Here is a 72089-nt window from a genome sequence, read left to right as displayed (position 1 = left end):
AGCCAACTCCCTCAGGATGGAGCCAGCAAACCTGGGATTGAACAGGCAACCTCTGTGCTCCAGGATGACACTCTATCCACTGTGCCACCAGCCAGGACTATATGTTTTTTTAAATTTATTTTTTTCTAGAAGTGTTTTGAAGGACTAGATTTCTCAGAATAAATTCACATTTTGAAATTGCTGATTTTTGACAGTTGATGGCTGTTAGCCAATGCCCCAGAAAAGATAAAATATGCATTCTTTGAGTATGATCTTTCTATTTTTTTTAAAAAAATTATTAAGAGGTGAGGAGGCAGAGACAGACTTCCACATGCACACCGGCCAGGATCCACCCAGTAAGCTGCTACCAGGTGATGCTCTGCCCAGCTGGGCTGCAGCTCCATTGCTCAGCAACCAAGCTATTTTACTGCTTAAGGTGAGGCCATGGAGCCATCCTCAATGCTCAGGGCCAACTTTCCTTGAACCATTTGAGCCATGGCTGCAGGAGGGGAAGAGAGAAAGAGATGGGGGGTAAGGGGAGAGAAGCAGATGGTTGCTTCTCCTGTGTGCCCTGACCAGGAATAGAAACCGGGACTTCCACATGCCGGCTTGACACTCTACCACTGAGCCAACAAGCCAGGGCCATCTTTTCTATTTTTAAGACAGATTTTTATATCTGTTGTTAGGTAGTCTCAGAGCTAAGGAATATTAAATATTAATCTTTAAAAAATGACATATGACATATGGTTTAAATTTTTAACATGGATTTTTAGTGAGTAATTAAAACATCTTTGAGATGTTAATTAGGGAAAAGAAGACAAAAGAGTCACTATGGTTATGATCAAAATAATGAAATATACCTTAGGAGAAAGAAAATACAAGAAAGATGGAAGAAAATAAAAGGTAAGGATAAAAGTAAATTTTCTGAAAGGGGTAATTTTAACACTAACCTAAAGAGAAAGTATACTGTAAAATTTCCATAACCGTATAATGCAATGTCATGTAGGAAACTGTAAAGATAATAGTAAAAAAGCTCTCTTATGATCAAATGAACTGAAAAATGAAAGACTGGCTCAAAACAGACTAATATAATTCCACATATATTAATAGGATGTTTCTATGTTATTTTAATTATGATTTAGGAACAAAAATGGGATTAAAAAGGATTGTAGAACTATTCCCTAATGGTCTGAGCCTAATCTGACTTAATTAAACCTGACTGAACTACTCTGTTCAATATGACCATCAAAATGTTGTTTTGATCATTTTAGGAATGAAAATAGAAAGTAACATCTGACTCTTTGGCAATGGCATTTCTAAAAATGATATTTGGTAAGTATATGATGGTAGGGTCCTGCGCTACTTAAAGTTGGTACATTCATTACACTAACCTGGAAAAAAAAACTCTATTCATAGGCACTACTTATAGAATAAACATGTGAGAAACATTACACTCATGAGTTGATTGGCATCACTAGTAGATAATCTGAGATTATCATCTAAAGAGGTTTCGATTTTGGATTTATTTGCCAAGTTACATCATTCCTAAGGCGTCTTAAATCAGGCAGAACAGGATAGAACCAAATGCTGATGTCAGAGGGTGTAGACGTGTCCAGATTGGCCCTGATTTTGTCAATAGTCATGCTCTAATCATGAATGATCAGCTGTTCTGTGATACTAACAAGAATGATCACCTGCTCATATGACATACCCTTAAAGAGCAGGTCCTCACGGTTGGCAGTGGGGTGGCAGGAGGGCTGCTGTGGGAATGGAGTTACAGGGACCTAGCAGACTGTGGGTAGAGTGTCATCTTTGGTTCAAGTTAGGATCACTTCTAAGGTGAGCAGCAGCCACAACAGCTTTGCAAGGACATTGGAGGAAGCATCTCCTGTGGACAAACCTCTCACAGGCTAATTATCACGCTAGTCCACAGTAAAATAATCTGTCTATTCCTTAGATGAGACATGCATTGCCACCTCAATTAGCCGCTTGTAGATAATGTGAGCTGTTTCTTTGAATCTTGGAACACAGTAAAATCAAGTTGACTGTTCAGTCACTGAATTCTTAAATTGCTGGGCAACTGCGTAGGCCTGAATGGATGCTTGCCCATCAAACCTTCCCGCTGCCCCAAAGTATGGCTTTGCTCAGGATGGCAAGGAGAAAAAAAAACTGGAAGAGAGAAATGGTCTCAGTATTTTCTTGTATTTCTACAGGACTTTGTAGCGCTCAGAACATGATCTAGTACAGGAGTCGGGAAGCTTTTTGGCTGAGAGAGCCATGAACGCCACATATTTTAAAATATAATTTCATGAGAGCCATACAACGACCTGTGTACGTTACGCATTATCCAATAAAAATTTGGTGTTGTCCCGGAGGACAGCTGTGATTGACTCCAGCCACCTGCAACCATGAACATGAGCGGTAGGAAATGAATGGATTGTAATACATGAGAATGTTTTATATTTTTAACGTTATTTATTTATTTTTATTAAAGATTTGTCTGTGAGCCAGATGCAGACATCAAAAGAGCCACATCTGGCTTGCGAGCCATAGGTTCTCGACCCCTGATCTAGTATAAATATGATGAATTGTTTTGTGAAGAAGGCAGCTAGAAAGAAATACTGTTTTCATTCTTTAGATAGGAGAATTGAAGGAAGATACTAGAGCACACTGTTTACAATGCAGAGTGAAAATGCATATCTACTACTCTTTATTCTACAATAGTATTCTAGTCCACCGTGATGGAAATAACATCATCATCATCAATAATAACAACTATTAATAATACTTCCTGAGTACTTACCATTCTTTACATATATTATCTCATTTAATCCTCCCAATAGCTCTATGCAATGAGTACTATAATTAGCTCCACTGCACAGATGAGGATAACAAGTATTGGATAAACCTGTTTCCCGTTTAACTATCATCCTGGGATTAAGTGTTTGAAAGAGTAGATGAGCTCTTTTTATAGCCACTCAGCAATTCCTCATTATACTTTGTAAAAACTGTTAGCCTCATTTTCTCATTAGGTTTGTGTTGTTTCCATTCTTATTTATCTCCCCCTTTTCATAGTGGAAACTTATCCAAGAAACAAAAGAAGTATTAGATTTTTGTTGTATCTCAGCCTTTGAGGAGCCATTTAAACTTGAGTAAGGACTCATTTTATTTCAGTTTCCTCTGAAGTTTAGAGAATGCGAATCATATCCCTCTGTTTTTTTCCCTGAAATGTTGTGAGGGTCAGATAAGAATTATATATTTAGACATACATGAAAATATTTTGTAAAATATTAAGTATTATGAAACACTGATATAAATACCATTTCTACTTAAAAATGGTCTTTTTCTTGGCCTCATTTCTCACTTATTTTTCTGAATAAAGATACTGCATTCTTCTACATGTTTATCATATCCAAATGTCTTCCAAATGGTATAATTAACTACAGCAAAAAATAATAGCAAGATTTCTGAAGATGTTTACTTAGAACTATGATATATATTTTGTTCCTCCAGGTCTAAGTTATTTTCATGGTAAATAAGGTGCATTTAACCCTGAACCTCCAGGTCACCTCATGGTGCATTATATCTGAAAAGAACACATTGGTATTTTTAAGGTATATCAAGGGCAGAGTTATTAGATGATCTTCTAAACCTAAAATTATTCACGCATCTCCTTAAGTGCTTAATGTCACTAGGAGCAACATGATATGCAGGATGTTGAAGCCTTAAAGTGAACTTAAGACAGTTTGTTCTTTAAAATTTTAGTTCTACATAAAAGTAATTTAGGTTTTAAGAAGAGGTTGAAACATATTAGCCAATGAAAGTAGCAAAGAAATTTTAAAAATATGAATATATAAAGCAGACATTCAGAAAGAAAATAGTATAAGAAAAAAATAGATACGAGAAGAAATACGATATAGCAAGGCCAGTGTGTGTGCTCAGTGTGGGGGTAGGCAGTAAGAGAGAGAGCCCAGGACAAGTACTCTTCTAAGTCCTATGGAAGCTGGGCACCCCCTCAACTCAATCATATGAGAAATCCAGCATGATTATAACTATCACATTCAACGCTTCTCTGTCCCATGTTTAAAGAAGTTTGGGAAAATCTTAACATTGATGAGTAAGAAAGCCACTGGCTCCCAGTGAGAGTTCAAAAAGAGGAAAGAATAGATTTTCATTACACACATTCAGGAGCAAAAATTGGTTGTGCCTTTCAAGACTTAAAGGTGAAGTCCCATGTTTCAAATTTCTTGAGTGTCTAGGTAAGTATGACACTATAGTAGTGATATGGAGTCATGAAATAAAACAAAACTAAAAAAGATACCAAAGGAACTTTTACATATAGATACACATACAATTTTAAAAATTAATAGTTTGATCAGTCTGATTTTAATGAAAGCCAGGGTCAGGAAAGCAGTGCTAGTCTCTTTTTCTTCTGACCTGGCTGTTATAATCATCTATAACTACATAACCAATTACCCCCACACTTAGTGGCTTAAAACAACAATAAATATTTGTTATTTCTCACAGTTCCTGTGGGTTAGAAATTGGTGAAGGACTTAGCTGGGTGGCCTGACACAGGGTCTCTCAGAACGTTGCTGTCAAGATGTTAGGTGGGCTGCAGTCATCTGAAGGATTGACCAGGGCTGGAGAAGCTGCTTTTAGAATGACTCACATGAGTGGCAGGATGCCTCAGTTCCTCCCCATTAAACCTGCCTATAGGGCCATTTGAACATCTTTATGGCATGACAGCTGGATTCCACTCATGAGTGATTTAGAGAATAAGGTGGATGCTACCATGTCCTTTATAACCTAGCTTCAGAAGTCACATACTGCTACTTTTACAAATCTTATCGGTCACACAGGTCAGTTCTCTTCAGTGTGGAAGGAGACGACAGAAGGGTGTGAGTACCATGTGAGGAGGCTTATTGGGAGTCATCTTGGAGGCTGGCTATCACACTGGTCAAATCACACTATGTCTAGTTCTGAGTCTCTAATAATAAAAAGGTTATTGGCCCTGGCCGGATAGCTTGGTTGGTTAAAGCATCATTCTGAAGCACAGAGGTTGCTGGTTCAATCCCCAGTCAGGGTACATAGAGGAACAGATCAATGTTCTCATATCTCCCACTCTCTCCCATCCTCTCTCTAAAAAAAAATCAATAAAACATTTTTTAAAAAGGCTATTGAACAAACAAAACTATTTAGGAGTCAGATATAATCTCTGTAAAGTCAGAAACTTGAAACTACCTTCTTGGAGGAAAATTGATGTAAATGGTCATGTTTAGCTCAAACAAAAATAATTTTGGGTAGGGATATCTTCATTTATTTGAAGAACTTTTACATAGAAGAAAGAGTAAACTTGTTTTGTGTTTCCCCAGAGATTGAAACAAGAATTAACTGATGAAGATGTAATGAATGATTCTTGCATTTTTGATAATATTTAAGGGCTAGGAATAAAAAATAAAAAATAACCAAGGCACAGCCCTAGACTTTAAAGAATCTAATTCTTAGCAAGTGATTTAGACTGGTTTTGAAAGCCAGTGTGGATGAGATGATTTTGGGCTCTACTCTGGTCTTATGAGTCCACGATTTTAGGAATAGTCTCCAGACATTTGTGAATTTAAAGATAGCAGTGAGGAAAACTGAGTCTAACTTATATGTCGTAGTTACAGCATTAGTTTAAATTAGGTGAGCGGCCATAGATATTATTCTAGGGTAATCTAAGAGACACTACATGGATTTTTTTTTTAATGTGAGAGAAGGGGAGATAGAGAGACAGACTCCCACCTGTGCCCCAACTGAGATTCATCTGGCAACCCCCATCTGGGGCCAATGCTTGAATCAACAGAGCTATTCTCAATGCCTGGGGCTGACGCTCAAACTAATTGAGACACTGGCTGGAAGAAGGGAAGAGAAAGAGAAGGGGGAGTGGGAGGAGAAGAGAAGCAGATGGTTGCTTTTCATGTGTGTCCTGAACAGGTATTGAACCCAGGACATCTGCATGCTAGGCCAATGCTCTATCCATTGAGCAAACTGGCCAGGACTGATTCCACATGGATTTTACAAATTTATTATAAAAAAAATATTTTGAGACAGATATTGAACTAAATATGTATATATAATATGAAATGAACAAGGAAAAAATGAAAACAAGATTGTCAGCCCTGGCCAGAAAGTTGATAAGTGTGTTGTCCTGAAGCTCAGAGGCTGCTGGCTTGATCCCTGATCAGGACATATACAGGAACAGATCAATGTTTTTCTCTCTCTCCCTTCCTCTTTCTCTCCCTTCTTCTCTCTCTCAAATTAATAAATAAAAAAATTTAAATATATTTTATACATGTAGCCATATATTTAAAATTAATAAAGCACTAACTATATGCCAGGCACTGTAGCAGGTATGGGAAGACAGAGAGAAGTAATCTATTACACTGCTGGTAAGACTGTAGAGCATAGTGGTAAGATCATGGGTGATGAAACATATTGTTTAGGCTCAAATCCTGGTTCTACCATTTCCTAGTTGTGTGGCTTTGGGCCGAGTTACCTACTTTCCTCTTGCCTCTGTTTGCATACACGTAAAATAGAGATCAAAATGGTACCTGAGGCCTGACTGGTGGTGACGCAATGAATAGAGCATTGACCTGAGACACTGAGGTCCCAGCTTTGTAACCCCAAGGTTGCTGGCTTGAGGGTAGATCATCAACATGATCTCATGGTTGCTGGCTTTAGCGTGGGGTTATCGACATTATCCCATAGTCACTGGCTTGAGCCCAAAGGTTGCTAGCTTAAGCAAAGGGTCACTGGCTTGGCTGGAGCCCCCCTTCAAGGCATATATGAAAAGAAATCAATGGACAACTACAAGTGATGCAACTACAAGTTGATGCTTCTCATCCCTCTCTCTCTCTGTGTCTCTATAAAAATAAAAATGATACCTACCTTGTAGGGATGTTGGTGAGGCTAAATGAGTTGATATGTACAAAGTGCTTACTTAGAACAGTACCTGGAATACTATATTTGCCACAGAAGCATTTGTTTCTTTTCCCAAAAAAAATACATTCTGCTCTCAGGAAGCTCCCAGTCTAGTGGATCACCTTCTTGCCCACTCTTTCAGTCCCACCATTGTTGAGGTGACTATGAAAGCAGAAGAGGATCTCTGTGGCTCCCCCAAAACCATTCATGTATTGTATTGCACACAACCTTTCCTCAATCCTAGGGCACTGGAACAGCAGTGTTATTCTCCATTACTTATACAAGGTGGGGCAAAAGTAGGTTTCCAGTTGTTTGTATGGAAAATAATACAATAATTAATAAATAAAAATGCAAGTATAGCCTGACCAGGCAGTGGCGCAGTGGATAGAGCATCGGACTGGGATGCAGAGGACCCAGGTTCGAGACCCCGAGGTCGCCAGATTGAGCGCGGGCTCATCTGGTTTGAGCAAAAGCCCACCAGCTTGAACCCAAGGTTGCTGGCTCCAGCAAGGGGTTACTCGGTCTGCTGAAGGCCCGCGGTCAAGGCACATATGAGAAAGCAATCAATGAACAACTAAGGCGTTGCAACGCACAATGAAAAACTAATGCTTGATGCTTCTCATCTCTCTCTGTTCCTGTCTGTCTGTACCTGTCTATCCCTCTCTCTGACTCACTCCCTGTCTCTGTAAAAAAAATAAATAAATAAATAAAAAATAAATAAAAAAATGCAAGTATAAACTCTGTGTTTTGCATACTCACAACTGTAAACCAACTTTTGCTACACAGTTGGATGCTGAGCGCCACAGACTCTTAGGTTGGGACACATAGTGCAAATGTTAGGTTTAAAGGATTTTCAAAATGATCACTGTGCATTGAATGATTAATTTTTTTTTGTAATTATACCTAGGATTAAAGACCAAGTTAGGACATTTTGTTTTCCCAGAGGACTAAGAAATATGTATTTCTCAAGGCATTTTAAAGCTCTCCTGATGCAATTTAAATTCTTCTGCATACCTAGGAAGATGGTAGTCATGGCTGGCACTGAATAGTCTACTCCTGAGGCCACGTTTCCTAAAACCACATCTACTCCATCCAAATAAATTAGGTTTAAGAACATAAAATGTAATTTATTATTATTATTAGTATTCCTATCATTTTATTAGATATTAATAGAATGAAATGTGAAGATAAATAGCTAATGTATCCTGTGATTACCAGATTTCAGGCACTGTGTTCTAGATCCCATCACATTTGCCTTTTTTCAGAAATTATATGCTAATTAGGATCCCTCTAATTTCTTAGATGGACCATTCCTGTATTACACGTTAGGTGTACATTTAGACATGGCAGCTCAGGAGGTGCATGGCCGTAGCTTTGATTTTTTACCAGAAACCTTAATTTCTCCAACCCAGAATTCCGGAGGAAAATAATTTCCACATTGTTTCCTTGGGCCCGCGGGCAGAGCCCTTCTGGGTTAGATGCTGTTCCGGCCTTGAACCTAGCCACGGTCAAGTCTGCTGTCACAGCCTGAGCGTTAAAACTGCTGTCTTTAGCTGACGGACCTCCTTCTGGTGGAGCAGTCCTCCCACCCTCCCAGCCCCGTGGTGTAGTCTATGAGTCTGTCTACACTTTAAGCTTTAGCTTTGCTTCTGGCACTAAAAAAGTGTCTTCTTTCTTTTGATTTTAGTATTTGCTGCATTACTTTTTAAAATAGACTTTATTTTTTTAGAAAAGTTTCAGACTCTAATAAAAATTGAGATTGTAAAGGGAATTCCCTATACTCCTGCCCGCAGTTTTCATTATTAACATCCTACAGTATGATTTTTAAAACTAATGAACTAATATTGATATATTTATTATTATTATTATTATTTTATTCATTTTAGAAAGGAGAGAGAGAGAGCGGAGAGAGAAGGGAGGAGGAGCAGGAAGCATCAACTCCCATATGTGCTTGACCAGGCAAGCCCAGGGTTTTGAACCAGCAAACTCAGCATTCCAGGTTGACACTTTATCCACTGTGCCACCACAGGCCAGGTGATATATTATTATTAACAGAGCACATAGTTTATTCAGAGTTCCTTCATTTTTTACTGAATTTTTGTTGTTGTTGTTCCAGAATCCCATCCAGGACACCACATTATATTTAGTTGTTATGTCTCCTTAGGTTCCTCTTGGTTTGATAGTTTTTCAGACTTTCCTTGTTTTTTGATGATCTTGAGAGTCTTCAGAAGCACTATTCAGGTATTTTGTGGAATGGCTCACAACTGGAATTTGACTAATGTTTTTCTCATGGTCAGAATGGGACTATGGGTTTTGGGGAGGAAGATCAGAAAGGTTAAGGGCCATTTTTACCATATCATACCAAGGTCCACATTAGTAACATGATTTATGGCTATTGATGTTGACCTTGATTACCTGGCTGCAGAATGTGTTTGTCAGGTATTGCTACTGTAAGGTCAGTCTTCCCATTTTCCTGTACTGTACTCTTGGAAGGAATCTCTATGTATAGGTCCCAGTTAAGGAGTAGGGAGTTATGTTCGCCTTTATTTCTGTCTTTTTTAAATGGTTATATTATATTTGACCCAGGATTTCTCTGAGTTTCTAGAGTCAACAGGTTCTGTTGGCTCTGTCTGCCAAATTGCTGATTGTAGAAATTGAGTCCTTCCCCAGGTTTGCTCTTCTCTTAAATAGAGTGGGCACTGTTTGGTTCCTCTCTTATCTTATCTTTGCAGGATCTCACATAGATGATTATTACCTCCTCCTTTTACATGTAACACACTTTCTTAGTTTGCCTCTCATCATTTTGCAACTCCCTTTCAGTTTCATTTCATTCCCTCATCCTCTCCTCATCTCTAATCAACGAAATGCCTTCATCCTAAGTACTTTTATCTTCTCACTCTCTCCCTAGGCTATCTCATTTTCTTGGCTTCTAAGCCTTCTTGGTCACTTCCATGGTTACTTTCACCATCTACAAATTGATGGATCCAAATGTATTTATTTTCTGCCACGACTACTCTTTGGAACCTGCCCCCTTTCTTCATCTCTGCTTACTCTATCTATCCATTCACCCTCACATCTCTCCTTCTATCTATCTAATATCTCTCTCTATTATGTTCTATTGGACATCTCCAGTGAGTGCCTCATATTCTACAAACTGAATCCATCATCTCTCATACAAACCTGGGCTTAACTCAGAAGATTCAAATATGGTCACCAGGACAAAGTCGTATTTGCTTCATCCCTTGGCCCTGCCTTCCTCAGTGTTGGCATCATTATCAGGCAGTTTCTACCATTACAAAGCATGTCTCCCAATTGATTCAGAGAATACCAGATTTTCTCCTTCTTCCCAATAGCCCTATTATAAATCCTGGTACTAAATTTCATTGGTTCTGCCTGGACCATGTATCTATTCAAACCAATCACTGTGTCCTGGAGAATTCCATGCTCTCTGATTTCCAACCCTTGGTCTTTTGTCCACTCTTGGAGTTGGGGATGAGGATGGCTTAACCCAATCACATGTACTCAGAATAGGGTGTGTGTGATTTACCATAAACAATCTGAGAAGAGTGCATGTGTGCTGCTTTCAGAAGTGGGGGATGCATGCTGGGCAGTTTGCACTATTGATCTCCCATTTGGGGTTTTAAAATGCATATCTAATAATGTCACTGCCTGGCTCATATGCTCGATGTATTTCTCTTATTTTTAGCATTTCCCAGACCCCTTACCAACGTCTTTGACCCCTTCTCAACTTGGCTCTGCCTTCGTTAATAGAGTTCAAGCACACTGGCTTTGGTGTGACCTGATTTGGGCCATGTTCTTGTCTCCCTCAGGGTCTTTAAACATTGCTATAGACCGAATGTTTACATTCCTCCAAAACTCGTATGTTGAAATCTTAACTCCAATGTGATGGTATTAGGAGATAGGGGCTTTGGTAGATGATTAAGTCATGAAGGTGGAGAAATAAATTTCTGTTGTTTATAAGCCACCCATTCTACAGTATTCTGTCATAGCAGTCCAAACCAGCTAAGACAAACATGCAATTCCCAGTGCCTGAAACTTTCTCATCTCTTCTATTCCCTCACCCTCATACTTATGCTTAGTTCATCAATTTAAATGTTATTTTTCCAGAAAAGAACTCCTGATTTTTCTGAGTGAGTTATAGTAACTGCTGTCATAGTCCCCTGTACTTCTCCACAGGACTGATCAAACAATTAATGTTTGTTTTTTTAATAATTTTCACAAACTTGTTTATTTACTTATTTTATTTATTGATTCATTTTTAGAGAGGAGAGAGAGAGAGAGAGAGAGAGAGAGAGAGAGAGAAAGAGAAGGGGGATGAGCTGGAAGCATCAACTCCCATATGTGCCTTGACTAGGGAAGCCCAGGGTTTCGAACCGGCAACCTCAGCATTTCCAGGTCAACGCTTTATCCACTATGCCACCACAGGTCAGGCCCAAACAGTTAATGTTTACACTTATCAGTTAGCCCTCACTAATGGACATTATGCTATATGGAGGCAAGGAATGTGTTTTGTTTCCTGCTTTATCTCTAAACCCTAGCTCCTGGCACAGAATACGGCACCTGGAAATAATTCAATGCGTACCTGTTGAATGAATGAATGAGTGGGAAAATGAGGGTTTACATGCTGTCTTAGTTAGCTGGTACTGCCATAACAAAGTACTGTAGACTGGGCGGCTTAAACAACAGCAAGTTATTTCTCACAGTTCTGGAGACTGGAAGTCTGAGATCGAAGTGCTGTCTCATTTGGTTCCTGGTGAGAGCCAGCTTTCTGGCTTGCAGGTGGCAGTCTTCTTCCTTTGTCTTCACATCACGGGGAGGATGGTAGGGAGAGCAAACTCTCTGGTCTCTTCTTCTAAAGGCACTAACTCCAATCTGAAGACCCTACCCTCATAATCTCTTCTGAACCTAATTACCTCTCAAAAGTCCTATGATACCATCCCATTGTGGATTAGGGTTTTCACATGAATTTGGGGAAGACATAGTTTAGTCCATAGCAACGCATTACCTCATTTGATCCTTGAAAACTCTATGACATAGGTTTCAATTAAGAATGAAGAAAAGAAGTTTAGGAAATTAAATCTGCTCAAGGCTAAGCAGTGACAGAACTTGGAAGTTTTCAAACCCAGGAATACATGTCTTAAAAACAACCAAAGATTAGTTGCCTCATGAGGCCCCTGAGGCATTTTATCCTTTTCTGTTGGGAGCCGTTTGGGCTGAAGGTTAATGTGAAAATGTGTGAAGCGGGGATGTGACGGGGAACTCACTGGAGAGGAGTCCATCCTCAGAAGGCAGGAGAGCTCCCTGAACACTGAGGGAAAAGACACTGGGAGCGGGGTTCATCCCCAGGAAGAGACTGGGGGAAGGGGTTTGACAAAAAACTGGAACCTGGAGGATTGGGGGTGGAGTTTGGAATTCTGATGTCAACATCTTCCCTCATTTGCTGGGCTTTGTTCCCAGGTCCCACACCCTCTTGCTGGCTCTGACAAGTTTTTTTAGAGCAGGAAAAAGAGCAAAATAGGAAGGACAAAAATAAGGCAGCCCCCACCTTACACTGAGGCGGTGGGAGATGCAAGGATCTGTCTTTGCATAGATCTTAGAATAGATCATTTTTCTCATATAGAACCTGTGTTAAGATAAGGGTAAGGTTCTTGCAGGCCTCAGAAGCCAAATTAACTTGAGATGTTCTGGAAATGGCACTAGTCGCATAATATCTCAAGTCAGTTAAGTTTTTTGAGCTCCTTCTCTGGAGCAGGAACTGTGGACGGTGTTGGAGGTTTAAGGAGTTATGAGTTCCTCTGGCCCTGGGAAATTGTCAGCTATGTGATGATTAGATATTTTGGGGCACCAGCCCCTTATCTTGGCCACTATTACCACGGAAACGTGTGTAACCGTGTCTGCAAAAGACCAACTTTCCTTCCTCCTCTTCCCTTTTTTTCACTCTCCCATTTGCAGCTGCTCCTTCAGTGAAGTGCAGCCACTGGCCTCTCGCTTCCTGCCAAGAAGAAAATTCACAGACTTTCTTTGGCTTATCTAGTGCACTGTAGTTGAAGCCCTGAGTTTGATTTTTAAATAGCCATTTGGCCATGGTAAACTCACATAGCATCCCTGAAACTAAGGAATAAAGTACATCCTCCTTAGTTACCTCACAGAGTTCTTGGGGTATATAAATGATATGTACGCACTTAATAAACAGCAAAGCATTACATAATGTAAACAAACTTTACTGATCCTCATAGAGTTGATTGGCTGGATGGGGCCTTAGAGATCCCCTGTTACCACTCCATATTTACTGTGTGCCCTGCCCTCTTTTTAGCAGTCCAGTAGGTTAGGTAATATTATATCCTCATTCTGCATACGAGGCACAATGTTATGTGACTTGTTCAGAGTCACACAGAAAGTGGCAGAGCTGACAATAAAGGCAGGCAGTCCAGGCTTCAGAGACCTTTGTTAACCACCAAGCCAACCTGCTTTCTGTGTGCTTCCTTAGCACCCTCTGTATACTCTTCTGGGAGCACTAAACGGAATTACAATTGCTATCCTTTGTGATAAATAATAAGGTGACCAGTTGTCCTTTAGGGAGGACAGCCCTTCTTTTGTAAGTTCTGTCCTCCCACGAAAAGTGTCCTCCTCCATGTCCTCCTTTTTGATATTGGAAGACTAATCTGTAAATGTCCGTATTCGATTGGTGCAGAGTCGATCCATTGAGTGTGATGTAAAGTATCTGTATTTGACATGACGACTCATCAAGGATCAGTACAGTGTGGAGAGACACGATTATGAGACGCATGCGCTCCTCACGGGCGACCTTGAGAGAGCGTGCAATATACTGAGCATGCTAAGGGATTTGTGTACTTCTTTACTGAAACAAGACACGGCACATACAACATTGTAGACTTACGATTATTTCTTTCTCAGTAATGTTTAATCATAGACAGGTAAGCACAATTCATGTTTTATTAATTCATTATCTATTTAATAATTTCCAAATACATATAATTTTATTTACAAGTATTTTCCCAAAATTTGAGTTTTAAAGTGGAAATCTAACCTCAAGCTATATCTATTAATAATGCATTTTGATTAAATAGTTGCATAAAACAGACGTTTTTAAATTAGAAAATGATAAATACACCTGAATATCACTCCAAATTAGTGGTTTAGTTTGATATTTAGTTTTACTAAGCGAGTACTTTTTTCTTACAAGTATTATTAAAAATTAATAAGCATGTAAGCATAGTTACAATATAAAATATTACAAATGTTTTTATTATGCATTTATCATATTTTAGTGTATTATTGTTGCAATGAATAAAATATTTCTTTTATTTACGATATTGTTTTCTTCAATTTATTTTTGTCCTTTTCATTGTAAAAAAGTTGGTCACCTTATAAATAAGCTACTGGAAGGCAGGGACTGTATTTTATTCACACATACACGTACATGCACACACACATACACACACTTGCATGGTGCCTGCCACATCATTGGAACTCAGTAAACATTTTTTTTTCTTTTCTTTTTTTTTACTTTTTTTCTTTTTTTATAAGCTGGAAAAGGGGAGAGACAGTCAGACAGACTCTCGCATGCGCCCGACTGGGATCCACCCGGCACGCCCACCAGGGGCGATGCTCTGCCCACCAGGGGGCGATGCTCTGCCCCTCCGGGGCGTCGCTCTGCGACCAGAGCCACTCTAGCGCCTGGGGCAGAGGCCAAGGAGCCATCCCCAGCGCCCGGGCCATCTTTGCTCCAATGGAGCCTTGGCTGCGGGAGGGGAAGAGAGAGACAGAGAGGAAGGAGGGGGGGTGGAGAAGCAAATGGGCGCTTCTCCTATGTGCCCTGGCCAGGAATCGAACCCGGGTTCCCCGCACGCCAGGCCGACGCTCTACCGCTGAGCCAACCGGCCAGGGCCAGTAAACATTTGTTGAATGAATAAATGAATAAATGTACTCTGAGGAGATATACAGCAAGTCTGACACATCTGGGTTTTTCCTTCATCTTTTCTTGGCTAATTGTGCTCATTTCCTTCAACCACTTCCAATTGGACATTATTTGGCATTTCTCACTATCCTCATTGCCCTCCTTTGCACTTCCTCAACTTCAACCCATCTAAAGTGAATTGCTAGGGTGTGAACTTGGAGAATAGTCTGACCAGTGTTGGGTCCAGTATGACTATCTTTTCCAGGAGTCTTTCAGTAGCCCCCTCCTGCCCTTGAACTTTTTTTTTTTTTTTTTAAGGCCTAGACAACTTCTTGACTATGAAACCAAGTGCCCACCATGATCCTTAGGCCTTTACTAGTGGTCTAGGCAGGTAACAGGCATCCATTAAACCAGGCGTCCCCAAACTACGGGCCCGCAGGCCGCAATGCGGCCCCCTGAGGCCATTTATCCAGCCCCCACTGCACTTCTGGAAGGGGCACCTCTTTCATTGGTGGTCAGTGAGAGGACCACTGCATTTGGCAGCCCTCCAATGGTCTGAGGGACAGTGAACTGGCCCCCTGTGTAAAAAGTTATCTTTCTTTTCTTCCCTTCTTTTGTGGGAAGAGGAAAGGGATTACCTAAGGCCTTAACTGAAAAAAACAGGTTATAGTTGATGAGGAAGTTGGTGTAGGAAACTGGATCTTCCAATCTGTCTGTACTCCAGAGAAAAGTCAATCTTGTTTCATGGCCTGACTACGGTGAGTTTTCTTTTCTTTCTTTTTTTAAATTGGATTGAATTTAGTGGGGTGACACTGGTTAATAAAATTATATAGGTTTCAGGGTACAATTCTGTAACACATCAACTGTATACTGTATTGTGTGTTCACCACCGGAAGTCAACTTCCCTTCCATCACTATTTATCCCCACTTTATGCTTTTACCTCCCGCCACCCACTTTTCCTCTTGTAATCACCACATTGTTGTGTCTATGAGGGTTTTTGTTGTTTTGTTTTCTCCTTAGTCCTTCACTTTTCTACACGAGTTTTCTTGTAAGAAAGAAAAAGTATCAACACTCTTGGCCTCACTTATTGGATGATGGGACAAGATGCTTGAATTTGGACATGTTTTTAAAAATTCTGTATTATAGTGGACAAAAACATTTGCAGAATGTCTGTGGGCTTCTCGAATTTGGGAAATCAGACTCTGGTTCTTCTCCCATACGAAAAAACTGAGAAAGGGCGAGATTCAATTGTTCAACTGCCAATCAGATGCACAATACGTTCTGTCTTCCAAGCAGGGTTTTCATTTTTTAGTGGTTTTGGTTAGAATTTCCTTTGGTGAATTATGAGCCCCACTGGACACTCCGAGGTCTGCTCGCTGAGTCGGGGTTATCGCATCTGCCCGAGAGAGGCATTCACTTGCAGGTCAGCGACCCATTTACTGGGGAGCGGCCCCGACGCGTGAGCGCGCTCTCGAGGTGGTGTTGCCGGGCGGATCAGGCGGCCGGGGCGCGCGCGAAGCCTCACGTACGCGCGCTCAGGAACCCACGCACCCGCCCTCACTCCCGGGAAATCTCGCGATGTCGTAGCCGGGTGTTCCCGCTGCGGGTGGCTCAGGCCGTTGCTGTGGTTGCCTGAGTTGCTGCTGCTGCGGCGGCGGCGGTGGTAGCGGCGGCCCTGCTGGTGGAGGTGTCGGCCCTTGGGCGGATGTTGACATTGTGTTGTTGTTATTGCTGACGGTAATGGCGGCGACGGCGACGGCCAGGACCCCATCTCCTCTGTAGCCTGAGTTGAGAGAGCCAGCAGAGCCGACTGGGCGGCCTCTGAGCCCGCGGCAGCGACTCCCCTCAGCCTCCGCCGCCTCGCAGCTCGTATCCCGGCCTCAGTCCCTGGAGTGCGGCCCCTTTGGGCAGGGATCTTCGAGGCTCAGGATGGCGGATTTCGACGAGATCTATGAGGAGGAGGAGGACGAGGAGCGGGCCCTGGAGGAACAGCTACTCAAGTACTCGCCGGACCCGGTGGTGGTCCGCGGCTCGGGTCACGTCACCGTGTAAGGCCCGGAGGAGGGCGAGGGCGAGGGCGAGGACGGGAGGTGCGGGGCTGGGGGGTGGTGGCGGCGTTTACTCCTCGGGAGCCACCTTCTCCCCGTGTCCGTCCTGTGTGCCCGGGGCCTTTGGGAAAGTAGGCGACCAGGAAGTGAGAACTTGCTTGATTTTCATTTGTTTCGGTCTCCAAAGTGGGGACCTTCGTCCTCGACACCCCCTTTAGCATGCCCTACGGGCCTGGGGCGATGTGACGGACCCCATCAGGGAAGGTTTTTCTTTAGGGTCAGTCCCCCGGGACACCCCTTCAGCTTCGGGAGGAAGTACACGTCTTTGTGAGGTCCCTCCCCCTTGTTTTCTCATCCAGTTACCCAGTGGTTCTCTCGTCTCATCTGGGCCTTTGAGCCTGGTGACATATGGCTCAGAGGCTAGGTCTGGGCCGTGGGAGACCCCAGTGGCAGTGGGTAATGCGGTTCCCTGTTGTGTTTGTGTATTTCACACGCCCACAGGTCTTCCCAGTTCCCTGCAGTCGATTTCTGCAGAACCAATGCAAGTTCCCGTAACTGTATGTGCGAAAATGTGCAGATGAACATATATTTAAGACATGCAGAACGATTATGTGTACAAGTAATTTTAAAAATCCCTGTGATGGACATACTGCTCAAGTTACTGTAATATAAGTCCCTCTTTTGGGCACAAACTCTGGGATAGCTTCTTTATTTGATAAGGGTTTCTTGGAAGTCTGATTAGCCACATTTAAAAGTCGGATGCTATTCAGAAAGTAAGGAATGAGAGTTTTGGGAATGGTCATGACTAATAAAGGAATGTGAAGACTTGAACCAAATAATGAGCTCTCCGGAAGCAGGAAGTTTTGTAATGTTTCTCTGTGAAGTCCAGAGTTTTGTACAACTTGAACTATTTAGACTTTTTTGTTTGTTGAAGGCCTCTTGTTCAAATCATAGATCAAACTTCCATGCTTGTTAGATAATCTCTCTACACTTTTGCTTTTTAGTAAAATAAAAGGACCAGTAAATCTGAGACCAACAGTTTTCATTATATTTTGGTCTAGGGTGACTGGGATGTACAATGAATAACTTTTAGTGTAACAGTAAGACTTCTCTTATAAGATTGTCAGCAAAATCCTTGCATTTGTCAGTATGTGATATGACTAACCATATGTATTTCCGTTTGGGTATGCTTACACAGTGCCTTCATTTCTTTAGCCTCTGTTAGTTTATATTCAGGTGACTTAATAGGGTAGAAACACTGCATTATCGCTGTCACAGTGCCATGAAAAGACAATGGAATTTATCACCACAATAACAGTTACTGAGTGTTTAAACTGTCATCACCAGCAGAATTAACAGTTATAACCAAATAGCATGGATATTAAATCTTTCTTTTACATATTTCACAGAACTTTTTAAGTCTCATAACCAGCCATTTAATTTTTAGCTTGACTCTTAGGACCTTTTTCCATTGTTTTACACCTAAGGAGTATGTGGGTGCCTAAAGAAGGGATTTTTCAAACTTCTTCATGCTATCTGCCCACCCTTCTTCCTACAGTCTTCATGTCAAAGAAGAGTTGGCAATATTTTGTTACTTGAAAGGTACAGCTATAGTTGTAATGTTTCCTCTTTTTAAGGAAAAGCTAAGCACTTTGTTGGGTAAATGAAAAATACAATAGGCAAAGTGTTCAAAACCAAATAGGTGAACAGTTACTTTGATTGTAGTTGGCTACTTAGAGAGGTTAGTAGGGTGAGAAAATTACTAGTGGTTCTCAATCTTGCTGCCCATTATAATCAACCCTGGAGCTTAAAACACCCCTGCCTTTGCCCCAGGCCATGCCAATTGAAGGCCAAGTTTCAGAGGGAGGGTCCCAGGCATGGATAGTTGTTTCTTTTTCAAGTCCCATTGGTGATTTTTACGTGTAGCTAGGATTGCAAACCACTGTTTCAGAGAAGCGTAAGGAGGAACTATATGCCACCAGTAAAGAGTTTTCTTTCTACGTTGGGAGTTAATATTTCTGATTTCCCTCAGCCACTTCCTTCTCTTCCCTGTTACCTTGGTTTGAAACCTCTATTACTCTGGGTTGAAATCTAGTCTGCCACTACTTTGTCAAATTATCTATGCATTTTCAATTAAGATGGGGCAGTTTTAGGCCCTAACCTTAAAGATTATCAAGCATTAAATGCAAAGAGTTCATCCCATTGAGTGGCGCTGTGCTCAGTAAATATTAGCCTTTATTAAGTATCCTCCACACATACAGTGATCCATAGGTATAAAGCACAGTATTAAGAAATCTGAACTGCCATTTTCAAACCTAACGGTATTTCACTTTGGTCTTATTTTTTCATTTCTAAAAAATCTGCATGAGGTTAAATTACATTAAATATTTTGATAAGAATCTTTCTGAATTGAAAACCTAAGCCTGTTATGTGGTGACATAGATAAGTATAATCATAGTAATACAAAACTTTTTTTTTGCATGACTCATGCATAATTTACAAGCACTCGATGCCAGTGGGTATCCCAGTTAGTACCTACAGTACCTATAAAGGTTTTTGAAATTATTGCTTATAGGTTACTAGAACATTCAGTTTTTCTTGTCATTCAATATAAATGGAAAGCGCTATTAAAACAGGTAAAGTAAGACTGGTTAAACTTACCACTGCTACTGCCACAGTTTTCTTTTTTAAACTGGGCAGTCTTACCAATTTGAAAGTAAATGATAGTGTTTACTGAATCATCATCTGTAATCCAGATTAGTCAGTGAGGCTATAGGTCTATTCACATGTTTTTCACAGATTTCACTTTTTTTTTTTTTTTTTTTTTACAGAGAGAGAGAGAGAGTCAGAGAGAGGGATAGACAGGGACAGAGAGAGATGAGAAGCATCAATCATCAGTTTTTCATTGCGAGACCTTAGTTGTTCATTGATTGCTTTCTCATATGTGCCTTGACCACAGGCCTTCAGCAGACGGAGTAACCCCTTGCTCCAGCCAGCGACCTTGGGTCCAAGCTGGTGAGCTTTTTGCTCAAACCATATGAACCTGCACTCAAGCTGGCGACCTCGGGGTCTCGAACCTGGGTCCTCTGCATCCCAGTCCGATGCTCTATCCACTGCGCCACCGCCTGGTCAGGCCAGATTTCACTTTTGAGTAGACCTTTATAATTGAATATTTCTTTTCTTTACCCCATTAACTATAGTATTACTTTTATTTTATAAATCACTGTATTCTCTTTTTAAAACTTTTTGATTTACTTTATTGGAGTGACATTGGTTAATAAAATTATGCAGATTTCAGGAGTACAATTCTACAATACATCAGAAATCACTGTATTCTTATATGACATGATTTGGTATGTTATTATAGTGATATGAAAAACTCAGTTACTTTCCATTCTCTACTATGCACTCAGATCTTGGTTAATTTTGGGATATAATCAAATTTTAGGGATGTAAAAAGTATAATTTGCCTAAACAAAGTTTACTTTAATGTGGTTTTTAATACAAATATTTTTATATAGACCCCAAATTAGACTTATACTTTGTAATTTCATCATGATCAGTATTCTTTCTTGCTACTATTCTGGATGAGTATAATAATTCTCTTCACTGTTAGATTTACATGTAGCAAATGGAACAAGATGACAACTCCAGCTGGGAGAAATCTTGGGCAGAAGCATATTTTGACAAAAAAGTCATATTTGAAGGAAGAAAGGGAAATGATAAGTTCCTGTTATTGTGTAATATTTATGTACATGTATTTTTTAAAATAAATTATTTCTCTCTTTCTTTCCTTCTCTCTCTTTTTCTTTTACAGAGACAGAGTGAGAATCAGAGAGAGGGATAGATAGGGTCAGACAGACAGGAACAGAAAGATATGAGAAACATCAATTGTTAGTTTTTCGTTGCGACACCTTAGCTGTTCATTGATTGCTTTCTCATGTGTGCCTTGACTGTGGGGCTACAGCAGACCGAGTAACCCCTTGCTCGATCCAGCGATCTTGGGTCCAAGCTGGTGAGCTTTGCTCAAACCATATGAGCCCGCACTTAAGCTGGCGACCTCGGGGTCTTGAACCTGGGTCCTCCACATCCCAGTCTCACACTCCATCCACTGCGCCACCGCCTGGTACAGTGGTCCTCTCACTGACCACCAATGAAAGAGGTGCCCCTTCCAGAAGTGCAGTGGGGGCCGGATAAATGGCCTCAGGGGGCTGTATTGCGGCCCGCGGGCCGTAGTTTGGGGACGCCTGATGTAGATGATCCTACACTCAAACCAGCAATTGGAACCTGGGACCACAGTGTTCCAGGTTTGCACTCTATTCACTGTGCCACCACCAGTCAGGCTTATGATAGAGTTCTTATAAAATCATATTCAAAAAATAAATGGCTCCTCTTTAAAATGCAAAATAAAAATCGGTAATATGAAGAAATTGTCAAATTAAGATAGACATTTTTTCTCAGAGATTTTTTTTTTTTTAAGTGAGAGGAGAGGAGATAGACTTCTGCATGTGCCCAACCAGAATCCATCTGGCAACCTTGTCCTGGCTGATGCTTGCATCACTGAGCTATCCTCAGTGCCTGAGGCTGACACTCAGACCAATTGAGCCACTGGATGCAAGAAGGAAAGAGGGAGAGAAGGGGAGAGGGAGGGGAAGAGAAGCAGATGGTTGCTTCTCATGTGTACCCTGACTGGTGATTGAACATGGGATGTCCACACACCAGGCCAACACTGTATTCAGTCAGCCAACTGGCCAGGGCCCAACAGTGATTTTTCTTACTCTTTGTAATTTGAAAGGAAATTAGTTTGATTTATAACATTGAACATATCTTTGATAATACGAAGAACAAAATGCTAAACATTTTATGTAGACCAACTACAAAAACTTCTCAATGGATAAACTTTCTTGAAGAAATGAGAAATATGGCGGTGAACTGAAGTTTCCAAATTTGCTGTACTTGAATTTGGAATTTGCATGGTGTTTCAGTCTAAACTGTTCAATGCTGGATTCCTGCCTGCCTACAGATGTGAAATTGACTAGTACTTAACCTTTTATGTGCCTAGTTAAGTGGAATACAGAGACTAAATGGTGAAAAGTAAATTATAGGAAATCAATTATGATAGCAAACAATCAAATACTACTATTATTCTAAAAAACAGTACTCTAATATTATTCCAAAGAATAATATTAATTTGAGGGCTGCTTTTGAAGTCCATCTTGAGTTTGTATTTCTAAAAGGTTAAAGGCCAGGGTACTAAATCAATTCTGTAAAAGAAAGAAATCTTTTAAAATTCTATGGTATCTACTATTTGTTTCTTTTAGCTTTCTAAACTATAAAACTAAGATTTCATTCTCAATAAAATTAAGCTTTAACTATAACACATAGCAACATGCTTTTAGGTATCCTACTCTAGTTTTTTCTGTATAAGATATTTTAGTGACTTTTCATTGTTTTAGAATCCATTTATAAATTCAGATCTTATAACACTGTTTCCATGTTCATATAGTCTAGTTTTTAATCCCAGTGCAGGATTTCTTAAACTTGACCAATTATCATAATCACTAGGGCATTTTAAAAAAATGTTAGGTTTTTATTCTAGACATCCTCAGTCAGAATCTTTAGGGGAAGAGCCTAGGAATTATTATTATTATTATTACTATTATTATTATTATTGTTATTATTATTTAGTGCATGCGAGAGAGACACAGAGAGAGAGATAGACCGGGACAGACAGAAAGGAAGGGAGAGAGATGAGAAGCTCAACTCATAGTTGCAGCACTCTAGCTGTTCACTGATTGCTTTCTCTTATGTGTTCTGACCTATGGGGCTCCAGCGGAGCCAGTGACGCCTTGCTATCCCATGCTCAAGCCATTGACCTTGGGGCTTTGAACCTGGGTCTTCAGTGTCCCAGGCCAGTGCTCCATCCACTGCGCCACCACCTGGTCAGTCAGGAATTTTTATTATTAATTAGTATTAGGTGATTCTCATATCAGCTACATTTGGAAAGCAATGGATAGTCCTAAGGAAGGAGTGTGATCTTCAATATCAAGCAGATTGGTTTCAGTGCTCAGATACTTTCTAACTGTAACCTAACTGTAGCTATTAGCTTTACTGAAGTTCAGTTTTCTCATCTGCATAAGGGATAATAACACCTACCTCAGCGATTAGGTGTGAAAGGCAGAAATAATATATAATGATCTGGACTCAAAGTAGTCTTTCACCAAATTATTATCACTTATTTTGATGTTTATCCCTACATGCATATTTTTTGGTTAATCTTTACTGTTTTCTTGGAAATCAGTCCAAAAGGTGACATATGCTTTCCTTTAAAACAATATTTTGAGCTCAGAATTATCTGAGCCTATATAAATCAGAATTATCTGATTGAGCATAGGAAACATTTAATCAAAAGCAGATATTACCAGCTTGGTACACAGTGGTATTCTTAGAGGCTGGCTAGGGTACTTTGGGGTTTGAGGTTCTTCTCTAAATGTCACTTTCTTTTGAATTTCACTTGTGTGGGCTTTTGCTGTCTGTTTACCTTCTTTCTGTCTAAGTCATCAGCTTTAGTTTGAAGATGAGACTACTAACTTTATTAGAACTATAAAGTAAGAGAAGTTCTGAGTGCTGGATTTAGATGTTTGAATATTAATACTTGGGTTTTAACATATTTGTGTCCTAAGAGTATTTTTTTCTTAATCTTTCATTATCAGCTGTGATATTTTCTGATAAGTAAATTTAAGAAATAATCATTACATTTTATGGTAGGTATAATGTGTGGTTCTGGATAGATAGCTATGAATGAAACACACAGTTTATCATGGACATACAGCTAATAGACAAACTATGTCTGAGAAAATTGTTGTGAAGGAGACTGATAGAATGCTGTGATTGAGAAGAATGTGATTAGGGAGAACCCCTCTGTGGAAAACATTTAGAAAGAATGAAAGACCCCTGGAGGACAGTAAAATAAGTTTGCCTTGCTTTAGAAACTGAAAGGCTACTTCTGTTTTGTGGCTAGAATATAGTAAACAAAGGGGATAGCACCTTGAAATGAGGATGGTAAGCTTATTTAGGGGCCAGAAAAAGTTATAGAGGGATTAGACTGAAACTGAGGGGGAGTGTTCAGGGGGCTATTGGAACAATCTAGATGAGACATGATAGTGACCAGGTTTAGGGCGATAGTCTTTACATAAAGGAAATACTGCAGTGCTGGCTGTAAGCCATCTAATTTCACAACTTCACTATGAGGTGTGGAAGATGTACTAGGGGCACTTTTGCCATCCCATTCTTCAGTTGTGTGTGTGTGTGTGTGTGTGTGTATTTTTATTTTTTTGCTTGTTTGTTGTTTTGTTTTGGCTTCATGAAGGGTGAGGTCAGGGAACTGTCTGGCTGCCCTTACTGTTGACTAAAGACTGTCTTGATGGCATACCTGCATTTCCTGTTCTACTACCACAGGGCAGCTAGTTTGCCAGGAGAACTGCACGTACTGGATGGAGAAGGGCTTTCCCGCAAGATCATAGATTTTGGAGTAAGGACTTTACTTTGTAAAGTGGTATCCTTTAGCTACAAGATGTGTGGTGTTTGACGATGATCTGTTTAATAGATTTGAGGAAAAGATTGTTTGTTACATCTTTACATTTAAAACTGAATTGTATATACAAGGGCCAAAATTTTCTCAGAGTCCTAGAAAAAATGATTTTTCTTAAGCTTTTTTCCATCCTATTAGTAAATGAAGTTTACTTAAGGTAGAGTTGGTTGTACTTTGGGGTAACCTGTCGTAGCTTTTGATGGTTAAGAAGTGGATGTGTGTGTATTTAATTTGACAAGCATGTATATATACATGCTTCCTGTGAGAGCTCCTTTCCTATTTTCTCTTTGATCTTGTATTATAGTTATAATGAAGTCTTTGGTTAGTCCAGTGAAGGAATTCCTATGTACCTAGTCTTCTTTCTCTGCCCCTGCTAAACTGTTCAATGATAAATATTATTTGAAATTGGTACAGTTTTACAAGGCAAAAAGCCAGAGACCCCAATTGTAGTGTGCTTAAATGATGATTAGGAGGTATTAGCAATTTAGGGCTACACTATAAACCAGTTCAACCATGTATTTTTTAAATGAACATAATTTGTCATCATTGTATTGCTCATAAGATTTATATAAGTTATATAATATTTATATAAGAATATTCTAAAATATCTATAAATTAGATATACAAAGTCTTTTTATAGTCTGGTACAAAAAATTTAAAATAGTTGAGTTAACCCAGGTGTCCATCGATAGATAAGTGGATAAAAAAGTTGCTCCTATGTAAGTTTTTCTTTTTGGTAAATTTACTGATTTTAGAGAGAGGAGAGAGAGAGGGAGAGAGAGAAAGGTGGAGGGTGGGAGAGGGAGGAGCGGGAAGCATCAACTCATGGTTACTTCTCGCATGTGCCTTGACTGGGTATGCCTGGGGTTTCAAACCAGCGACTTCAGCATTTCAGGTTGACACTTTATCTATTGCGCCACCACCACAGGTCAGGCAAGTTGTACATATATAGAGAGGCATATTACTAAGCCATTAAAAAAGGATGAAACCTTTTCATTTGTGACAACATGAATGGACCTACAGGGTATTATGCTCAGTGAAAGAAGTCAGAGAAAGACAAATACTATGTGATTTCACTTATCTGCGGAATTGAAAGAACAAAAATAAAGGAACAAACAAAACAGAAACAGACTTATAAATGCAAAAAACAAATTGATGGTTGTTGGAGGGAAGGGTGTTTGGGAGCCTGGATAAAATAGTGAAGGGTTTCAGGAGTACAGATTGGTAGTTACAAAATCATCACAGGGATGTAAAATACAGCACAGGGAATATGGTAAAAATACTATAACAACTGTGTGGTGCCAAGTGGGTATGTGAAATATCAGAGGCATCACTTTGTAAAGTATATAATTGTCTAACCACTATGCTATATACCTAAAATTAATATAAAATAATGTTAAATGTCAACTGTTACTGAAAAAAAAAAATAAAGTAGTTGAGTTGGATTAATTCAGGGATAGTCAACCTTTTTATACCTACCGCCCACTTTTGTATCTCTGTTAGTAGTAAAATTTTCTAACCACCCACTGGTTCCACAGTAATGATGATTTATAAAGTAGGGAAGTAACTTTACTTTATAAAATTTATAAAGCAGAGTTACAGCAAGTTAAAGCATATAATAAGAATTACTTACCAAGTACTTTATGTCAGATTTTCGCTAAGTTTGGCAGAATAAATCTTTATAAAACAACTTACTATAGTTAAATCTATCTTTTTATTTATACTCTGGTTGCTCCGTTACCGCCCACCATGAAAGCTGGAACGCCTACTAGTGGGCAGTAGGGACCAGGTTGACTACCACTGGATTAGTTGAATCCTTATACCAGTGGTCAGCAAACTGCGGCTCGTGAGCCACATGCGGCTCTTTGGTCCCTTGAGTGTGGCTCTTCCACAAAATACCACATGCGGGCACTACCTCGATAAGGAATGTACCTACCTATATAGTTTAAGTTTAAAAAATTTGGTTCTCAAAAGAAATTTCAATCATTGTACTGTTGATATTTGGCTCTGTTGACTAATGAGTTTGTTGACCACTGCCTTATACCCTCAGAAGTTATACTATGAAGTTTAATCAGTATACATTTATATAAGTTTACTGTTTAGCAAGTATAATTATCTGTTAATACAATCCTTGATATTAATAATATCTTAATAATTGAATTTTAGTAAAATTAATGCTAGTATATTATAGAAGTTTATAGTGATGAGAGTTATGGTGGTGTGAATATACTACATGATTTAAATAATTAAGTCTTTGATATCACTAGTTTATGAATGAGATTGTACTTTCACAGAGCCAGAGGAACCCAAACACTGAGAATTTGGTCACACAAAATTTTTAGACTTATTCTAAAACTAATATATATATTTCCAACTGCAGGGGTTCTGGTTAAACATAGTATACTTTCAGTTCTAGCCCTTCCTTCTTGAGTTAAATTGATACTCAGATGTATATTAAGCAGCCAGATTAATTTAAAGCATGATTTTTATGCATTAATATGCATTAATATTTTTAATTCTCCAAAATAGCTAAAAAGCTGATCCAGTTGAGCTCAGAGTTTAGCATTAAGAAACAAGTGCTGTTGCTGTCTGTAAAACCCCTGTTCACTGTGAATCTGAAATTTCTTTTTTCTTTATTTTTTTGTGACCAAGACAGAGAGAGAGAGACAGAGAGAGGGACAGATAGGGACAGACAAACAGGAAGGGAGAGAGATGAGAAGTATCAATTCTTCATTGCGGCTTCTTAGTTGTTCATTGATTGCTTTCTCATATGTGCCTTGACTGGGGGGCTGCAGCAGAGTGAGTGACCCCTTGCTCAAGCCAGTGACCTTGGGCTTCAAGCCAGAGATCATGAGGTCATGTCTATGATCCCACGCTCAAGCCAGCAACCCTGCGCCCAAGCTGGCAACCTTGGGGTTTCTAACCTGGATCTTCTGTATCCCAGTCCAACACTATCGCACTGTGCCACCACCTGGTCAGACTGAATCTGAAATTTCTAGTTTATATGTTCATAGGTCTTGTCACGTCTATAGGAATATAAAATTTTTTGAGTCTGTGGAGGTTGAATGTCTCAGAATCCAAAATATCCATAACTGAATTCATGATCTTTCCCCCAAATCAGCTTCAACTGCAGTTGCTATTCTCCTTTGATGGCAGATCTGGCATCCTACTTGCTTAGGTTAAAAAGTATTTAACACATCCTTGATGTCCCTCTTTGTCTTCTACTACATTCAGTCTGTTAAGAAATTAATCCATTGGCTCTATCTTCAAAGTATATTCAAAATTCAACCACTTTTTTTTACTATTGCTGTCTCTTTTGTACCTCCATACTTCTTTTCTTCTTCCTGTTTCCACTGTTTCTCAGCCTTTACAGTTCATCTGCCACAATGATCCTTTTAAAATAAAAATCAGATCATATCTATTCTGTATCAAGCCTCCCCAAATCTTTCCATCTTCAAAGTTAAAGTCCCTTTTAGTGGCCTGTAAAACCCAAACTAATGGGGTACATCATTACTTCTCTGACTCCTTTTCTACTATTCCTTCATTTGATTACCAGATCTAACCACACTAGCCTCCTCTCCAGGCATCCCCTGAGCTTCGGGATTTTGCCCTGGCTGATTACACTTTCTAGAATATTCCACTGATATCCAAATGGCTAGCTCTTTCTCCTTCTCCAAATCTTCCACAATTATCTTCTTAATGAGTCCTGCTCTCTACTTAAAATTAAAACTCATCTACCTACTCTTTATTTTGTGCTACCTTTGTCTGTCTTTTTCATAGTGCTGCTTCTATCGGGATGTGAGATGTGCCAGACTTGATTGATAAAGGGCGCAAACTTTTAACAACCTTCTCTTGCAAAAAGAAAAACTTTTTTGAGGAGAGTTAAAGTTTTGAAACTTTCTTTCTGTTTTACAGCAGCTGTCCAACCTATAAAATGTGAACCCAGTAAATCCTTGATAACTTTTTTTCTTAATAACTTTGGGATAGTATTTGATCTTTGTATGACCCTGAGGGGTTAGTTGTCTTACCTGAGGCAGATTAAACCAGAAGGGAGATTTGCTCTCTTAAGATAATATACCTAGTTTGTATATGAACCAGGATTAGGATTCGGGCATTCTGTCCCTTGTGTTTCCATCTCAGCACAGAAACTGCTTTGTGCTTTTCAGCCTTTGTCTCACCTGCCTGGATTCCTTACCCAAGTTGCTTGCCCATATATTAGCTATAAGCACTTTAATATTGCCTGGCTTTCCTGAACCCAGCACCTTTTTCTGTACCTTGTTTCCTCTACACTATCCCCCGACCTCGAAGAGGTTGGCAAAAAGTAAAAATCATTGACAGTTATCAGCAAATTTGATCATTGACAATTCTGTTTGCTAAGCTGTTTGAACATAATATTTATGAAGTCATTGAGATCTAGACATTCTTTAATTTGTCAAGTTAATCCATGGTGGAAATTAAATGATAAATTTGCCCATTTTATTAGAAGGATAATAACTATAATAGAAACATAGGAGACATTTACATTGTTTTATAATATTAAAAGCAGTTACAACATACAGGGTTTATGCCATGTACTGTTGATGCTTTCTTTATGTATATGAACTCATTTAATGAATTAGGCCAGTATTATTTCTGGTATATAAATGGGGAAACTGAGGCTCAGAAAAGGTAACTAATTTGCTCAAAGTGACACATCTAATAAATGGCAGTGTCAAGATTACATTCCAGGCAGTTGATTTCAGATTCTCTCAGAATCTGTTTGCTTAATTGCTTCTTTTAAAAGTACAAGAACCAAATGCAACAAACTTATGTGCTCTGTTATTCATAAACATAAACATAACAAAATTCTGTTGTTGGATTTTATGTACAAATATGAAAAGTTCAAAAAATTTTTTCTAGATCCATATGAGAATATTAACATTTGTTATGTATTCGTTTTAATTTTATAATTTTTAAAAGGTTTGTACTGATTTTAGCAAGAGAAGGAGGGGGGAGAACAAGAGACAGACAGGAACATTGATCTGTTCCTGTATGTGCCCTTACTGGGGATCAAACTAGCAACTTCTGTGCTTTGGATGATGCTACAGAGCTAGCCATCCAGAGCTATAATTTCTGTTTGATGAAAAAAGTTTTTTTTCTTTCAATTCTCAAATAGTTTCTCAATTTATGAAGTTTCTAGGTCAGGAGTTAAACATTTTTATTTTTATTTTTGACAGAGTCAGAGAAAGGGACAGATAGGGAAAGACAGACAGGAAGGGAGAGAGATGAGAAGCATCAGTTAGTTCTTCCTTGCGGCATTTTAGTTCATTGCTTTCTCATATGTGCCTTGACTAGGGGATACAGCAGAGCAGGTGACCCGTTGCTCAAGCCAGTGACCTTGGGCTCAAGCCAGCGACTTTGGGCTTCAAGCCAGCAACATTTGGGCTCCAGCCAGTGACCATGGGGTCATGTCTGTGATCCCACACTCAAGCCAGTGACCCTGTGCTCAAGCTGGTGATCTTGCATTCAGTCCGGATGAGCTCACTCTCAAGCTGGTGACCTCAGGGTTTTGAACTTGGGTTCTCCGCATCCCGGTCCAATGCCGTATCCACTGCGCCACCACCTGGTCAGGCAGCACTTTCTGTGCTTTCAGAAAAAGTTATTAGAGGCATTGTTCTGTAGTAGAAATTGCCCTGGGCTTGAGTTCAAGAGAGTAAGGCTCTGGCTTCAATCCTACATATTAAATAGCTATGAGACCCAAGTTACTTGCCGCTAATGCATTAATTTCTTCATCTGAAAAATAAAATGTTTGGAGTAGGGACCCTTTCTAACTCTCAGATTCTGAGATTCTACTGTTGTGGAATTAGATTTTTTTAAAAAATTTTTAAAGTCTTTATAGTATCCTTAATATATATTTAAATAAACTTAAAATCCTTAAAAATACTCTAAAATATACTTTAAAACTAGTAGACTTGAAACTTAGATATGTCAATTGAACTTATATTTCCTTATGATTAGATTAAGATTTAAAAACAATCTCCTTTAATCATCTATTTTTTCTTCAGGTTTAATCTGTTTACCAATTATAATGAAAAACAAAGATTATTTAAAAAATTTGGAAGTAGCATTTCCCAGTGAAGCAGAAAATAAATCGTCTGTAATCACCAAAAGGCATCAATCATTTAATATTTTGGTTTATTTATTCTAGTCCTTAATTTTTTAATTTTATTTTTTTATTAAGTGGGAGGCGGGAGGCAGAGAGACTCCTGCATGTGCCCCAAATGGGACTCACCGGGCAAGCTCCCTTGGGACAATGCTCTACCCATCTGGGGTGTTGCTTCGTTGCTCAGCAACCAAGCTATTTCAGTGCCTGAGGCAAGGCCATGGAGCCTTCCTTAGCACCCAGGGCTAACTTGCTTAAACTATTTGAGCCCTGGCTGTGGGAGGAGAAGAGAGATAGAGAGCGGTGGAGAACAAGATGGTTGCTTCTCCTGTGTGCCCTGAATGGGAATCGAACCTGGGATTTCCATACGCTGGGATTGACGTTCTACTGCTGAGTCAACCGGCCAGGATCCCTAGTCCTTATTAAAAGTTTTTTTCTAGAAATTCTTTGTTTCATTTTAAATAGTAATATATATTGTTATAGAAATTTTGGGAAACATGAAAATGCAAAAAATGAAGTATCCATAATCATATTGCCTATGGTTAACCAGTGTTAACATTTTGATGAATTAACTTTTTTCTCTTTCTCTCTCTGTATATAATTTTTTTTTTTTTTTTTTTACAGGGACAGAGAGAGAGTCAGAGAGAGGGATAGATAGGGACAGACAGGCAGGAACGGAGAGAGATGAGAAGCATCAAGCATCAGTTTTTCGCTGCAACACCTTAGTTTTCATTGATTGCTTTCTCATATGTGCCTTGCCCGCAGGCCTTCAGCAGACCGAGTAACCCCTTGCTCAAGCCAGCGACCTTGGGCCCAAGCTGGTGAGCTTTTTGCTCAAGCCAGATGAGCCTGCGCTCAAGCTGGTGACCTCGGGATCTTGAACCTGAGTCCTCGGCATCCCAGTCCGATGCTCTATCCACTGCACCATTGCCTGGACAGGCTGTGTATATATAATAAATATTTTTATTAAAACAATTGAGACCATACTTATAAAATACTTTGTATTCTACATTTTCCATTTAACATATTGGGAATATATGCCAGTATCATTATGGTTTCTTAAAAAGTATGAAATATTAGACTCTATTAGATTTCAAACAACAGAACTACCAAGGGTGCCTTAAGCAGTGGAAGTTTATTGTAAGAATGCATGGAGACTAAGGAAGACGGGAATCTTTGCCATTGTGCAGCCAGGCTTCAGTGACACTAGAATACTATTGTTTTGGATATAGTGCAGCTCTGGTGATTATTCTGTCATTTTTCTCAGCAGTATATGTCCTTTGCTCCTGGTCTAGTTGTCTGTCAGAGTGACTTACCTACTTTCAGTTCCAGCTTCTACTGTTACCGTGTGAATTGGCAGACTACTTTTCCCCTTTATCTTATAGTTTCTGCTTACTATTGGCTTCAGCTTAGTCTTGATTGCTGCTTATTTATGGCTTTACCATACCTTGGCTTCAGTTAAACTTCATGTTACCATCTATTGTTTCTTATTTTCAGATACCTCAAGAAAGAGTGTGAGATTGAATTATTTAATGTCCAAGTTGGGTAGGGTTGTTGAGCCCTGCCATCCTATATACTGCTGTTCCTAAAGCAGATGCCCATTTGTCTTCTAATTTGCCAGAGCATGGGGAACTGCTAGACATTCAGAGTCACAGGTTATTTTATACTTCACATTGTTTTAAGCTGTGTAGTATCTTTTCAGATTGATGTATTATGATTAGTTTTATACAACTGTAGGACATTTCCATTGTTCTAAAACTTTCACTGTTAAAATAAATAGCATTGAAACTTGGAAGCAAGAAAAATAATTACAGAACAAAGCAGGTTGAAACTGTCAGATTCTTGCAGGTCTGCATTTAAAAGTCAAAATTTACCATGAATTCAAAATATATTTTAATTCAAAATAATAATGCATTAGTGAATTATAAGAGACATTAAAATGAAGCATACAAGGAACATAGAAGAAATAAAAATGGAAATGAAAAGGTCTGGGCTTGAAGTATAGAAAAGGTTGAAATGCATTCAGGAAAACTATTGATTGGTGATCCTAAAATTCCCTGTTTACTTATTATAAAATAGTTAATAACAATAAAAGATTCAAATAGAAAAGGATTATGATGATGTATATTATGAAAATACAGTTAGGGTATTTACTTAGCCTCTAACTGCTTACAAAAATTAAGGGATCGAGGAATGTGCAGATACTCCAGTACTTTCAGCTTTTTGTACAGTGCATTTTCACCAATGAAATAAAAGTTGGTTTTGCATCTCATTTGCATAATAGAACAACTTTCTTTGACTTGTTTGCTTTTCTGATGTTCTTGTTTAATAAAAAAAATCAAATGCTTCTTTATCGCTTCATATTCATTTTGAAATATCCCCTAATTTTTTGTGAGCAGTATACTTACTATATACATCTGAAAAGAAGATTCTGTTTTAAGAAACAACAAATGAAGTGAAATGTCTTTAATATTCCCTTACCAAAATAACACTGTGGAATACTTGATTCTTCATAAATTTTTTTTTTTTTTTTTGTATATTTCTGAAGCTGGAAACGGGGAGAGACAGTCAGACAGACTCCCGCATGTGCCTGACCGGGATCCACCCGGCACGCCCACCAGGGGCGATGCTCTGCCCACCAGGGGGCGATGCTCTGCCCCTCCAGGGGGTCGCTCTGCCACAACCAGACCAGAGCCACTCTAGCGCCTGGGGCAGAGGCCAAGGAGCCATCCCCAGCGCCCGGGCCATCTTTGCTCCAGTGGAGCCTTGGCTGCGGGAGGGGAAGAGAGAGACAGAGAGGAAGGAGGGGGGGGTGGAGAAGCAAATGGGCGCTTCTCCTATGTGCCCTGGCCAGGAATCGAACCTGGGTCCCCTGCACGCCAGGCCGACGCTCTACCACTGAGCCAACCGGCCAGGGCCTGATTCTTCATAAATTTATCTGTGCTACTGAAATTATTTTCTTCTGATATGTTTCTTCAAGTAGAATTACTGGGTCAAAGAGTGTGAATTTTTAAAAAAAGACTATACATTATTGATTGTATCTTTGAAGACTATCAGTTTGTAAGTTTTTCTTCTTTACAAGTGAGGTAATGGTATATGTACTCTTTCGTATTTTCTTTTTACTTGATATATGTATTTTTTATGTTATTTGTAAACTTCATTTTTAATAATTATCTAATCTGTTATATGAAGATATTATAGTTTACTTAACATTCATGTTATGATTTTGTGTATTTATCATTTTGAGGAATTTATACATTTTTTTTTAAGTAAAAGAGAGAGACAGACAGAAAGTAGAGAGATAAGAAAAATCAACTTGCAGTTGCAGTATTTTAGTTCATTGATTGCTTCTCATATGTGCCTTGACCAGGGTGCTGTAGCCGAGCCTGTGCCTCCTCCTGCTCAAGGCAGTGACCTTTGGGCTCAAGACAGTAATCATGGGATCATGTCAATGATCTGCACTCAAGTTGACAACCTTGGGATTTCAAACCTGGGACCTCAGTGTGTCAGGTTGACAATCCACTGTGCCACCATGAATCAGGCTAGGCATATATTTTTATTTACATTCCAAATTATTTTTTAGGCTAGATTCCTAAAAGGGAAGTTACTGTGACAAAGGAATAAATGTTAAAACCAAATTGATTTTTGAAATGGTTGTAATAGTTTATAGGTTTATTGAGAATGCATAATACCTTAAAATTTTCATACCAACAAAAGTTTTTTTGTTTTATATATTAGTCTTTGCATTAACTGAATTAAGATGCCACCCACCTCAAATCACATCTTTTAAAATTAAGTGCTACTTCCAGCCTTTTGGGTTAATAATGGTAAACTGTTAGGTTTGAAGAGAGTTCGGCTTCTGTTGCTCTTTCAAGGATATCAAATCAACATTTTATGAGATGAAACTTGGCCTTTCTAATATTGTCCAGGGCTAATCATACTTTGATTTAGAAAAAAGTAAGTTACTTTTACCAGATTTGAAAACCTTAAAGCTGCATAATGGATAAAAGGAGTAATTTGTGATGTTGTCAAGATCATTTCATTGCTAACAAACCTCACCTCTGGCCAAACTTAAACAAACCAACAAACACTCCAAAACATAACTAAGTAGTATTAAAACTAAGTAACTTACATCACATTAAAACCATTAAAGGTAACATTTTGTAGTTAATATTAACAAACATGAAGTGTGGCCTTTCTTGTCCTTTTAATAGAATGAGATGATTTTATAAAACTTTTATCTGGCCCTGGCCGGTTGGCTCAGCGGTAGAGCGTCGGCCTGGCGTGCGGGGGACCCGGGTTCGATTCCCAGCCAGGGCACATGGGAGAAGCGCCCATTTGCTTCTCCACCCCTCCGCCGCGCTTTCCTCTCTGTCTCTCTCTTCCCCTCCCGCAACCAAGGCTCCATTGGAGCAAAGATGGCCCGGGCGCTGGGGATGGCTCTGTGGCCTCTGCCTCAGGCGCTAGAGTGGCTCTGGTCGCAATATGGCGACGCCCAGGATGGGCAGAGCATCGCCCCCTGGTGGGCAGAGCGTCGCCCCTGGTGGGCGTGCCGGGTGGATCCCGGTCGGGCACATGCGGGAGTCTGTCTGACTGTCTCTCCCTGTTTCCAGCTTCAGAAAAATGATAAAAAAAAAAAAAAAACAAACAAAAAAAACTTTTATCTGATAATATTGCTTTGGTTAACCTAGAATTTTTTTTAAAAAAGGGCCTTTAGAAGTGTCTGACCCATAATGGTGAAGTGAATAGAGTATCAACCTGGAATACTGAAGTCTCAGGTTCAAAATACCGAGATTACCTGCTTGTGCTTGGGCTCATCTGACTTGAGTGCAGGCTCCCCAGCTTGAGTGCTAAGTTGCCGGCTTGAGCGTGGGACTATTAACCTGATCTCATGGTCGTTGGCTTGAAGCCCAGAGTTGCTGGTCTGAGCCTAAGGTCACTAGCTTGAAGCCCAAGGTTGCTGGTTTGAAGCCCAAGGTTGTTGGCTTGAGAAAGGGGTCACTGACTTGGCTTGAGGCACCCCACACCCCCATTAAAGCATGTAAGAAGAGTAATCAGTGAGCAGTTAAAGTGGTATGAGTTGATGCTTCTCTTCTCTCTCCTTTCCTGTCTGTCTCTCCCCCACTCTCCCCACCTCTAGTAAAAGAAAAAAGAAAAAAGAAAGAAAGAAAATAACGGGCTTTAGAAGAAATGAAAGACATAGCAAAGGAGCTATTTTCTGTCTGTAAGACATTCTCCACGTTGATACTCAAGCTCTTTGCTAGGAGAAAGCAGTGTATGAAGGAGAACTTGCTGAAAAGAACTGTTTTCAATTATTGTTGAATGCAGTATCATCAGTGAACAAATACTGATTAAAACCTGGATTATAGTAGTTCAAATAATAAATGGGAGGTGAGATAAAGATAGTATAAAAGTAGAGGACTCTGAAGACATGGATAAGGAAGGAAAAGATATGAATGCCATCATATATTTGAGGGAGAAGAAAATAGGTGTGCAGATTCTCAGGCTTGGCGGATTTATGGGTTTGTAAGTTATGCATAAGGAGCCAGAAGAGAAGGAGAAATACAGTGGATTTCAGAGGAGACTGGAGGAGTTGCAACCAGGAATAAATGGCTAGCTTTGGGAAGCTTGCCTTTATTGAGAAAGATGGTAAAGATACTGAAGACATAGGTAAATCTAAAAATGAAAGGGAGAGAAGGCAAAGCAGTTTATGTTCAATGGTCTTTTTTCTTTGATTAGAATTAAGGACTGTGGTTATCTGGAAAAATAAGGGTTATGAGGTAAGGTTGAACACATAGAGCAGGGGTCTCAAACTCAACTCAGCATGTGGGCCGCAGAGCAAGATCACAGCTGTTCGGCAGGCCGCACTAGGTCTACAAAAGGCAACTGTTACGCAACACTTTTCTTGAACTTCGCATGCGGCCTGCGGGCTGCGAGTTTGAGATCCCTGACATAGAGGAACAACAACTATGGAGTATGGAAAAGGGAGCCAATTAGGAATGAATAAAGATAATTATAATGTTAATCTAATTGACCTTAGATAATGTTTTTATAATAGTTATGTGGTTGTTTTTTTTATAACTCCAGGCAATGGGAAATGAAGAAAAAAACACTTCAATTGAATTGGATTGACAAGAGACACTCTAGAGATGCAGAAAATAAAGGGTGTTTGTTGGAGTATGGTCAAAACGATTGACTGTAGTTCTGGCAGATAGGAAGGAAGGGAATCATAAGGAGCTGATATCCAATGGAAAGACAAGGAGGAGTGGTAAGCAGGAGGATACAAAAACAAAAAAAAAAGCAGGAGGATAAAAAAAAAATTGGTAAGGGTGGGGGAAGTGAAATGGTTGATGGTAGTGGTAAGAGGGGAATTGTACAGTTCAGAATTTTGCAGGTGATACCTTCCTAAGTGATGAAGTAATCAGACTATTTTAGAATGAATGGGTTACTGAATTAAATAGAGGTGAAATTCCTCAGAATAGGTGAGGTCAGATGATCACTTAGGTTCTGGTGCTGAATATTGAACTAATTGGGATGAAGACAAGAGTCATGGCAGAGAGAAAAGCTAACATGGGTGTCTGTGTCCTTAGAGAGTGTGAAGGTGTGCAGAAAAGAGTTAACAGCAGTCTTGAGACTGCTATTCTTAGTGTTGCTTGCGGTGTTGGCTTTTGGCTGGTGTGTGGGAACTTGGAATTTGGGAGGGTTCTCAGTATTCCCAGAATTGATAAGAATGGCTCATTGTGCCTAAACTGTGCAATGTGGTTTATACTGAATACCTGCTTTCCTTCTGGGAGTCTGGAATTTTGGTACATGATAAGTAGAGGGTGTCTATGTGACCAAAGCCTTGGGCATTGAGTAATGAGCTTTCTGGGTAGACAACATTGTATGTGTGTTGTTGAAACTAATTGCTGGGGAAATTAAGCACATCCTGTATGTCTTCACTGAGAAGAGATCCTTGCAAGCTTGCTTCTGGTTTCCTCTGGACTTTGTCCCATGTGTTTTTTTCTTTTGTTGCTTTTGTTTTGTCTCCTTTTACTATAATGAATCTAGTGGTGATTACAAGTAAATGTTGAATCCTGTGAGTCCTCTAATCCTGTAAGTCTCATTATTGAAACTGAGATTGGTTTTGTGGACTCCTAACACAGAAGGAGGGACCTGGAAAGCTGAAAATGACAGTTGGGACATGGAACAGTGTGGTATAATCTGACTTCATGGGCATCAGAGGAAGAGAGAACAATGATATGGAAGACTGCAATGAGGAATTAGTGAAATGAGACATTTTTCTGGTTTGAAAATTGATTAATTTATTCAACAAATATTTATTGAGTATTTATGTCTGGCATTGGGCCAGATATTTGAGGTATAAAGATAATTATGATACCATACCTCCCCATAAACAACTCATTGTTTATCAGGGTAGGGAGTTAGGCTTGTTGACATAATTATAAGAAGATGTGGTAAAGACTGTACAAGAGAGAAATGTAATCAAGTAGTATGGGAACATGGGAAATGGAATTCCTTTTGTTTATATAGTACTGGTTAACATTCAGACTCATTATTTTTTTTTTAATAGAGCAAGACTTTTCAAGGAAAACAACTTATACCATTTGTTGTCAAAATAAAATTCCAGCTTTCAGAGGAAGATTATGAATTTTGGAAAAGATGTATCTGCTACTATGAGCGTGGTAGCTTCCCAATTCTTAAAGACCTTTTTGATGAGATCAGTGACCATATTAATGAATGTGATGATTCTAATATCCCAAAATGAAGCCTATCAGCATTTGATAAATAAATGTATGAGTTATAAGATTAGATCTGGGTAAAAAAAATTATTCAAAATATAAGATATGCCAATGGATTTTAATTTAGCAGACTATTAAAAGTTTATTGATAGACTTTCAGTTTCCTCCTTGCAAAAATCTGAGAGCTACCACTTGCCAAGTTTTGGTATAGCATCAAAGAAAAATGTAGACAATTTTTCAACTACATATCTGGTAAGGCCAAATTTTCTTCATAAACTTCAACCAAAAGAACATATCACAGATTGAATGCAGGAGATGTGAGAATTCAGCTTTGTCCCATTGTCAGATATTAAGTGGATATGCAAAAATGTAAAATAATACTTTCCTCACTAAAGAATTTTGTGTTGAAAAATAATTCACATAAAATATTTTTGTTAGCATATATACTGGGCTCATTTATGAATAAATTTTAAAATGTTTTAGATTTCTTAGTTCTAATCCAAAATATCAATAATGTAACCTCTTAAACTGAAACCATCATTGAATTCCTTAAGAATTTAAAAGAGCCTGACCCAGGCGGTGGTGCAATGGATAGAGCATCGGACTGGGATGCGGAGGACCCAGGTTCGAGACCCCGAGGTTGCCAGCTGGAGCGTGAGCTCATCTGGTTTGAGCATAGCTCACCAGCTTGGACTCAAGATCACTGGCTCGAGCAAGGGGTTACTCAGTCTGCTGTAGCCCCACGGTCAAGGCACATATGAGAAAGCAATCAATGAACAACTAAGGTGTTGCAACGAAAAACTGATAATTGATGCTTCTCATCTCTCTCCATTCCTGTCTGTCTGTCCCTATCTATCCCTCTCTCTGACTCTCTCTCTGTCTCTGTAAAAAAAAAAAAAAAAAAGAATTTAAAAGAGTAAAGAGGCCCTGACACCAACTGTTTAAACAAACCCTGTATCAAGAGTACTATATTCCAAATAGAGATGAGGAAAGGGTGCCTGGTTATCATTGCCCATTCTGCCCATAGTCATGTAGTACTTCATTTGAATATTAAGTCTTATTTAGAGATTGTTAAAAACAAAAGCAAATTGCTGTTGGAGTTCACTGCTGTGGGCTGGGGAGACTCCAAGGCTTCGACAGCAGCATCTTCCAGGCATTCTTGTTTAGCTGGTGTGAAACACAAGCAAGGGGGAACAGAAAAGTCTTTTTTTTTTTTTTTTTTTTTTAACAAGGTGAGAAGCACTTTATTGGTTTTTTTTTTGTTTTAATTTATTTATTTATTCATTTTTTAGAGAGGAGAGGGAGATACAGAGAGGGAAAGAGAGAGAGACAGAAAGAAGTGGGGAGGAGCTGGAAGCATCAACTCCCGTATGTGCCTTGACCAGGCAAGCCCAGGGTTTTGAACCAGCAACCTCAGCATTTCCAGATCGACGCTTTATTCACTGCGCCACCACAGGTCAGGCCAGAAAAGTCTTAAGCACCAAATCAAGTTAATGGCTGCTAGAAAAGCTGAGCACTCTCATCTAGTGTAAATCATGTTTCTGGTAATCTTTCCTGGGACATTATTTTGGGGGTGAGATGAAGGAAGAGGACAATTACTGTCTGTTCCTAAGGTACAACTTAACAAACTGTATGACTGAAGAGGAACTGAGTGCCAAAAGAATATCCTTGCAACTACCAGTTCTTGGAAAAATCACGAACTACCAGCTTGACTTAAAAGCTTTGCCTGCAGGAACAGCAGGGCAGTTAGCACAGCCACTCAGCCAATAAGGATGTATCTGGATTCTGGAAAGGAAGAAGATTAGGGTTTAAACTCATTACTGGACTACTCTCTCCAATTTACATATTACCTAGCAAACTATAGTTTGATAAAATAATTTGTTTTAAACATTTAATTGCAGGGAATATAAGGAAGACGTTTCTTTTTGGAAGACTTGGATGTATCTAGTTGTTGCTTTTCTAAAAAAATTCAAAGACCAGTTGGAAGGAGATGGTTAATTGCAATAATAAACCTGGTTGAAATAGAAACTTGATTGAAGGAGAAGACCTACAGACCAAGGGAGATAACATAAGAGAAGGATATTTATAATTGAGATGGTTGATTACTCAAAGACTTGTTAAATGACATATTTTCTAAGGGAAATAGATGAAAAGGAGTACATTATCTAGAGACCTCACTCAGTGCTACCAGCAAGGACTTTACACCCCTTCCTCATGGGAAGACCTTTAAGGTTGGAGGTGAGTATCTGTAGGTGCTTTTCAAGTAGAACCCATATTGCTCCAAGGCCCCCACATTCACAGAAAATTAGATTTAGCTCAGTCTTTGAATTTTAGAAACAGAATGGCATTAATTCCAGAATTACATTAAGTAGTAATGGTTGTCAGTTTATATTTGGTGTGAAAAGAACTTGGGCTAGGACCTAGGTAGCTGTATTGTAATCTTTTTCATAAATAGTATCCATTGTTTTTAAAGATAGATTAATATTATTTCAGTGCTATTTTTACATAATATATGAAAGTACGTACTTAAGATGATGAAATGCTTTCAAATGCCACCATCCACATATAGGAAATTATACAAAAACCACAACATGACTCACAGAAGTGTTTTTATTGACTTGCACAGTGTTTTAAAGGAGGGAAATGCTGCATAGAAATCTAATTTTCCACTTTCTCTTGGGAAAATAAAATCATGCAGTCTGTCAAAGGTGGCTCTGCATTCTGAATTGACAATAATCACTTGGACCTGGTCTCTTTCTTTCTCTCTGTATGCCCTCTACCTGGCCAGACTCTACCAATCCTGTTGCCTTCAAACAGCCCACCTCATTCATTGGATTTTCCCTGTCCAGCTCCAGTGGTGGAATTAGAAATCCTTACCCTAGCTGGATTAGCTCAGTTGATTAGAGCATTTGCCTGATACACCAAGGTTGTGGGTTTGCTCCCTGGTCAGGGCACATAAAAGAAGCAACCAATGAACGCATAAATAAGTGGAATGACATAATTTTTTCTCTCTCTCCCTCCTTCCTTTTCTTTTTTTTCCTCTCTCTAAAATCAAAAACTTTTTTTTTAAATTTGTAACCTGGCCAGTTGTTTAATACAGAATATTTTAGGGGATTCCTCTTACCAGTGCTAGCTTCCCAATGTGCAGTATTTTATATTTAAGAGTTGTAAAGACAGTGAATCTTGAGGGTTCTCATGATAAAGAAAAATGTTATTGTAACTATATGGGGTGATGTTAACAAAATTCATTGTGACTGTCATTTCATATATATACATGTGTCAAACCATTATGTTGTACACCTTAAAGTAATAGAATATTATGTCAATTATATCTTAATAAAACTGGGAAAAATTTTGACTCCAGGATCTAACAAAAATCATATTTAAGAATCTCAATTTTTAGTTCCAGGGTGATCTGTTATTGCCAGTGTGTCTTGAGTATTTTATTCTTTCATAATAACATACTGTGAAGAAATAGTCATGTGCCCAGTCAATTCTCATGATCTTGGCAGACATTTAAATGCTTAGAGAGATATTAAAACGTACTACCTCGGTTTCATTTCTTTGGTGGTATATATAGCAAATTTATTAAAATTTGAAAATATAAGTAGCTAGGCCAACTACCACATTGTTCCAGGTGTTTTTAGCATTCTTTAGCTGTAATAGCAGTGCTGATCTCAGAAAGTGCTAACTAATCAGTTTGCATTTTAGACATGCTACTGCTATACTGAGTGTTAAGAAATGCTCTTGACTTAAAGTGTAATTAATAGCAATTTTAGTTTTCTGTTACTTAGTTGGAAGAACCTTAGTAATTTGACAAAATTGAACATTGTGGGTTTTTGTTGTTGTTGTTGTTGTTGTTTTTGTATTTTTCCAAAGTTGGAAATGGGGAGGCAGTCAGACAGACTCCCGCATGCGCCCGACTGGGATCCACCAGGCATGCCCACCAGGGGGCGATGCTCTGCCCATCCAGGGCGTCACTCTGTTGCAACCAGAGCCACTCTAGCGCCTGAGGCAGAGGCCACAGAGCCATCCTCAGCGCCTGGGCCAACTTTGCTCCAATGGAGCCTTGGCTGTGGGAGGGGAAGAGAGAGACAGAGAGGAAGGAGAGGGGGAGGGGTGGAGAAGCAGATGGGCGCTTCTCCTGTGTGCCCTGGCCAGGGATCCAACCCGGGACTCCTGCACACCAGGCCGACGCTCTACCGCTGAGCCAACCGGCCAGGTCCTGTGTTGTTTTTCATTACATTAATATTTGGCTAGCAAAGATAACCCCCAAAAGTCATACTCAGCCTTTTATTATAAAAGTTTTGATTCAGCTGCTAAAATTGCTAGTTACATTTCATAAATTGCTGATTATATTTTTTTGTCTCAAACTTCTGTTGTTTTTCTGTAGTATATGAAATTGTAGTCTATTTCCTTCACCTTTTGATTAAAGCACATAGTCTATTTTGTGCAGCAAGGACATGGAATAACATATTTTTCTCTCTCTTTTAAATAGATTTGGACTGAGCAACAAATTTGAATCAGAATTCCCTTCTTCATTAACTGGAAAAGTGAGTATCTCTTAATTATTTAGATACTATTTATATGCCTCAAAACTAAAGTCTTTTCTTAACAAATTAGGAAAAATTTTATGCTAATGATATATGTTTATTGATTATTAATGTTGCAGTGTTGTTATTTCTTAAATTTTTTTCTTTAGGTAGCTCCTGAAGAATTTAAAGCCAGCATCAACAGAGTTAACAGTTGTCTTAAGAAGAACCTTCCTGTTAATGTACGTTGGCTACTTTGTGGCTGCCTTTGTTGCTGCTGCACATTAGGTTGCAGTATGTGGCCAGTTATTTGTCTCAGTAAAAGAGTAAGTTGAATTATATATTTTAATTTAAATTTAGAAATAGACAAGCAAATAGTCTTGCATTTATCTATTTTTGTTTTTTTGTATTGAATGAGTCACTATCCTGAATACTGTACAAAAATAATCTGATCCAGTAGTGATAAATTAAATTATGGTATGTCCACATGCTGTTTATATTAAATAACCATCTAAAAATTATATTTACCATTTTTATGTCGTAGGAAATTACTTGAGAGTGGTGTAGAATACAGCATTCTCTCTGTACACATATTGATGGTGGGATAAAATAGTTTGGTGGTGTAAAATACAGTGATCTCTATATTGGTTCCTCAATTTTTATTGTGAAATAAGTTATATTTCTACTAAAAATATTTTTAAATTAGTACTTCTCTGTTGATAATGCCAATGGCACCCTGTAGTTTTCATCAGGTCATCTCCATACCATAGAGTTTTCCTTTTATAAATTTTTGGTTGTTATTGGATTCATAATTGAATTTGCAGCTTTCATAGTTTTAGATCCCCTCACTCCTTTCAACTCTTTGGGTGTTTGCATCGTTTTAATAAACTGCTTATTTCACTTGTTGGATAATATTCTATCATTTAACCCAAAGAATCATTTGAGATCCTTTGTTATTTTACTTTTTAGAAAAGTTTTTGTTAACCTTGACTGATTATCTCAGAGGGTTAGAACGTTGTCCTGAAACACCAAGGTTGCAGGTTTTATTCCCAGTTCGGGCACAGACAGGAAGTGACTGGTGAATGCGTACAACAAATGAATGCTCTCTTTTTCTCTCCTTCACCGTCTGTTCCATTCTCTGCCTCTCAAAAAGCAATCAATAGCCTAACCAGGCGGTGGCACAGTGGATAGAGCGTCCGACTGGGTTGCGGAAGACCCAGGTTTGAGACCCCAAGGTCGCCAGCTTGAGCAAAGGCTCATCTGGTTTGAGCAAAAGCTCACCAGCTTGAGCCCAAGGTTGCTGCCTCGAGCAAGGGGTTATTCAATCTGCTGAAGGCCCGTGGTCAAGGCACATATGAGAAAGCAATCAGTGAACAACTAAGGTGTTGCAACGCGCAACGAAAAACTAATGATTGATGCTTCTCATCTCTCCGTTCCTGTCTGTCTGTCCCTGTCTCCCTCTCTCTGTAAAAAAAAACAAACTAATGTTGGTCTAGAAAACAGAGTTATAAAAAAAAAGCAATCAATAAAAAAAATTTTTGTTGAATTTATTGGGATGACATTGGTTAATAAAATTATGAAGTTTTCAAGTGTACAATTCTATAATACATCATCTGTACATTGTATTGTGTGTCACCACCCAAAGTCAAGTCTCCTTCAATCTCCATTATCCCCCCCTTTACCTTCTACCTTTCCCCAAACCCCTTTCCCTCCGGCAGTCATCATACTGCTCTCTGCATTTATGAGGTTTTTTATTATACTATTTTCTTCTTTGCTTAATGCCTTTACCTTTTTCACTCAACCCCAACCCCCCTTCCCTCTGACAGCCGTCAGTCTTTTCTCTGTATATATGAGTCTGTTTCTGTTTTGTTAGTTTATTTTGTTCGTTACGTTCCACATATAAGTGAAATCGTATGGTACTTGTCTTTCTCTGACTGACTTATTTCACTTAGCATAATGTCCTCCAGTTCCATCCGTGCTGTCTCAAAAGGTAAGAGTTCTTTCCTTTTTACAGCCACGTGGTGTTACATTGTGCAAGTGCATCACAGCTTTTTTATCTACTTATTTGAGATCTTCTTTTTTCTTTTTTTAATGAGTAAACAAGATACTGCCATGTGTGCACAGTATAGGATTTAGAAAACAAAAGTAAACTTCATATTCTTCTCTACCCATTTTTAGTAACTTAAGATAACTTTTCAAATGTTTTTATTAAACTTTATTTGAGACATAAGGTAGATTGATATTTTTAGGCTTTTCCCATTTGTAGTTTCAGAAAGTACATTTTATTTAACATTTTAATATTTAATTTAAGGTCTTGGTATATATGTGGCTATATGGAATGTTTATTTGATAGATTTAATTTTATATGGACTATACAATCTAGTGAGCATAAGCAAATATTACTGCTTTAAAAAAATAGAACTTATTCTCAGTGGTTGATCAGTTTACTCCCTCTAAACCTCAGTTTTACCTAACATAGAGTTAATATCTTCCTTGCAGGGTTGTTTTAAGAATTTGAGTAAGTGCATGTGGGGTACTTAGAATAGTATTATATTTTGCCTATAGTAGGTGCTTAGTGAATGGCAGTTGCTATGATCACTTTAGTAGTATTCTTCCCACTATGTCCTGCTAACTACTGTATCCCCAGTGCCTCTCACAGTGCCTCACATCAATTCTGTGTTCACTAAATATTTGTTAAATGAATGTACTTTTTGGCTTTTGAAATCTTTGAGTAGTAAGATAGTATTCAGAAGATACGGCCCTTACTATTCAAAGCAAGATTCATAAGTAAATAAAAGCATCTTGTCTTTCAGAGTGGCAATTTTCAACTGGTGTTTCACAAGAAATTTTTAAAACATTCAATACCCAACTAGTCAGGGGCACTGAACTCTTTTCTAAGAGGCACTGACCCTTAGATTGTCAAATAGAAAATGACAACAGCCAACACAATAGCCTTCTGGTGTGAATGAATCAAAATTATACCTATTTTTTTGTTTTGTTTTTGTCACATAGGCCAAAACTCACATAGGCACATATAGGCAATATATTTTTTGGTGTGCTGCAGAATTTTAGTAATTAGTTTATGTGTGTCATGAGATGAAAAAGGTTGAAAATCACTGTCTTGGAGTAAATCGGAACCTTTTTTTCTGTAGGGGCAAGGTGATAAAGAGTAAAAGATAATATAGTACATCTTGTTTAAAGCTGGGTGGTGTTGAGAGAGTCACTCAGACCTCTTGAGCCTGGGATTTTTTCCTTTCCTTACCTCTTTCTTTCCTTTTCTTTTTCTTTTGTAGAGAGAGAGGAAGGGAGAGAGAGATTTGGAGGGAGAAGGAGGGAGAGCACAGCATTAGCTCATCATTGCTTCACTTAGTTGTGCATTGATTGCTTCTTGTGTGTGCTCCAATTGGGGGGGTGGGGAGAGGGTTGCTCAAGCCGAGCCGGAGACCCCTTGCTTTAGTCAGCGACCTTGGCCTCAAGGTGACTTTGAACTTCAAGCCCTCAAGCCCAAATCAAGCAGGCAACCTCCTCATTCTAGTGGATGTTCCATCCACTGTGCCATCATTGGTCAGGCACCCTTTCTTTTTCTTTAATCTGAGAAGAAGAGAAGCTAACTGAGCTTTCAGGTAGTTTCCAGATCTGAATATCTGTAATCCTTTGAAAATTGAGATATTTAGGTCTACAAAACATTTCTGTTTCCAAACTTTAAGAAGTTCTTGTTGATTTTAATTCCAAACCTAAATAACTAACGTTTTAGTAATGTATTTTTATATAATTTTTAATTTTTATTCTTTTAGTTTCTCTGAGAATTTTTTTTAGGTAATTGCTATTTAGCTTTTGAATTTTGATGAAAAGGGTCTGTATCCAGTCTTACTGCATTTCTTTTGCTTTAAATTGTAGTATGCTTAGATTTTTCTTCTGGTTATCTTTCCTGTCAATCTCCAGTTTAGTTATTCAATAATTGTGAATTACTTTGGTTGGGGTGTAGTGTGAGAATCCAAATGGGAGAGGTCAGGAGTAGAGGTTTTTTCCCTAATATTTACATCCTTCCTTGAAACTTATATATTTCCTCTTAAGAACACCACACAATGAGTTAATGCAATGTAGGAGGGGCTAGGACTCTCACTGAAGGTAGAGTTTGGTATTCTATTTATGATTCTGGGTATTCAGTTTGTGGTTTCTTGCTCCTTCCTCAGTGTCTCCCATGTTATAAAATGCAGGATAAATAAATAGGTTTAATCTCTGAAATCTTATTTCAATTGCTTTGTGGAAGAGATCTTGTGTAAAAGATTTCTCATAACCAGGAATATATTGCTATTCCATTTTAAAGAATATTTAAACTGCCTGACCTGTGGTGGCTCAGTGGATAAAGTGTCAACCTGGAACGCTGAGGTTGCCGGTTTGAAATCCTGGGCTTGCTTGATCAAGGCACGTATGGGAGTTGATGCTTCCTGTTCTTCTCCCCTTCTCTTTCTTTCTTTCTCTCTTCCCTCTCTCTGAAAAAATGAATAAATAAAAATCTAAAAATAAATTAAGAAAAGAATATTTAAACTTGAAATTTAGAAAACTGATTCTTATATAAACAAAATAAATTACAGTCAGTGTGAATGTCACTGACCATTTGTTCTTAATTGGAAAAAAATGTTACTAAATTCTCATCATAAAAGAGGATGCACGAAAGAGTGTAAACTTTGTGAGCCTTACATGTGCAGAGGTGGCATTAGGACTTTAAAGATATGTTAGACTCCTTTGAAAATGTGTTTTGCAAAGAGCTAGTTATAATTCAGTTCTCTGAATATTTAGAAGATAGTGTTGGTGTGGTGGTTTATAGAAAGATTTGCCTACTTCAGTGTCCACTCTGCTGTTAATCCAGTGAGTTCTTAATTTCAGATACTGCATTTTTCAGTTCTAGAATATCCACTTAATATTCTATATTTTATAGTAATTTATAGAGTCCAATTCTCTTTTGAAATTCTTTTCACCCATTTTGTTTTCCTTCTCTTTTATTGACCATGTTAATCATAGTTAACATTTTATCAGTTTACACTAATACCTGGATTATCTGTGGGTCTGTTTCTATAGTTCTTTTATTGGTCATATTTTTCTGCCTTTTAAAATTTTTTTATATTATTTTTTATGCTAGATATTACACACAAAATGAGGTAGAAGCTCCAGATGAAATCTACCACAATCAAGGTTCTCACCTCTTTTTCTATTGGGAAGATTGTGTGAGAGGGGAATGGCCACTTTGGTGTAGTAAGAGATTGAGCTGAGTTGAACTGGTTTGCAAGTTTAACAAGATTCAGTTCAACTCTGGTCTTTGTCTCCTCTACCCTAAAAGTTGTATCCTTGACATATTTTGAGTTTGGTTTTTTTAGCCTTCTATTCCATGCAGATTCAAGTGTCTTGAGGGGGAGACCAATCATGTGTTTAATGCAGATCCTCCTCCTCCAGGCAGAATTTTGTCTCATAAGCAGTGGTAGACTATGACTTATTTTTCTCTGCCTTCTGGATTGGCCCCGCATCCTTCTGTACTGCCTCAGAACTCAGTTTTGTTTCTAGAGAAAACTGATCCATTGAGCCAGCCTGTACATCCCGCAGAAACTATTGATTTCCCTTTCCTTCCCACCCTTAGAATCAACAAAGAAAGAAAATGCCCAGTAATCATTCAATGATTTAGGAAGGACTCTTTCCTTCTCTGGATTTTATTTCATCTAATCCTTATTGCTTCTGGAATTTTCTGATGTTTTTATTTAAAATTTTTTGTTTTATTGATTGATTTGGGGGGGGGGGTGAGAGAGAGAGAGAGAGAGATCAATTTGTTCCACTTATGCATTCATTGGTTGATTCTTTACATGCCTTGGCCAGGGATCAAACCTGCAACCTTGATGTATCGTGATGATGTTCTAAACCAACTGAACCACCTGGCCAGGGCTTCTGATGTTTTCAAAATAATGTGGTTTTACTTCTTCCTCTTTTATTAATTTCTATTTGTAGTAGGAGTGTTGGCTTGAGACTAGCCTACCTAGAAGTATAGATCTCAAATTACCTTTACTTTATGTAAAGAATTATGGCATTTTTTTACGTTTGGAAAGGAAAGAATGATGTGATTGTTTTTATCTTATTTTTTTTAATATTTGAAACTTCACATTTAAAATTATATTGTCAATACATTCCATATTCATTTTATGTGCCTCAAATGGAAGGATTTATAAGTTGATGACACTTAATTAAGATGCAAATAAAAATAATTTATTTTGCTGATTGAAAGTGGAAAGAGCATTGGATTTAAAGTTGGGAGATCTGGGTATGAATCCTTTCATTACTCTCCCAGGTAGTATTACATAGGGCAAACCATTTAACTTCTTGAAGCCTGTGTACTTTATAAAATAGAAATACACCTCAAGTCATGTATCATTGCATAAGGCAAGGTATAAACAAATAAAATACGTTTTGGATAAATCTCACTGAGACTGCAGAACAGAGTAGAGTAAGTATGTGTGGACCTTAGAACCATAGAATATTAGAGCTGGAAAATATTTGGTGTTAGAATACATTTTGTTTTTCAAATTTTAGAGTCAATTTGATTGTTCAAGGATGACAACTTATTGGCTTAAGATACCCTGCATGTCACGCACATGTTACAAATTCTTGACAAGCTCTGTAGTATAATCGAATGAGCATGATGTTGAAGGCCATACAATTCTGATATTAAATTCTAGCTTCACTGTTTCTTAGTGTAGCTTTAAGTTTTTTAACTCTTCTGAGCTGTAGTTTTCATATGTAAAATGAAAGTAATACAAGCTACCTTACAGGTTTGTTGTGAAGATTTAATAAGGTAACAAAAGAAAGCCACCTTCCATGGGGTCAGACCAAAAGTGAGGATCAGCAGATACTATTTACTATTCCTTAGCCCTTTTTCTTTCTCCAGTTGTCCATTATAATTGATCAGTAGGTGATTCTTCCTTGTGTAATTACGTTGTTCTTCAAAGTCTCTGGTAGTAATACTTTTGATTGTGTTAGCTGAAACCATTCGTCTTAAGAACAATTTTTCTAATTTTCTGCTATGAATTGAAACTCAGTTTTAGTTTTTTGATCTGTTACAAATATTTTCAGAAATTTTATCAGAGGTTAGTGGGTAACTCCCTTAAAATTGTGTGCAACATTTTACATTTGTGCTGTGTGCCATTTTTGTCATTCATAAAGTACTGAGAATGACCTAAAAAAGTTGAAAACCACTAGCCTAGATCATAAACTCTTTATGAAATTGTATTTAAGCTTACCTTATTTAAGATTAGTACCTGTAAATCACTGCTCAGTACTAAGAGGATTTTTTGTAATACAAAATGTTTGCAGATATTTAGTTTATCTAAAACTATTACTTTTAACAAACAGTACTAAAAGGATTTTTCTAAAGATACTTTTGGTAGATGTTTTCTTTTGTCTAGGTTATTTAAAAGTTAATGTTCACATAAAAGTTTTAAAAGAAGCCCTTTTATTACTATAGCTTTATTTTTTAATTAAATTTATTGGCATGACATTGGTTAATAAGATGATATTGGTTTCAAGTGTATGTACATTTCTGTGATACGCGATCTGTATATTGCATTGCATTGTTATATGCCCACCATCCAAAGTCAAATCATCTTCTGTCACCATATATTTCGCCCCCTTTGCCCTTTATTATTACCTCCACTTCCCCTTTCTTCTGGGAACCACTATACTCTTTGTTGTCTGTGTCTATGAGTTCCAGTTTTATATCCCACATCTTGAGTGAAATCATGTGGTTCTTAGCTTTTTCTGACTTACTTATTTCACAAAGCATAATATTCTCAAGGTCCACTCATGTTACAAATTGCAGTATTTAATCTTTTCTTATGGCTGAGTAATATTCCATTGTATATATGTGCCACATCTTTATCCAGTCCTCTATTGAAGGACACTTTGGTTGGCTCCATGTCTTGGCCTCCATGAATATGAACATAGGGGCGTATGTATGTTTGTGAATAAATGTTTTCGAGTTTTTCGGATAGATGTCAGAAGAAGGATTGCTGAATCATATGGTCACACTCTATTCTTAATTTTTTGAGGAACTGCCATATTGTTTTCCATAGTGTCTATACCAGTTTACATTTCTACCAGCAGTGAATGAGAGTTTCCTTTTTCTCCACAGTCTCTTCAACACTTATATTACCTGTCTTGTTGATAATAGCCATTCTAACAGGTGTGAATACTCATTGTAGTTTTGATTTGCATTTCCCTAATAGCTGGTGAAATTGAGCATCTTTTCATATATCTGTTGGCCATTTCTGTCTTCTTGGGGGAAAGTGTCTGTTTAGTTTCTCTGCCCATTTTTTAATTGGATTGTTTGTTTGGTTGGTTTTGCTTTATATGAGTTCTTTATATATTTTGAATAGTAACCCCTTATTGGAGCTGTGGTTTGCAAATAACACCTCCCATTCAGTTGGTTGCCTTTTTGTTTTGTTGTTGGTTTCTTTTGCTTTGTGGAAGCTTTTCAGTTTGATATATTCTCATTCATTTATTTTTGCTTTTACTTTCCTTGCTTTTGGGGTCAAATTCATAAAATGTTCTCTAAGACCAAGCTCTATAAATTTGGTACCTATGTTTTCTTCTATGTAACTTATTGTTTCAGATCTTCTACTTAGGTCTTTGATCTATTTTGAATTAATTTTTGTACATGGGGACCAACTGTAATCTAGTTTCATTCTTTTGTATGTGGCTTTCCAATTTTCCCAGCACCATTTATTGAAGAAGCTTTCTTTTCTTTGTTTTTCCTAGTAAAAGGAGCCTGTAAGTACAAAGAAATGTATTTAGTTATCATTTTTGAGGAATCTGATCATATTCTAGTTTATCTTTTTGATGAGTTCAGATTTTCCATGTATCATTATGCTGAGATATGCCATTTAATTTTTTATGCACATCACTGCAATATAAGAATTATATTAATCTAGAATAAATGGTAAATCAAGTAATTTTCTCTTACGTTAAAATAATTAAATTTTATATGGTTTCCTTCTAATGACTATAACTAAGAACATTTTTGTTTTACTTATGTTAGTAATATGAATTTGTACAGATGTTAAGAGATAAGTATAGTTATTTGAAAAATACTTAAAAGTTAAAATATAAGGTTATGAATACATTCAAAGCATTATAGTTAAAGCTTACTGCATTATAATTTGGAAGTTTAAAATTAAAACTTGTTTTAATTAAAAATTGAACATTTGAAATTGCACTTTGACTTTCTGTGATGTTATCAATAAATCCTGTTAAAATGTTAAGTTTAAATAGCTTAACTTTTATAGTTGTTAGTGAGATATTTTATTTATGTATTTTGTTAACATGTCTTAGCATCTTTATGTTCTAATACTGAAGGATGCTGTTTTTTTGGAGGATATTTCAGAGAAATTTTGTTAACGGCTCTTAACATTTACTTTTCTTTGGCTTTAAGTACTTTAAAATCCATGAGATTCTTATTTTTTTTATTAGCGAAGTTTAAAAAACTACATCTTTGAAAAACTTTCAAATGATATATTGTAAATATATTATTGATAATGAGTATATTATATGTACTAATAGTAATAAAGTAGGGGAGTAATACATTCAAGATTTTCTAGAAGATTCCTTGATTCCCTAAAAGACCTATTTATATCTAATTGCATATAATTTGTTTATAAGGAATAATTATTTCTTAGAAAGTTGAGAGATTTAGAAAAAATTAACAAAAATGCTTCTTCTTAATAAGTCAAATTTACATTTCCTGGAAACCCTTATTTTCAATTGTAACTTACTATTTCTAAGTGATTTATATATATTTTACTATTGTAAACTTACTTCACATACATCTGTGGAAGTTGATAAGGGGTATGCTATACTTAATTGTTGATTAAGCATTATTTAATTAACTATTTTGTGAATTATTTAGGCCATTTACTTCTGCGGTTTTCATGTTTTGACTTAATTTCTACAGTTCTATCAAAACTTTAAAAAGAACTAAAGGCAATAGAAATTGAAGCCATAATTACTATTCTTCTGTTGCTAATAGTTATTCAAGTTAAATCTATTAAATAATATTTTTGGTAGTAAAATGTTTTGAATCTGTTAATTTTTACTCTAACATTGCTTAATGGCCATATTAGAGCTAGTTCACCAGTGAGAAAAATATAATTAGCAATGTGTTGAAATGAAGTATGTGAAAAAAGACTAAAGTGAGCTGTGATGAGGGAGATTGGTGGGAGCTATCCTTTTCCAGACCAGGTTAGTGATGTGATGTAATTCTCATAAAAAACTTGCTTTGCTTGCATGCTGTGAGTTGGTGGTCTTGGTCCTTTTAATTAAGGATAATAATTCATGTAAAATTAGATTTCTTGTTGATTATCTTATGCAGAAGTAGTGAGAATTCATTGATTAAGAACCACTAACCTGTCCTCTCACCCCTAGGGTGTGCGCACTGAAAAGGATTAAGGCCCACTGTAGGGAAGCTTGCACTGACGCCTGCACTGCCCTTTCCTCTGTTCTTTCTGTTAAATAGAAGAGTTTTAGTTCCCATGACTATCAATTTGGTGCTTTTCACAGGCACCAAATTATTTAAAAAATTAACATGACTTATTTTTAGCAACCCACTGGCCTAGAATACTGAGAGATGATATTTTTTGTATGTCACGTTGACAGACTGTATTCATATTATCTTTTTTCTGATGAATATTAGTTTGCTTTAATTTATGTTAAGTTTAATGGTTGATATAAACTTTTAAAAATCAAAGACAGATTTTTATATGCTTAGGTTTGCTTACCCAGTTAGTAGTTATAGAGTTTGGCAGGGTTGGATCTTACATTTCTTTAAAAATAGTATTTGACAACTCTGTGGATATAAACTCTTAACTTTTATTTCTAGAATACTGCAATTACAAGGTGCTTTTTTTCATGTGTAAAGGCTTTTAAATAGCTTTTATAAATGCTGAAGTGCATATTTTTTCAGTATCTGCCAAAATGGTATTGTATGTAATCTTGAAACTATATTTTGATTTTGTTAACTAAAAATAATTGCAGACTATTAAACATTTTCAGTAGTTAAAAGTTTTTTTTTCCATTTAATTTGAGCTTTTGTCATTACTAACAAATAATTTGTGGCACAGTTTCTTTCTTTCTTTCTTCCTTAATGACCTCTAGAATCTATATACTTGTCACCTTAGTGTGCTAGAAATGTTTCACTTAGATCAAGGGTTTCTCTCTGGTTTTGTATGTTCTCACCTGCTCCTCACTGTAAATCATTGAGATGTCAAGTGTAATGATTAATTAAGCTGCACGTGCAAGTGTGTTTTTTTTTCACCTGTCAAGCAGGAAAGAGGTCTTATAGCAAGATTAGATGGTGCTAATTTACAGCTTTTACTTTAGACTGTCAAGTGTGTAGAAATATTTTATATTTAGATGCTTATTCAGAATATGGCATATAGAGGTTGTTTGGTTTAGAATTCTTAAATATTGTAACATATAATTATTATACCAAACCTTATCATTAAACTTTTAATTAGAGGAAAAGAATAAATTCAGACATTTCTACATAAGTATTTCAGAATTTAGGGTTCATATTTTATAATTACCTTTTATTCAAATACTGGTAGTTGATTTAAGTTACTTAAGTATTTTTAAGTTTTTAACATGTATGTGTGTGTGTGTGAGAGAGAGAGAGATACACCGTAAGACCCATTTGTAATGATATTTCATTCTCAATATAACATGGGTTTAAATTTTTGATGAAATGATGATGGTCACTTCACTTTTTTCTTTGAGTAATTAAATTTTGCAGAATGTAATGTTAAGCTTTTAATCTTTATACTTTAATATAAAACAAGAGTTGGAAAGCTTGTTCTCTCCAGTCTTCTTTCACTCCCACCCCCCAACTCTTAAACCATCAGTAAAAGTAAAATCTCAAATTGTATAGTAATCTTAATCTATTATTAAAGAGTCCTAGAAAGGAAGATTACAAGGTAGATTCAGGTTTTGAATCGGTTTTGCCATTGGTTTAGCAGCGGGTGGGCAGGCAGATGCCTGCTTAGAGTAGAACCTATTGCCATTTTTCACCATTGATAGAGTAGCCTTTCAGAGTCAATGAGCTCTGTCAATGTGAGCTTGTCAAGGCTACAACTTCATAGACCTGAGAGGCGGTTTGAGAGGTCAGCCCTTTTCAGGTTCGCTGTGATGCAAATGAACTTTAATGCTTAAACAACTATTGGAATTTTTATGTCTGCTCCTTGTTCTTTTTTCTTCACAAAGTCATTGACGAGACATTCAGTGCTTTTTAAATTGGAAGTTGCATTGTGCTAAAGACCTAGTACAGATTTACGGAGGGCTGAAAGCAGTTAGATCATGTTCTTTTCATGGTGCGATTAGAATCAAATCGATTTCCCTACAGCCTTCAGCATTCAGATGGCAATTTTAACAAAGCTTGGGGGCTAGACAAGGGACAAAACGACTGAACTGAATGTTAATTACACTCTGCAGCCTTATTTTCTTTTGATTTGGAGCTGACTGGCAACTAAATTAACAAAAAGTGTGACCATAACTGCTGCCCTATTTTCATTTAAAAGGAGAGCTGCCTCTAAAAGGCTATCTTTACAAAGAAACAAGTGAGGTCTGCTGATCATTGTTAACAAGGGCACTTTTTTTCCCTTTAAAATTCTTGTCCAAAAAACTGTTCAAGAAATAATGTAATAAATTAGTCATTGGCATATTATTATCCAGAGAGTTACTTGGTTTTATGATTTTCATGACATAAACTTGGAAAATGTAGGGCAGCAGTGGCAATTCACTGGTAGTTATGAATTATGGTTGGCTCCTACATGACCGTGGTGTGTCTTTAGCATGTTCAACATGCTGAAAGGTAATATGGCAACAAGATAATAGTTAGATACTGTTTTATTATGTAACATTAAACTATCTAAAACCAGCTTGATCCTAACAGTTTCTCACCTAGCTCATCCTTGCTTGGTATACAGTTTTTCACATTTGATCATCAGCACTTATTTAGTTGGGCCATATTGAGTGCTAGATGCTTGTTCCTTCCCTTGTGAGGAAGCTGCAGCTGCACCCAGTTGCATTAGACTCTTGTGGCAACACTGTCCTTTTTGCACCTGCAGCTGTGTCAGCCTGATCCCAACACCTGGCACCATGAAAGATCCTCTCCTCCATTCATATTCCCAAGCAAGAAAGATTACATGCTGCATAGCTTATCTTATAAAAATCAAGTGATCTTAAACATAAAATTTTCAGTTGATTACTTTAACAGTAATAGTGAATTAAGAGTGATTTTACTATCATTCTTGTTGGTTTAAATACATTTTTGCCCTGTTTTAATACTTAATTCTTACATATTATTAAGTATTATAAAAAATTTTGAAATAATGGAGATTTGAATTTTTATCATTTGGTAGATAGCACTAGCTTTTCAGACTTTGATAGTTTTAATTCAGAGGCTAGAAAGTTTGAAACAGCAAAAAAAAAAAGAGGATACAATGCTAAATGATTATAATTTATTTGTTAAAATAGTGTACTAATTGTATTCAGGTTACCGTTTAGTGCTAGACTGTTGATAGTGTTATAGGCCACCCTATATTCATTCTCTTATACCTCTCTCCTTTTCACACTAAAAGCAGCTGCAGAACAGAGTTTTTCTAAAACCAGTCAAGAGTAAACTTTTTTCTCATTTGTCTTCCAGACACGAAGATCGATTGAGAAGTTATTAGAATGGGAAAACAATAGGTTATACCACAAGGTGAGTACCACAGGGAGCAGCTTCGTACTGTTGGGGTCTGAATTGCACAGTATGGAAACAGATGCTTTTGTTGAACTAAAAATATGAAAGGTGGACAAATGGGTTAGTCTATGTGCCGCAATAAAATAGAGCTCATTTTTCTTCTTTTACTCTCCTTCTTGTCTAGCTGTGCTTGCACTGGAGACTGAGCAAAAGGAAATGTGAAACGAATAACATGATGGAATATGTAAGTTAAAGGGCTGTTTTGTGAGTTTCTCTATTAAATGATCATTTATTTTGCTTCTGATCTTATTCTTTCCATGATTATTAATCAGCAAAGGTGTCAGGAGCTTAATCTCCTGAGTGCAAGGATTTTCTACGGTTCACAGATGCGTGGTTTCATGTGTAAGACTGATTTATAAAGTTATGAATGACTTGAAAACAAGGCTTCACTGTGTTCTGAAAAATAATAAATTAATTGCCAAGATAAAATAGCCTGAACATATGTTGATGGAGTGTGAAATTTTAGATGCTATATAAAGAATAACCACAACTTTGGTTACGCAGCAAGTCAGATATGGCTTTTTTATATAATGCTAATCAAGTTTCCAAGTGTGGAAGAAAACCTTTCAGCTAAGCCATTGGAGCTTAAGAAACCTCTAGCCTTTATAAATTTTAACAACCCATACCTCAGAGGCCTTTAAAGAATCTTTTAAAGTATTATTAGAATACTGTTTTATAAAAATTATCTTTAAGTAGGAGATAAGATTTTGCCTATCCTTTGTTTATTCTTAAAAGATATCTAAGTTGGCACATGTATACAGTAAATTTTAGAACTTATTCGGTATAGTATTTAATTTATTGATTTCTTAATTTACTTGAACAATTTTCTTTCTTTTGAAAATTCAAAATACTATAAAAATTTTAAATATTTATTTTGTCTTGTGCTTGGGTGTTTTTTTTTAAATATGCAAAGATTACTATATTAAATGAAAAAGATTTAAGGAAGAATTAATTGTTGAAATTAAAATCATAGCCTTTGTGAAGTACCTGGCACATGATTTCTGACAAATTCTGTTATTTGGAACAATTTAGCCATCAGAGTTTGTGTGTGGTGTGTGTAAAACATTTATTAAAACAGTTCTTAAATAGTTGGAAATTGTCATAAAATCATTTAGCTTTGTTCATTATCATAGTTAAATCCCATTTCTAGCCTTGAACATAAAAGACATCTTAAAAATGTCTTTTTTTATTAAATACGTCTATATTCAGTGAATACAAATAATGCAAAATTTATCATCTTTTATATCAAACATGTTACTTTATATCAAGTGATGATAAAACACTTGATACTTTATAATACTAATAAAAAAGCACATTCAAATAACTTGTTTTGAGATTGACCTATAAAAATGCTAGTCTTGTATTTTCATCATACATGATAAGAGAGTTTCTGTATTTTGGCAGGAGGAATGAATATGTAGGAGATTTAAAGCATTTTTTGAAAATTTGCTTTATTTATAAACCCAAACACTAAACTTCAAACTGTGGCTTTATTTATTTGTATTTTGCATATTTTAAAATTTACATTGTAAAGAAAAACATAAAAGTTATTCCCAATGCTATTATTTCTAGCTAGAACTATATGAATGTCATTTATTCATTCATAAAATATATTCATATTTATTTTATATTTTTAACTAAAAATAAAATAATTTACTAACCTTCCAAAGCATTGTGAGCTCTGTGCTTTGTTTGTAAAATAGTTTCCTTTAATTTACTATGAATTTTTAGATAATTAAACTCGACTACTAAAGCCATTATATTTTCTATACCATTATAGAAGATAAAGAGTAGTAAAACAAATTTTTTAGTTGCTAGAAAAGTATCTTTTCTAAATTTTTTTAGTATATATATTTGTGATAGTTAAATGGGGGGAATAACAATTTTAAAAACTTTTCACAAGTAATTTAAAATATTTAAGATAGTAAATAATCTAATGAGAGTGCTTCCTTATCTAATGAATTGGGGCATTTTGATCATATATTTTTCTTTGACCTGAACTGTCTTATACTTACAGGTATTTCCTTTGTTAAAGGAAAATAATTCTCCTTGATTATTTTGAATATTAGAGACAGTCTGGAAAAATAGCAACTTGATACCGACTTTTATTTAGAGATGATAGAGCAGTATGATTAGAAGGAATGAGACAGGTGACCAATTTTTATTTCTTATGAAGAAGAAGAGTTCATAGGATATATTATTTAAAAAACAATAATGCAAATATGACCAAAATAGCCTTCATTTTCCATTATGTAGTTATATATACTGTAAAGTTATATACAGGCTGAAACTATATAGACCGCTTGATGGAGGACATGTTTGAAATATAAAAGTATTCATTGAATGTTGACTCATAAGTAGTTTAAACATTTAATCATCAAGTTTTAGATACAGTTTCTGGGGGGGGAAGGAAGTTCATTAAATTTGGAAATGTTCAAATCAAATACTTTTTTGTTTAGCACCTATTCTATACAGAGTTGGAACAAGGGAAAGAATTGATTAGAGTTAAGACAGTTCAAATTTGTAATAAAATGAGCTCTGGTCAGTTTGTGTCTTTCTGTGTTACTGTGTTTTGTCTCTATTGGTTTTCCTTTAGTTTTTTGTAGAAGGCCCTTTGGAACAAATTTCAACCTCTAATTAAGAGATAAAGCATCAGTACCCTTTATCTAGAAATCACATACCCTGGTACAGTAAAATGAGAGCAATTCCAGAACCTGTAGACCCATGGGTTTGGTAAATGGGTAGAAGCCTGAAGAAATATTTATGGGGTCAGCTGCAGTCGCGTAGTACAGTAGAAAGGGCAAGGCTTTGCAGTTCAGATAGACTTTTGTTCAGACGAGGAGTCCACAGTCCATTGTGTCACCCTCCTCAGATCATCCGTTTCCTTATCTGTGAAATGAGAAAATAATACTTGTTTGAGGATGATAATACTTGTTTCATAGAAAAGTTGTTGGAGTTAAATAGATCCATATAATATGAAACACTTGTAGTTATTAGTTAATGTTAGTTCTGTTTTCTATTCATTCATGCATGTATTCTCTTGTGTGTCAGAGGCATTATCAAAATTAATTTAAATGAAGCAATATAACTGAAGTTTTGTTCAGATAAAAATCTATTTAAGTCTTTTAAAAACTTTTTTTTCTCCTTCTACAGGTCATCCTCATAGAATTTTTACCAAAGACACCGATTTTTCGACCAGATTAGCATTTACTTTATTTATAGAGACTTTCCAAGTATGTTGTCTTTCCAATGGTGCCTTGCTTGGTGCTCTTCTGGTGGTGACATAACATTGGTTCTACAGAATCGTGTGGTGTTTTTTCTGTTTTTTTTTTTGTTTTTTTTTTTTTTTTTAAATAACCGCATGTTCTAAGTGTGCATTTTTGTCAAACTTTGCAACAGTTATTTCATACAGATGTTTAATACTTAAGTTATTGTGCTCTTTTCTGTTATGTATTCTGATTTTCAAGGATTACTTTTTGTATTATCAAAAAAATACATTTGAACTTAGCATAAAAAGTGGCCAGCCTTTTTTATTTTATCACCAAGGTACACACAGTTCTTTATTTATTAATTCCTTAATATAGAAAAACACCTTTGTAAGGCTCAACTTATCAATTCTAGCAAGCACATTCTTTGTATTAATTTTAAATTAACTTAGTTATTATTTTTAAAAAGTACTTTAATAGCTTTTTGGAATTTAACATATTCTTTCTTGTACAATTCCTAATGCTCTGTTTACAACAGAAATATCTGTAACATGAAGACCTATAAAAAATTTTTTAAAAGGATTTCTGTCTTCAAACGTAGCAAGACAGGATTTAATTATTTTTATTAGAATAGACAAATCAGTGAATGGTATGCATGCATTTAATGGTTACTAGAGCTCAGGATCATAAAATATAGTGTCATTACAATCTGTGTATATTTTTTATCAAGATGATAATAATGGCCTTACTTGGGTTAAAATTTCTAAGGAAAATATTTCTCCCATCCAATCTAACATAGTTGTAGAATGGATATATGTTTTAAAAAGTTTTTGAAAGAAAGCAAAAATTCTAGAACTAAAAGTAAGCTGGTGTTTAAGACCCCATTGATATTTAGAACAGATTATTACTAAGAAAGGCAGGCATATATATAGTATTGTTTTTATCTACTAGTTTGCTTTTGATTCAATTATATGTACTTTTTTTTTTAATCGGTTTTTAGAGGAAGGGAGAGACAGACAGAAACATCAATCTGATTCTGTTTGTGCCTGACTGGGGATTGAACCGGCAACTTTTGCATATCAGGACCACGCTCTAATCAACGAACTTATACGATCAGGGCAGTTATGTATACTTTTTTGATTGAGAGTGTGACATTTAAGTTTAAATCAGATCAACTTGTTTCTTTTAAATATATACAAACATACATATTTTTTTCTCCTTTTGGTTGTACATATGTCCATGCATTTTAAAACTTTCTGAATAGCCTATGTGTAAATTTTTGTTTTTATAAACCTGAAGTTATACAAATTTTAATGTGTGTCAAGAACTTGTTCCGTATAGCTGTGGTATCGAGCAATAATGTGAATAACTTTTGAAATTATATCAACTATGCTAAATAATTTGTATTAAGAATTGGTACCACTATATAGTACCTTTTTCCTTGTATTAAATCTTTTGAATACCAGTTTCATTAATTTATATACCTGTATTTTTTAAAAAACTCTTTCTTTGTACTTCTCCAAAGTACTGTAATTCTATATAAATTTGAATAGTCAAATGCCAGTATTTTATATCCTATATCCTATATTGGTCATTAGGAACTATCTTAAAAACTAGGATTTTTTTGTATGAGAGTTTTTTGTTTCCATTGCCCCCAAAACACTTAACAACTTGAATTTATAAAGCACTTTTCCTCTGAAGAGCTCAGACTACAAAGAATCAACACTTCTCACATTATTTACCTTCTGTCTAGGGTGTGGCCAGCTACCTTACAGTGGTGCAATTAAAAGGTAATACTGTTCAAAAACTCTAGTATTTCTCTGGTTTCAATGTGGAAAATTATTGCATGGAGAATGCTCAATCTGCTTCAGTATTCAGAAAGAGCAGAAAGATATGACTGTAGACTGTGCAACATAGTGTTTTATATCCAAAATTTTATAAATTTGTAGGAAGGACTATATCTTTTTAGGTATTTTTTTCTGTTATTCATCTGTAAATTATAATTTTTAATTATTTTATTCCCTTAATACATATTTTAACACTAAGATAATTTCATAGTCGATAGTATTAAAAATAGGATTTTTAAAAGCTTTTCTAATTTTATTGAGAGGTATGTCAGTTGCTTAAAGATTCCCTAGAAATGTGCACTCTTATATTTCTAATGTATATGTAGAAAAGAATGGTGAATGCTTAATATGTGGCATTACCATAAGCCAGATATGCTGTGAACAGTTAGATTTCTATGCTTGGGTTTTCATTAGTAGCCCCCAGTATATAACCTCTCTGGCCTATTCTTTCTTTCTTTTTTTTTTTAATTTTTAATTAACAATTTTTTACTGCTCCAGTCAATGAAAGGGAAACTTTATTGAGGACCTAGGGTCATGGGGTTCAGGCAGAAGGCTGCCCTGCAGGTCCAAGGAGGTGGTGGAGGGGCCTTATTTAACCTTCTTTTTGGGGCGCAGATTGTTGGTGTGGCCACACTTCTTCTTCTGGCAGTTGACAGCACGGGGGTGCAAGCGGGCATAACACTTGCGGCAGATCATCTTGTCACAGTTGTACTTCTGGGCAAGCTGGCGGAGGGAGGGCTCAATAATTCCGCCCCTAAGACGAAGCACCAAGTGAAGGGTGGACTCTTTCTCAATATTGTAGTCTGAGAGAGTGCGGCCATCCTCCAGCTGTTTGCCCGCAAAAATCAAAATGTTGCTGGTCAGATGGGATGCCCTCTTTATCTTGGATTTTAGCTTTGACATTCTCAATGGTGTCACTAGGCTCAACCTCAAGTGTGATGGTCTTGCCAGTCAGGGTCTTCACAAAGATCTGCATCTCTGCGGCTGCTGGGGAGGCTGATACGCCGCCTCGTTGAAGTGAAAGAGCCTATTCTTTCTTGAATAAGAATCCTAGTGCCCTTGTTACTGGAAATTAGAAATATATAAAATGATGATTGTTCTTCTATTCCAATTTTCTGACTTAAAGTTGGTGAAACATAAACCATAGGTACATTAAAAACTGACCAAAAAAAGGTATTATTGCCAGAAAGTCTAATGTATAGATTTTACATAGGCTAAATGAATAATTTAGGATCTTTGTTTATACATTACTGGCATTTTACAATCACTCCACCATTCCTGTGTAGACAGACAGTCTTTTATCAAATAATGTACTTTCTAAACTGTTCTATTTTAATACATGGCTTTTATATATCTGGGTTAAAATATATACTCCAAAACCTAATGACTGTAGTAAAACTTAAGCTACACATTTAGCTTTTGAGGTGGATATTGCTCCACTCTCACAGAAGGGTCACCTTACCTATATAAAATGGCCATCAGATTCTTTATTAAGACTTTAATAGCTAGGTTTCATTCATTTAAAATATAAATATGAAATTTAGGCCTAAAATCAAAAAATTGTTCAAACCTTGAATAATAGTAAACAATGATTTCATTTTCTTGCTATAAAACTAGTTTTGTAATTGAATAATTTTAAATCAAGAAAAACCACAATTTTCCCTATGATTGTATTATTGGTACAGAGCTTCTGATTGATTGTTTATATTAGTAGATACAGGCCAACTATATAAAACTTTTGACATTTCATATCAATCTTGGGTTTAAAACATTTTAAATAGTAACATACAGTTGGACCCACAGGTTGCATGAGATCACACTAAACTAGTTTTATATAACATTATATAGAGACTTTCAACTTTTGTGGTATTTTGCTTCACAATTATAACATTTAGCTATATGCCTGATTTTCACTATAAATATTTGCTTTGGCTCAACTGTTGGTTAATAGTACTCAATCCAAAGTACAATATGTTTAAAACTGTCTTCAGCTGAATTGCGGTCCTGGATGCTCTTTCCTGCACCTACCCTGCTGAAGCACTGTGGATCCTTTTGCTGCCCTCTTGATGTCCAGAGTCATCATCACTTAGTCAGGGTCAAAGTTCATAACTGCCTTCCTTCCCCAAAGGTCCCAGTAAGAATGTTAATTCTTTAGCATGTTTGAAAGGCCAGTTAAAATGAATCAGTTACATTAAATGATGAGGAGCTGACACTTTCAATTCTGCTAAGGTGGTATTTGCATTTTTAAAATGGAGTTTCTTAAATTTCCAATTTGGTACAGTAGTGAAATTGATGTTTTCCTTTTCCTTTTTTAACAGTTCTGTCCCGACATTCTAGGAAGAGAGTAATAGGATAGTTGATATGGGGTTTCTCAAACTATCATTTCTGAAGAAAGCTGATGTATATATACCTAGTATTGGGGCTGAATGAATAAACTGAAGGCCAGTCCTAAACCATATATATTAATTTTTTCATAATAGTTTGTGTGTTAAAAAAGTGACGAATTTTCCATAGATATGATAGCCAACTTTGTTATTTTGAGGAATGTACCTTTTATATGTTGATATTTGAAGGAGATTTGTCTTCAAATTTTGAGTTATCCTCTAAACTTTTACAAAGATTTTTAGATACGTAGTTATTTAAGAGAAGCCTATATGTTGTTTATGTTATTAGTCATGTTTCGGTGTACTTATTTCTGCAGTGGGTGCCCCACCCCCGCCGCTGCCATGGTAAATGGAAACAGGTTGTTTATAGCCGAAATAGACAATTCTGGAAACAGGAAATCGGAATGCTGATTCTGATTTTTAACTCATTTCTCTGCTCTGCAAGAATATCAAATTACTTGGCCTCTTTGCTTTTATTTTCATTTCCACAAAAGCAAGATGATATGACTACATCCTATGTTTAATCATCTATTTTGCTGTTATTACATCTTATAAAAGTAAAATTAAGTAGCCAGATCTTTACTACTAATCATTGAGTTGCTTTTTTGACTTACTTACAGTGTGAGCAAAAACTTGAGTTACTTTCATATTTTGCATTTAAAATTAAAACCTTAGAATGAGTATTCCCTATATGTAGCTATAGTAATACATGTTTGAAAATCATGTAGACATTAAATATAATATTTGAGAAAAATTTTCTAATATCTTTTAAAATATTGTTTCATTTCAGATACTTAAGCAAAATGATGCCCTTTTAAAAATATACATTCACTTTATAAATATGGAGCTCTGTTTGAATTTGAGAGTTGTTTCCTTTTTTCTCTTAATGAAAAACAGATAGTATTGTATATTACTTTTCTGGTTCTTTATCTCAGAAATATTTCAATGAACTAACCACACCAGGCATTCTTAATTTTGTGAGATAAGCTTCTTGTTCCTTTTCTTTTTCCTTTTCCTTTTCTTCGTTTGTTCGTTCATTCATTCAAGAAACCAGCTTTCAGGAGAACATAAGTAATGGGTCTCTGTTTTGGTTACTCTCTTATTGGACTATAACAGGGGTCGGGAACCTTTTTGGCTGAGAGAGCCATGAACACCACATATTTTAAAATGTAATTCCGTGAGAGCCATGTATGTTACGCATTATCCAATAAAAATTTGGTGTTGTCCCGGAGGACAACTGTCATTGGCTCTAGCCACCTGCAACCATGAATATGAGCGGTAGGAAATGAATGGATTGTAATACATGAGAATGTTTTATATATATATTTTTTTCATATGAAAGAAATGAAGTTTCTTTTTTATTTTTTTTACAGAGACAGAGAGAGGGATAGATAGAGACAGACAGGAACAGAAAGAGATGAGAAGCATCAATCATCAGTTTTTTGTTATGACACCTTAGTTGTTCATTGATTGCTTTCTCATATGTGCCCTGACTGTTGTGGGGCTACAGCCAACTGAGTAACCCATTGCTGAAGCCAGCGACCTTGGGTCCAAGCTGGTGAGTCTTGCTCAAATCAGATGAGCCCGCGCTCAAGCTGGCGACCTTGGAGTCTCGAACCTGGGTCCTCTGCATCCCAGTCCGACGCTCTATCCACTGTGCCACCACCTGGTCAGGCGAGAATGTTTTATATTTTTAACATTTTTTTTATTAAAGATTTGTCTGCGAGCCAGATACAGCCATCAAAAGAGCCACATCTGGCTCATGAGCCATAGATACCCAAACCCTGGACTATAATGTACCCTCAAAATGCAGATTTTTCTCTCCTATCTCTTACTGGTTCTTAATTATAAAACTGGTTCCAATTCTTTTTGACATAAATACTATAAGGATTTAAAATATTATAGAAATAAAGCATATTCTTTTTCCTCAAGAAAGCTTTTATATTGAATAAAAGATCTTTTGTTTTTAGTAGCTTATTTAATTACAAGTCTCATTATATTGCTATGAAGTCTTCATAAATAAGAGTTTGTTTTAACTGAAGTTATCAAAACCCTCTTAAAATCTCCATTTATTTTTACATTTGTTGAGGCTAATGACATTTTGTCTTCTCAGAAGAATTTAGCCTTGTGAAACTGGCAGTGGAAGCAAGGTGGACATGATTGGAAAGCCGCATGCTGAACTCTGGCTGAGAGAAAGGCTGCATTGTTACCCCACCCGTGCTCTGCTTTTCAAGTGGGAGAATTATGCAGTGCTCAGGAATTGCACACAACTTTATGCTTTCTTTTATTATATTCTTTATGTATTACAGATGGGATTTTTTAAAGATTTTATTTATTGATTTTACAGAGAGAAGAGGCGGGTGGGTCAAGAAGTAGTTGCTTCACTCTAGCTGTTCGTTGTATGTGCCTTAGCTGGGCAAGCCCAGGGTTTCAAACCAGGGACCTCAGTGTTCCAGGTCATTGCTCTATCTGAGCCACCACAGGTTAGGCAGAAATTATTTTTTTTAAAAAGAAAATGTTCTAAGTAGTTTTCCTCTGCTATTGTGTCTTTTGAAGAGAAAGTATGAGGCTACCTTGAATAAAAATGTATCTTTTAAAATTCATGTGACAATTAAAAAATACTAGATAAATGATGATAGGAATTTGTTCCTATGTCCTTAGTGAGCATGGAATAGCTTTCCAATATAATTCATCACGAACTCCTGATTGGTGAATAATTATGCTGACCCAGGACCAGGGTCTTGATTATGCCTTCAGGTAATTCTAGTTAAATTCAGCTAAGTCTAGTAACATTTTAAAAAGTAAAAATAACTTTGGTAAAATATACATTTGAATTTTATAGGTTTGTATTACACTTTTATTACTAAGAAATTCAAACCATTGTCAAACATATACTGTGTTTTTTGCTAAAAAAATTATTTTTGGTTAGATGAAAATTTGTTGGCTTTCATAATGGTGAAGAAATATGTAGATGGGTGGCTTGGGTTTTGGCCCTATGTTTATTGCTGTGTGTTTAGTCTTATAAAATTAAGTCTTCAATGATGGAATTTTTCTACTAAACAAATGGAGACCTAATGTGAAATTTGTTCACATGCTTTTAGTTGAGTTTTTGTTTTTAAGTGAGTCTGTTGCAACATGATTTTAGCACATGATTTCATGATCAGAACTAAAATATGGGCTAATTCACAGCATTTGGTCTATAAACACTATAATATATTAAATAAAAATTTAAGCCAATTTAGGTGAAGTTGGAAGAAAGAGTCTGGAACTTAGAGATCAAATCACTTAAAAGTAAACTGACCAAACTAACCTCAGCTGAAGTGACCATATGAATGAATACACGCATATTTCTTCTGTAGACACGACCTGTACAAATATCTGGGAATAAAATAATTGACATTAGAAATACGAGTTTAGAAACTATGTGCAATAAGCTTAAAGAAAATTTTATATTATGTGTTCATAAACTTGCATTTTAGTTAGAAAACAGAATAGGAAAAAAACAACTTTCCCCCCAAAGATCTTATTTAAGTTATCCCTAAATTTTAAGAGTCAGTACAGCTTTTAAATAGGGTTCTCAATTATTCTATTTAGGTTTAGCATTGGTTTTTAAGCTTTCAAGGGGAAGCAGAAGTAATTCTAATTACCACCCTGTAAATATATATATTTAGCAGTATTGAAGTAGTTTATCTGTTGCATTGTATACAGTGACTATTTGTCATACACACTTTTATTTTTTCATTTTACTTGATTGACTCAGAATCTAGTGCAGACTTTTAAGAAATAGTTCTATATATATATGATAAAATGTGCATATATACACACACATACATAATTCTAAGATAAAGTAGTTATAACTCAGTTCATTAAGGCATCTCTTTGCAGTAGGTAGTACAGAAAGATGTTTTACCTCCATCACCTGAAATGTTTTAGTTAAAATAAAAAATGAAGTTGATTTTATTTTAAACATTTAAAAGCTGAGAGGGAAATTTTGTGTTTGTGGATTTCTTGTTTCTTTGCATTATCTCAATATTGTAATTTTCAAAGCATTTTTTATTTTCTGAATTTCTATTTTTTTATTTACTGTTTTTCATCCTACCAAGAAAAATGTGCGAATTCTCAGCAGTGTATTAAATTTCCTTTTTCACAAATGGAGACCTAAGCAAAAATGCCATTGCTGCTTGCAGTAGTTACTATCTTAGAAAGCCTAAAAGCCCAACCTTTTGTACCTACAGTCTTAGATATTGTTAGATAGCCATTCAATTTTCTTTGCATTGTATGTGAGATGAATATTTCTTAGACTTTTTTGTTTGCTTTACTAAAGAAATCAACGAAGGAAAAAAAACTCAGAAAACAAAACAAACAAAAAACACCCTGTAACTCATGTGAAGCATGCAGAGTGTTGTAATTTCAGTTTGCAAAGCGGTGTGATACAATGTTGCTGAGCCAAAAGCACACGATAGATTTAATGTAGCCAATTGTGTACTTTTGAAAAAAAGAGTAACTGTTCCCTGTGAGTTAATTTTGGATTTTTTCAAAATCTCTCTTTTAGGCTTTGTACTGGATTCTTCCAGACAAATGCGTATTCCATGTGGGCCACTGTTCTGCTAAATGCTCTCAGTTCTCCTTTTGCAATCAAGATTATGTTGCTAAGGAGATTTTGCTTTTATTGGTGCCATTGATTTGTGTTAATACGTTTTGAATACCTCTCCGTATTCTTCTGTAGACAAGGCCAAAAGAAAAACTTCCCTGAGTTTCCCAATTTACATTACAAATGGAGCGGTGGTGTAATGAAGCCAATATAAAGTGGGCAGTTGAAAGGGAACTAAAGAAGGGCACTCAAGTGAGAAATGAAGAAATGTGCTGAGTGTGGACTGTGGCTGCCTTTGGTCCAGCTGCAGGAACTGGCTCTGGCCAGAGGTAGAGTGAGTGAGCACCTCCCTCTGCAAAGACCACCCACTTTTTGGAGCCCAGGCTGGCACACCCTAGATGACTTCGTTGACTAATATAGAGCCATTAAAAGGTGAGAATCTCTTCTTGAGGTGGCAAAGAGATGGTTCTCTTTAACCCCTGAATCTCTCTCTGAGCCCTTCCTAGAGCATGACTTAAGACTAGATGTTCTATACCTTATGACCTTTAGTTGTCCTTTGAAGAAGACCTATGGATCAACCAGTTCTTTGGTTGTGAGGACTAGTGTATTTAAATATTTTTGTTCATATGTCATCCTAGGTGAGAAGGTTGTTAACTGGAGTAAACTGAAGGTTTTCATTATGTGCTTCCTACTTTATATCATGTTCTAGACTCCAAAGGCTCTCTTCTTCCTATGAAACTCATAATCTGTCTGTGAGTGAAAGAAGAATACCAACCAGACATGTCTTGACCCAGTGAAGTGATTTGCATAGGTTGTAGCATCTGCTAAGATAGACCTTTGTGGCCCAGTACCCAAAAAGTAGTTTACATTGTTTAAATATGCAGGTATTAAAGCATATGGTTTTGTCTAGTTTTGTTCTTTAATCAGAGCACAAATAGTGAACTGAAAAAACATGAAGAAATTTTAGGTAGAAATGTCAAAAATCTATAAAACGAGAAAAATTGCTGTAGAAGTCTAAGGAAATTAAAAATTGATTGCAAAGGAGGCAGTCTCAAGTGTTAAAAGAACAACCCTGCATTATGGAGATGAAAAATGAATATTTCTGTTAAAAGTTATTTACTTCAGCAAAAGAAAAGTCTAAATCATTAGTTCTTTAATATTGAATGACCTGGGCAAGAAGTATAAATTGCAGAGGCATTCTCCTTTCAGTGGGAAATATGAAATTTATTTTTTAAAATCTGAAAAGGGCCTGACCAGGCAGTGGTGCGGTGGGTAGAGCGTCGGACTGGGATGTGGAAGACCTAGGTTCGAGACCCCGAGGTCACCAGCTTGAGCGCGGGCTCATCTGGTTTGAGCAAAAGCCCACCAGCTTGAACCCAAGGTCGCTGGCTCCAGCAAGGGGTTACTCAGTCTGCTGAAGGCCCATGGTCAAGGCACGTATGAGAAAGCAATCAATGAACAACTAAGGTGTTGCAACGCACAATGAAAAACTAATGATTGATGCTTCTCATCTCTCCCCGTTCCTGTCTGTCCCTGTCTATCCCTCTCTCTGACTCACTCTCTGTCTCTGTAAAAAAAATAAATAAATCTGAAAATGAAGTCCTTGCTATAATTACAGTGTTCTTTCAGTAGATTTTTTTCCCAGGAGATGCTTGTCAACTACTGTGCTTTATGGATAAAATCCAAAGTTTCAGACTAAATGTGTTCATTTTTGTCTTATGTCCCCAAATTTTGAGTGGTTTTTTTTTCTATAATTTTTTCTTTTTTTTTTTTAATTCAGTGACAGAAGGGAAGGCAGAGAGATGGACTCTACATGTGCCCTGACCAGGATCCTTTGGGCAAACCCACTAGAGGGCAATATTTTGTTCATCTGGGTGTTGCTCCATTGCTCAGCAACCAGGCTCTTCTTAGCACCTGAGAAGGCGGCCATGAAGCCATCAGCACCTGGGGCCAGCTTTCTCTAATTGAGCCATGGCTGCCAGAGGGGAAGAGAGAGAGAGAGAGAGAGAGAAATGAGAACAGGACAGATGGAGAAGCAGATGGTTGCTTCTCCTGTGTGCTCTGACTGGGAATCAAACCTGGGACATCCATAGGCCAGGCTGATGCTCTACCATGGAGTCAACTGGCCAGGGCTTCCTAAAATATAATAGCTTTAAAGCTTTTACAGTTAATAATCTCCAGCTTAAAGACTAAAGTTGAAAAATATAGTGATGAATTTCTATTTTCAATCTGATACTCTGACTGTATTTGTTAGTGGTTTCTATATTAATGATAGCATATCATTGTAAAGTTAATGAGGAAAACAGCTAAAAATTAATTATAGGTGAAACCGTGAAAAACAAAATATTTTTAGGCTATATACTGAGAGCTTTTTTTTTTTCTCCAAATTAGAAATACCTATTGAAACTTACTAGAAAATTAAATATTGACATACTATATATGTATTTTTTATTTCTTACTGATTTTAGTGAGAGAGGAAGGGAGGGAGAGAGACAGGAACATCAATCTCCTTCAAGTGCCCTGACTGAGGAATCAAACTGGCAACCAGTGCGCTTCGGGATGATGCTCGCACCACGTCAGCTTTCCTGCCAGGGTGAAACTTACTTTTAAGTTACTTTAAACTTTAAAAATTTTACACTTGGAAACACTGTTCTGAAGAGGAAGGCAAACCTGTTCATGTACATAAAACAAGCAGTGTTGTTTTATTCTGAGCATCAAACATGTAGCTGACATTTTTATGAAATTATTTCCCAAAGATAGGTGAGATTTTTGGTAATATTTATGAGCTTTGAAAAACCAATTGTTGATAGTCTTTTCTTTGTAATATACTGTGTGCTGGATGGTGATTTTGTAAAAGAATGGAAGTGTAAGAAATCAACCACTCTGTCCTGATTGACCAATAATCTGTGTATTGCATAGAGCAAAGATGCGTTAGGTAACGTATAAATGCTTGGCATGTTTTCAAATACTGTCAAAACCATCAACTTTTAGGCTACACCAGGAAAGAGCTTTGAAGAAAGTATGTGTGTAAGGAAGCACAATTTTCTTTTATAATTCTGTCAGCACTGGGTATTGCTCTTTAGCCATGGCCATATCCACTTAAAAACAGGTGGAAACTCAGAGCTGGAAGCGACTCCACAGGTGTCAGTGGGGATGTGTATTAGAATCAAACAAGCATGGCTGTAACCCCCACCCCACTATAGTTGGAGAGGGAAGGAGAGCTTGTATATTTTGAAAAAATTTACCAATTATAGTAAGACATCCTACCTTTCCATTCTAACCTTATAATGACC

General features: G+C 36.9%; 1 protein-coding gene and 1 pseudogene across 2 annotated transcripts; one reads left to right on the top strand and one right to left on the bottom strand.

The window, feature by feature from the left end:
- The first annotated feature begins 16468 nt into the window (after positions 1–16468).
- Positions 16469–61786, top strand: CHIC2 (cysteine rich hydrophobic domain 2). 2 transcript variants are annotated; one of them, XM_066385790.1, is made up of 6 exons: positions 16469–16930; positions 42904–42958; positions 43108–43179; positions 56670–56726; positions 56893–56952; positions 59922–61786. In XM_066385790.1, exons 1-6 carry the CDS (start codon positions 16812–16814, stop codon positions 59970–59972), a joined length of 414 nt encoding a protein of 137 aa, XP_066241887.1. In that variant the 5' UTR covers positions 16469–16811; the 3' UTR covers positions 59973–61786. The 2 variants fall into 2 exon arrangements, with proteins under 2 accessions (XP_066241887.1, XP_066241886.1); XM_066385789.1 differs by having other exon boundaries at positions 43108–43263.
- A 501-nt stretch (positions 61787–62287) lies between these two features.
- On the bottom strand, positions 62288–62845 carry LOC136405388 (ubiquitin-ribosomal protein eL40 fusion protein-like; annotated as a pseudogene).
- Between the last annotated feature and the right edge of the window lie 9244 nt (positions 62846–72089).

This window comes from Saccopteryx leptura, chromosome 5 (assembly GCF_036850995.1).
Source record: "Saccopteryx leptura isolate mSacLep1 chromosome 5, mSacLep1_pri_phased_curated, whole genome shotgun sequence".
NCBI classification, from domain to species: Eukaryota; Metazoa; Chordata; class Mammalia; order Chiroptera; family Emballonuridae; genus Saccopteryx; species Saccopteryx leptura.
Note: the sequence above shows the minus strand (reverse complement) of the source record. Positions and strands in the feature narration are given on the sequence as shown.

What these genes read in the sequence shown, in the direction of transcription:
- CHIC2 (XM_066385789.1), top strand. Translation starts at nt 16,812, where the DNA reads ATGGCGGATTTCGACGAGATCTATGAGGAGGAGGAGGACGAGGAGCGG. An exon ending in GGCTCGGGTCACGTCACCGT is followed by an intron (nt 16,931 to 42,903) that starts GTAAGGCCCGGA and finishes TCTTTTAAATAG; the next exon opens with ATTTGGACTGAGCAACAAAT. An exon ending in ACAATAGGTTATACCACAAG is followed by an intron (nt 56,727 to 56,892) that starts GTGAGTACCACA and finishes CTTCTTGTCTAG; the next exon opens with CTGTGCTTGCACTGGAGACT.